This window comes from Cervus canadensis, chromosome 6 (genome assembly GCF_019320065.1).
Source record: "Cervus canadensis isolate Bull #8, Minnesota chromosome 6, ASM1932006v1, whole genome shotgun sequence".
Lineage (NCBI taxonomy): Eukaryota > Metazoa > Chordata > Mammalia > Artiodactyla > Cervidae > Cervus > Cervus canadensis.
The window spans coordinates 60,431,807-60,503,895 of record NC_057391.1 but is presented as its reverse complement, the minus strand read 5'-3'; the positions used below and the strand labels follow the sequence as shown (position 1 = coordinate 60,503,895).

Here is a 72,089-nt window from a genome sequence, read left to right as displayed (position 1 = left end):
GGAAATTTTAAGTGCCTAGCTCTGTGCTAGGAACATTATATAGCCATTCACACAGAACAGATACAGTTTTTGAGCTTATAGTTCACATAAAATCATAGGAAATAAAAAAATCTAGAACCTGTTAAGTGAAAATGGGGTAAATGTATATGATCTTTCTCTCTAATCCTGTAACACCGAGGAACCCAAAGACTTTATTTAGAGGGGTAGAACCAGTACATGTTACTGTTTTAATTAGAGATGGGAAGAGGTGATTCTTTGGCTACAAATGTTATGGTGATACTTTTTCCAGATGGAACTGTGTACAGATCTGAAAAGGGGACCTGAGGATGGACAGATCCTAACAAAACATTTTAATTTTGTTTTATTTATTTTTTTAAAGCTTGTAACAATCAACCAAGAGTGGAAGCCCATTGAAGAGTTGCAAAAGGTCCGAAGGGCAACCAGGTGACCAGTCCTCGCCTTTTTCTTCCAAAGAGTACTCTATGAATCTAGTGGAAACACTTCTGCACAGACTAGATTATGGATACCAGTGTGCGGAAATGCTTCTGCTACATTTTTAGGGCCTGCCTACATTTTTGGACTCTGGATAAAGAATTATAAAGGTAGCACAGCATAACCACATAGTCCCAAAATAAGATTCTGTGTTGTTTTGTGTATTGAAATTTTTGTGTTTATAATGCCTAAATGTTTTCCTATAAAGATTTGTTAAATTCGATTGTCTCTAATAAAATACCATTTGTGTAAGATTTCTTAAAGATCAGGTACATATTTAAATGGAGGGGAAAGATCTTTTATGGGAGATAAACACATTTTGAAGCATGGAGATTCATTATTAAATTTTATTTATTTTTAATTTTTAAAAGATATTCATTTTTTTTTTTTACTTATTTATTTTTTTGTATTTTGGTCATGCCACACGTCATGTGGGATCATTCTCCCACCAGGGATTGGTCCTGGGCCTCCAGTGAAAGCTCTGAATCCTAACCACTAGGCAACTGGGTACCTTCATGGAGCTTCATCTTTTTAAAATAACACCCAGTGCAAATTTCTGTGTAACCTTTTTTTCCAAATTCATGCATTCACCAGAGATCTGTTGAATATCTGCTGTTAGCCGCATACTGTTCTTGTGCAGCCGAGATAAATCAATGAACAAAACCAAATTTTGGAGGGAGAGGAGTAAAAGATGGCAAGTACAATGAGGAAAGTGAAGACGAGATGGAGTATGAGACTTTGGGATTCGTCTTGGAGGAAGTACTGGGATTCTGGCAGTGGTGGGAATGTGGCGTATGTGAGACTGGCCCTCCAGATGCCAAGGCTAACAGTGGTGCTCATGTGGGGAGGGGAGGATGGAGAGCACCCCACAAGTTTGGGGCTTCTCTTCACTCTGGCCAGTGGTCCAGGGAGATCAAAGATGCAATCAAATCCAGCATGCCTTTTGGCACTCCCCCTTGACTGTTCCTGAAAAAGAGACCAAATAGAAAATAGCTTTTCATTTACTTTTTAAAAAAATTGAGATATAATTCACAGAGCATAGTATTTAAAGTTCACAGTTTGGTGGTTTTTTAGTAAATTCACGAAGTTTTACATCTCTAGCACCTAATTCCAGAACATCTTCGTCACCCCAAAAGAACCTACTTCTGATCCCTCTGTCCCCAACCTCAGGCAAACACTAATCTTTATCCCTATGGATTTGCCTATTCTCTGCACGTCAGATAAATAGGATCACACCTTATGTGACCTTGGTGCTTAACTCTTAACAGCATAATGTTTTCAGGATCCAGCTGTGCTGTACCATGAATCAGTACTTCGTTCCTTTTTATGGCTAATATTCCACTGTGTGGATATGCCACATTTTGCTTATCCATCAGCTGACAGATATTTGGGTTGTTCCTACCTTTTGGCTGTTATGAAGAATGCTGCTGTGAACAGCCACGTGCAAGTTTTTGTGTATCCATATATTTTAATTTCTCTTGGGTATATACCCAGGTTCGTTGACTCATAAAAATCCTAAGTCCCCTTTTCTTAATTTCCATCTGAACATAATAAAAATTTAAGAGAAGTGCTAAATTCTAACCACCTTCAGGGCAATAAAAATTATCTAGATCTTACTAGAGATTTGGCAATTCTGAAAGGATTAAAGCAAGACTACTTTTGCAACTTTTGCTACTTCCTTATCACCTCAAATTTTCCCAGATAAAAATCTCTGATTGTTGATCTCAAGGAATTACATGTACCAATTATGAAGTACAATTTTATTTGCTTAAGCTTCTAAAGAGCATTGTGGCCCTGTAGAGGCAAATAAAAATGAACAGCCTTGTGATGGTTGGCCAATTAGGAGAGCAAATTGTAGTGTTTGGGAGGGGGGACTGTGTCTTTCATCTTTAAAACACAAGTCTGATGGAAATGCAGTGGCTTTACAAGATGAACAAGGCGGTGGAAGGTACCATGCAGTGGGTTTGGGAGGGGAAAAGGCCAACAGCAATATTGAAATGTACGTTTCAAAAGATTTATTGATTTTATTTTTGATAGTGTTCTCAGCATTTTCCCCAAATGTTTTATTTTGAAAAATTTTCAAATATGCAGAGAAGTTGAAAAACTAGTACAAAGAACATTCACACTTTTGATCAGTTGACATTTTTCCACATTTGCTCTATCTTTCTGTATACTGTGCTTTTTAAAATGAACTCTGAAACTAAGTTACAAGGTAAAGCTATTTATGCCTAAGAGTAAGGATATTCTAGCCAACTGTTACACTATTATCAGTCCTAAGAAAATTAACATTAATTCAAACATATGACCCATTTCCTCTAATTTTAATGTCCTTTATAACTGTATTTTTTAGTCCAGAGGCTTATCTAAGCTTCACTTGTTGCATTTGATTGTTAGGCTGTTGTACTGAATATCCGACAGCTATGTGGTCATGGAGGTGACTCCCAAGGAGCTTATAGAACTGCTTTCTCTAGAGTTTGATCTGGATGCGATTCTCTTGGATTGTGGGCTTTGAAATTTAAATTTGAGACATCCTAATGACATTTTCAAGTAATCTAAATATTTAATAAGTTGTACAGTTATTGGGCATTCACTGTCTGGTGGGTGTTGTGCTGACCTCAAGGATCTGACAGGAAAAGGACACACACTTATGAACAAATCCAAGCAATGTGATGACAATAAAGCAAGGACAGAAATGAGCACATGGTACAAAGGAAGCCTTCCGGAAGAACAGGGATTCCTGAAAATCTAGTTTCTTTCAAAACCAGTAATTAAAATTCAGAAAGGCAATTGAAGTAGAGACACATATTTACCAAGCCACAGAGGGCTCAGATAGCAATCTTTAGAAACTTGAGTAATTTAGTACATGAAATTTAATATTGGAGGGTAAGGTGGGATAAGATATTATGCTATTATCCTGCAGGCACAAAGGAACTAGATTAGGATTTTTATTATATATATAAGATGGGGATGAACATCATACAGTTTACTTAAGGGAGTGTTGACTGTTACCAACTAGAGGTTTGTGATGTGCGTGGAGGCCAGAGACCAGCTGCTGCCAGTGGTCCTGGGTCCAGGTGGTGAGCCATGACTCGCTAAGGAAATGGCAGAGGGAATGGAGAAAGAAGGATGTACTTGAGAGTGATTGAAGGGGGGAAGGCCTCAAGGCTTATTGGATGTGGCTGGACTCAGATTTCTCACCCCAGTGGCTGGGTGGGTGGTGGTGCCAAGACCGAGGATACAGGAGGGAAATAAAATGGAATGTTCAAGGGAGGGGTGGATAAGGAAGGAGTTAGGTTTTGGAACTGTTCATCGGAGAGCCCAGGAAGCTATCTAGGTAAATTATTTCTCAAGAACTGCAAAGATGTGTGTTGGAGACAGTTCAAAGGATGATAAAAGCCAGGGTGTGGATGAAACTGCCTACAGAGCCAGTTATAGAGTGATATGAAGACGAAACAGACAGGAGTGTCATCATGAAGGGCATGGGCTGGAAAGAGGATGTGGGCCCTGGTGAGGACGGAGAGAGGGCTTCCCAGGTGACTCAGTGGATAAAGAATCTGTCTGCAATGCAGGAGACACAAGAGGGTTCAGTCCCTGGGTTGAGAAAATTCCCTGAAGAAGGGCATGGCGACCCACTCGAGTATTCTTACCTGGAGAGTCCCATGGACAGAGGAGCCTGGTGGGCTACAGTCCATGGGGCCACAGAGACACATGACTGAAGTGACTGAGCACATATGCACAAGGACTGAGGAATATGGGGAAGGAGAATCAGCAGATACATCATGGAGCCCAGAGAAGAAGGAATGCTCTTCCCTCGTTGGTTCCAGTTTGCAATTAAACCAAAAACCCAGAGTCCTTCAGTTAATGTCCTTGAGCCTTAAGCAAACACCCATCATTCTCTCCTACATAAAAAGAAGATATGGAATTAAGCTTTCTGAATAAAAAGGTTAAAGTCCATATCACTAAAAAACGAGTGAAGTCTAATTACGTACTCACTCAACATTATTTTCCTGGGGGAAATTTCCTCACATTTTAGTTGAGACTTTGGAGAATGAAACTACAGGCTCTGAAATCAGACCACTCTGCCACTTTTCTACCCATGTTTTGTAACTCAGATTCCTGGTCTATGAACTTGGGTTAATCTGTACCTGCTTGGGTTAGTTGTGAAGATGATGTGAGATAAAAATACCTAACTTGGTGCTTAACATGCAGTAGTTGCTCAGTGTGTGTGTGTGTGTATTCAGTTGCTCAGTTGCATTCAATTCTTTGCAACCAGCCCTCTAGGCACCTCTGTTCATGAGATTCTCCAGGCAAGAATACTGGAGTGGCTTGCCATTCCCTTCTCCAGGGGATCTTCCCAACCCAGGGATTGAACCTGAGTTTCCTGTATCTCCTGCATTGGCAGGCGGATTCTTTACCTCTAGCATCATGTCATGGTCCTTTTTGCTTTCTAAAGAATGATTATTACTATAAAAGAGAAAGCTCTTAATGTGTTGAAAATTATATTCTTCCATGAGTGAGAATGTTGCCTGTTTGAAATTCACACATGTCGACTTCTGGTAACTGGTCCACCTTTGGCTCACAACGCCCTAGTTATAAACCTTTGCCAGAGCACAGACACACCCAAAGATAAACAGGGCTCACCTTTACTCTCACCTACAGAGACACTGAGCTAGAAACAAGAGCCTCTGCATGTGTGTGCACATCTAGAAAAGACATACTAGCAAAAGTAATTATTTATATATTTATATATATATAATATATGGACATGAATTTGAGCAAATTCTGAGAGAGTGGAGGGCAGAGGAGCCTGGCGTGCTGCAGTCTATGGGGTTGCAAAGTGTCGGACACAATTTAGAGACTGAACAACAGCAATATAATGTTAAAAATGTCACTAGCAACCTACCTTTATTTTAGTAATCACCGTATTCCACAAACACACTACGTATATTCTTACATTCAAAAATGATGGTAGGTGGAGTTCCTTAGTAGTCTTCCACTCCATGCTCTTACTGCAGAGAGCCTGGGTTCAATCCCTGGTCAAGGAACTAAGATCCCACATCCCACAAGCCATGCAGAATGGCAAAAAAAAAAAAAGTTTGTATGAATAAGGAAGGGAGGTGAAGTTGAGTATATGTATATAAGAGAACACTAGGAATCTAATTAGTTTTCCTGGTAATTATTCCTTATAATATCTTTTCTCCACGATTAGAAAGTTACTCTCAGGTATTTATGTAGTTTCTCCCTAAAAACTAAGGCTTTGGTTTTAGTAGCATTTTACTACATCATTTGCCTGTGTGCTTACTACTTAGCTTTAAATTGAAAATTAGAATAAAATTAAGGAAAAAAACACAAAAGCCATTTTGATAACTCTTGCTAACATGCTAAAAACAAATTGCTGTTTTACCTGGTGTGACTTATGATACATATATAATAAAATATTGCTTATTTGGAGAGAGGGCATACTATTTAAAAAATTAAACTCTACTTTTTTGTATTTTCACCCAGTAATACATGTGATTTTTCCTTTATTTAGTTGTGTATAATCATGAAGTTGATACTATTCTATTCCCCAAGTGTTTGTTCAGGTTGCATTGCCTTAGGCAAGTTAACCTGATTATTTTGTAATGCCTGTGTTTATCTCAATTTTCCTTATCAACATTAACAAGAAATGGGTTCATGTCACAAGGCAAATGTGACTGTTTGCTTGTTATTTTGGAGACAAGTTCATTGAGTCAATCACTGGACATTTCTCAAATTTTGTTCCAGATTTTTGAAAGTAGAATCATTATTTATTTATTTTACATTTAGATATCCTTCAGATACTTGGAGGCTTTTTGGATGTGCATACCCTTCAGGGCACAAAGACTTGAACCTCTTGGTTTGCCTAATTTTGTGGGGTTTTCTGGGTCAATTGAATAACGAACCCTTTTCAGAGGTCACCTCCAGGCCACTTACTGGGAAAGTGCACCGTTTACTTTTTAAATTATTTTTTTAAATTCAATCATAGTTTAGATAGAATAAAATGAACAGGACATAATGGTTCAGTTAGAAGTTTTGAAAATTATACGTACCCATGGAAGTATCAGGCAAAACAAGTGAAAGTAAAAGTCTCTCAGTCATGTCTGACTCTCTGTAACCCCAGGGAATTCTCCAGGCCAGAATACTGGAGTGGGTAGCCTTTCCCTTCTCTAGGGGATCTTCCCAACCCAGGGATTGAACCCAGGTCTCCCACACTACAGGCAGATTCTTTACCAGCTGAGCTACAAGGGAAGCCCATCAGACAAAGCAAACTATTGAACATTTCTATCACCCCAGAAAGTTCTCTTGTGGCACAATTTACTTTAAAACCCACCAAACTGTACACTTTAAGAGGGTGAGTTTTATGGTATATGAATTATATTTTTAAAAAATCTGCTCTATATTTATTTGCTCTCTCACCTCAAGAAATAACAGGGGTTGGCATAACTTTTTCCACCATATGTAGTAGTCTGCCCCCAATCCCCATATATTGTTACATTTTGGTTGTTTTCTTTTCCGAAAACAGAAAACTGGAAGTTATTGCAGATTGTAAGAAACACACCAACAAGAACACCTGGGCCAGGCCTTGTAGTTCAAGCTGTCCCTGCAGTGATAACAAACAGGCGTCCCTGGGCTTGGGTGTGGATAGACCCGGAAGCAGAGTTCAGACACTGGGTTGACCTGGTATCTAAATGATGTAAACATTACCACCCACAGAGGAAGGGCCCAGGCAGGCTACAAGAGTTACTGTAGCAACTAGACTATCCCTGCAATAAATCCTCTCCAGGACAAGGCTGTAAGCAGGCAAAGCAGGAGAAGTCACAGTTGACTTCACAACTGGATTAGTGTATGCTCCACCAGCTCATCTATGGTGTATGTCAGAGCTTGCCCAGAGAGCAAGGAACCTTCCATATCACCAAACCCAGTCCTCCCAAACCACACTAGGAAGCTGGCTCATTCTTTCAGTAAAAACAGCTGTTCTCAAACCTGAGCTGTTCTCAAACACCAGGCTCTCCTGTGAGGCATGTTAAAACATGGATCGTTGCTGTTGTTTTAGTCGGTAAGTCATATCTGACTCTCTGCGACCCCGTGGACTGTAGCCCTCCAGGCTCCTCTGTCTAAGGGGATTCTCCTGCCATGAACACTGGAGTGTGTTACCATTTCTTCTCCAGGGTATCTTCCAGACACAGAGATCGAACCTGGGTCTCCTGCATTGGCAGGTGGGTTTTTGACCACTGAGCCAGCTGGGAAGCCCAAAACATGGATTGCTGTGCTCCCAATGCAAAGCTTCTGCTTTAGTGATTCTGAGGTGGCACCTAAGTATTTGGGGTTCTAATGCCTCCCCCAGTCCAGGCTGCCTGCTCAGTCACACTGACCCCAGCACCCTAACCTGAGGAGTGGTGGGTCTAGAAGGTGTCTGTGGCGTTAGATGCAGATGCCTTTTTGACATCTTCATTTCTCTCTAGAGATGACACTACTGACCACCCATGTCAGGACAGATGGCAGTGGTTCTACCAGTAACAATCAAATCTGACATGAATTCAGCTTCATGGTGGGCCCAGTGGGCAGGGAGCAAGCAGACAGGTCAGCATGTGACTCCAGGCTCTGCCAATCTAGAGCTGGGTGACCTGGGTGGTTTTCCTAACTTCTCAGAATGTTACTTTGCAAAAGGATCCTTTGCAAAAGGATCGTCTTAAGGGTAAGCCAGTGCAATGGGTTAATATTTAGAAATGTCTTCACTGAGATATCTTATTTCTGCACTATTTCCTCCTTGCTCTTCTTCCCTCCAGTGTTCAGTCAGAGCACCTTTTGCCTCAGGGTAAGGACTGAGATGCAAAAACAGTCCTACTCTGGGACTTCGCTGGTAGTCAAGTGGTTAAGAATCTGCCTTCTTCACCAATTCCCTGACACATTCCCTGACTCAGGTTTGATCCCTGGTCAGGGAACTAAGCTTCTTCCGGTGGCTCAGTGGTTAAAGAATTTTCCTGTAATACAGGAGACACAGGTTCAATCCCTGGGTCAGGGCGGTTTCCTGGAGGAGGAAGTGGCAATCCTCTCCAGTGTTCTTGCCTGGAGAATCCTGTGGATAGAGAAGCCTGGTGGGCTAAAGTACATGGGGTTCCAGAGTCGTACGTGACTGAGTGACTAAACATGCACGCAAGGAACTAAGACCCCACATGTGCTATGCTATGCTATGCACTGTGCTCCATCGTGTCTGAGTCTTTTGCTACCCCATAGACTGTAGCCTGCCAGGCTTCTCTGTCCATGGGATCTCCCAGGCAATGGGGCAAGTAAGTCCTTCGCCCTCCCCCAGCCACAACTACTGAGCCTGCACACCACAACTAGAGAAGCCTGCACATTGCAATGAAGACCCAGCACAGCCTCATCACCTGGGTCCACACCCATACCTCCTGAATCTGCATCTCTGGAGGGAGGCCCAGGATTCTGGGTTCAGTACACATCCTCTTCAGGGTCCTGCATGGCTTAAGTTTGAGAAGCTCTCGTCTGGAACAAATAAATAGAAACACAGAGGCTTCGAAATCCATAGCTGACACCATAGCCTGCCCCAAAGCCAGTAGGCACATATTTGTGGCAAGTTGGGAGAGAAAGGGTTTTTCTTTGGTGGACAAGCCTTGGTAAATTGAGGCCAGAGGTTATGTTCTAAGCCACAGCATCTGGAAGACTTTGTGATGGTGTAGTAGCCATCTGTATATCCCAAAGGAAAACCAGTTTGACAAGCAGGAGGAAGAGAGGATGAGAAGAGGCTGAGATTAGATCTTCAAGTACCTGCAGGGTTTTCCGTCCCCTTGTCAGTGGTCCCGTGAGGCCCTGGCTTGAAAAAGGATTACTGTGTCAGACAGACTCTCTCAGAAGCTTAAAGTAAGAGACAAAAGTGACAGCCAGGGGAAAGTCAGGGACATCATAGGGTCACTTTAACCCTAAGTTATTGAAGGAGTATGGGTGGAAAGAAGTCAGTCAGGAGAGAGGGGGGGACCTGAGCAGAAAGCGAGGAAGGGGCCAAGGTATGGGCAGTTGCACGTGTCCAGAGTCACTAGGATTATTGCTATGAGCTCAGGGCCCTGGGAAGGGGTGCCGGCAGTTCAGAGACAGAGCCTCAGTCACTCCGCATCTCCTGATTGTAGACTGTTCAGTCAGTGTCTCGTCCAATTTGTCTGAGGGTCACTGCTCCAGGCCTGCCCTTGACCTCACCCTGAGCAGACCCTGGGGAAGGTTCTATCCCTGCAGATCTCTGACTATGGAGGAGCTGGCATGAGGAGGGGAAGAGGCTGGCAGAGGCAGGGGGTTGGGGAGTAGGCTGTATTGCCCTGCAGTGTTGGGCAATATGGGAGTGTCCCTGGGTTTCCTGGAGAGTTGGCTCATTTCCTTGACCAAAAACAAAACTGGGACGCCCTTGGTGAAGTCAGTTTCAGTTTCAGCTGCTTTGCACACGCACAAAAAATTCTTTCTCTTCTTGACTGGAAAACTTACACCTAAAACTTGAGCGTGTTGTTGGGTGAGCCAGAAGGTGTGGGTTTCCTCTTACTCTGAAGGACCTTTGGGGAAATGACCCACACAGTCAGCGGATGGTGGCACCTTGTTCAGCATGCTCAGAACACGGTTCATGATGGACAGGTCGGTAGGTGGCTGGATCCATGTACAGACCGCTTCCTCAAAGGAGCCTTTACTGAGGCCCAGGCAGATCCTCTTGCCCACATTTCCACAGTCCTGTGACCCTTTCCTTTAATAACTTTTTCAGACTCATTTTATGTGCATTTGGAAGTCTAATTTCTTCCCCCACAAATCTGGAGCGCCATGGGGACCTATTTTCCACTTGTCATTGGATCACTAAGCCACTGGTATGTGCCTGGTGTGTCATGGGCACGCGTCATATCTATTTGTTGGATAAATGAATACTTAAATGTATGCCAAAGTTCAATTATGGCACGAGTCTTTGCAAAAGGATTCATCACGGTTGAATCATCCAGAAAACACTTAAGGGGCATCTGCTACCTGCCATGTGCCGTGCTAGGTGATACGGTGAGAGGGCTTATATGAAGGGACAGATAACAGGGGCACAGGTAGAACTTCCCTGGTGGTCCAGTGGTTACGATGCTGCACTTCCAGTGTGGGGGGTGCAAGTTTAATCCCTGATTGGGGAACTAAGATACTACTTGCCACATGGCCAAAAAAAGAAAATCAGCACAGGCTGGGGGTAAGGCCCACCCTCTACTGTGGCTGCTCTGGTGTCTCATCCTGTTGTTCTTCTTGTGAAGGAAGCCGTTTCATACCTGGTCGTGGTTGGGGGTAATCAAGAGCACATCCTAGCTCTCATAGTTAGAGGAACAGACGTGGCCATCCTATGTGGGAGCCTTGCATGGTCAGACAGTCCATGAACCACCTAGATTTAGAATTAGAGGCATAGGAAGTTGGACATGGGAGAGATCTCACAGATGGCCCATTGAGTCTGCTCACCCTGGGCCCCCACATACAGACCAGCCTGTGCTCACAGTTCCGAGAGCCCCAAGCTCTCCGCATCTGAAAAGCTGGGAAAGAATGGCCCAAGTGCTGTGGTGAGGATTCAATGACATGATGCTCACAACACTTCTGTGAAGAACCTGGCCAGTGAGGGCAGGGTCCTGCCCACTCCGAACACATGGGCCATACGGCTAACCTCCCTCCCATTGGCCCCAGGCTCTCTGTACTCCAGACAGCACTCTGGGGCAAGGTCATGCTGCCCAGGGGGCAAGCGAGCTGAGGTCACTGTCTGCTCTCCATTCTTGTCCCTGAGTCACTGCCTGGGTCTGAAAAGGGGAAAGCCAGCCTTGCTGGCTGCAGCCACCCTGCTTGACTCCGCTGGTTCTGGGGATCCCCACTGTCCCTCGGGGTCTTCTAATGCCTGGGGTCCGGCAGTTGCCGAGGACAGCAGGCAGACAGTAGAGTCAGGAGCCCTCTCCACTTTGCTGCCTGTTCTCCATGGAGCCTGCCTCTGGGGAATCTGTGAGGTGTGTGGTGTTTTTTTCCAGTCCCTTCTGCTGGTGTCAGGTCAGCCGCCCACAAGCCACCCGCCCAGGGGGCTCACATCAGCTACCTTCACTTCAACCCGCGGCTCTTGGCTCGCTCATACCGAAAGCTGGCTGGCATCCTGGAGAACTCATGCGCCCTCACACGGAAGCCACGGAATTTCCCCAGTAAGGTGTCTTTGGCAACTCCAAGACCACAGGAAGTTCACAGCTGGTGAGACACAGAATGTGAGGGAGGAGGCGCCAGCCGTGACCACTGTCTGGGGCCCCTCCCAAGGGGACAGGAAAGCTCCGAGTCTCCACAGACAGGACCCTGACACCACCAGGGAGCACCTCGGCTGCAGGTGGGTCTCATGTTACGTACCTGACACCAGCTCCCCCCCCACCCCACCGTCTAGGGCTGGAGTTGTCAGTCCTGGCTGCACCCCAGGCCACCAGGTACATCAGAATCTCTGGGGCGGGACCAAAGTGGGTTACCTGTGCTTTTTTAAGTTTTCCAGGTGTTTGCTGTGTGCACATGGTGTTGAGGGTCGCCACTTAGGAAAATAAAACCCTTAAATCAAATCTTTGTGTTTGGGTGTGTGGGGCCTGGGGGCAGCCAAGGTTCAGATCCTGCCCCTATTACTTACTAGTTGTGCCTTCACAATTCTGAGTTTGAAGCCTCAATCTCCTCATCTGTTAATGTGAGAATAATAATGTAAGTGTCTACTTTGTGGGATTAGATGTGCCAGTCTGCTTACAATAGTGCTGGTCACTGCCTCCTGACTATTTCCTTATAAATCATACTCTGTCTTGTCTCTACCTCCAAATGTGAAACCTGTGTCTACCCAGCTTGGAGTGCCCAATACTTTGTCTATACAGTGCTTTGCACATCACTATACTCAATAAATACGAGTCAAATAAAGGAGTTGGAAGAGGATCCTTGTGCAGTGCTAAGACTTGTTTCCTAATTAAGCATTGGAGTAAATCCACAGTCCATATACTGATTCTGTTTAGCAAATTATTACTTTTTTGTGTCCGCTATGTGCTGGGCCCTAAGTATTTGATGATAAAGACATAATTGCTGTCACTGAGGAGTTGAGTCTGGCGGGGACACAGATTCATGACCTCACACTTTATCGTCTATAAAGTTAGTACAGAAGCACTCCAGGCAAGAGGAGGAGGACGGGGTGCAGGAGAAGGAACAAGAGGAGGGTGAGGAGGAGGGGGAGGTAGAGGAAGAGAAGGGGAGGAGGGAGGTATCCACACAGAGAATGGCAGATGACTTTTGAGATTTTTTTTCAAGTTTTTTATTTATTATTATTAATTTAGTTTTGGCTGTGCCGGGTCTTGGTTGCTGTGTGGGTTTTTCTCTAGCTGCTGCGAGCAGGAGCTACTCTAGTTGTGGTGTGAGGGCTTCTCTCTGCCACCAGCCCCAGGCGCTTGGGCTTCAGTGGTCCTGTCACATGCGCTCAGTAGATGCGGCTCTCGGGCTCTAGAGCGCAGGCTCAGTAGTAGCACAGGGGCTAAGTTGCTCGGCGGCGCGCACGTGCGGGCAAGTGCACGCTCAGTCCTGTTGACTCTATGACCCCATGGGCTGTAGTCCATCAAGCTCTTCTATCCTTGGCAGTTTCCGAGCAAGAATGGGAGAGTGGGTTGCCATTTCCTCTTCCAGGGGATCCTCCTGACCCAGGGATGGAACCCCCAGTCTCCTGCATTGGCTGAGGTGGGTCATAACAACGGGAAGGAGCTTGTCAGATGGAGAAGCAGAGAAGGGTGTTGGAGGCAGAGGGAACGGCACCTACAAACCCAGAGAGGCCTGGAGCGTGTTGCGCCATGTTCGAGGATGGTGTGACGAGGCAGGAAGGAGCATGGGGTCCACTTGGTGGGAGATGAGGTTGGACAGTCAGGGTGAAGCCCAGCTGGGAAAGGCTTGGGGGCTGGGCTGAGGGGCTGGGGCTTTATCCTGTAAGGACAGGGAGAGACCCGTCCTGTTTGCGGGCCGGGCGCACACCTGTGTTTGGTTTCTTCCTTAAGGCATTAAGGCAGCCACTCCTCGCCCAGGGGAGCCCTGCCCCCGCGTCACTGAGCGGCCTTTTCCTCCTGGTCCCCGCCCGGGAGAGCCTGTCAGGTTGGGTCAAGCTTTGTCCCCGCTTCCTGGTGTCAGAGGGGCAGATGAATGAGATGGGTGTGAAGGAAGGTGCAGGCGGGGGTGGCCGTGATTTCCGTTGAGTTTCACTCACTGGAGGCATGACTTTGGGCTTCAAACCAGCTGGAAAAGCTGGGGCAGCCTACCCTAAACAGGTGGGCTGAGGGTAGGGTTAGCCAAGGGCCCCTGGCGGAGGGAGGCCCAGGAGACTGCCTTTTTTGTTGTCAAGCACGATTACCTCGCCTGCTGTGGTACCGTGGGCGCTGAATTCCCTCTCAGACAGCAGCTTCCTCAGCTTTGAAGTGAAGGAGGCGGGCCACGCCATCTCCCAACCCCGATTCCGAGGGAGGAGCGTAGGACTCGGCGCGCAGGCTGCTGGAGGTGGGGGACTGCCCGGCAGGACAAAGCCTCTTCTAGAGGGACGGGCGGCTTTCCAAGGCTCGCCTCCCTGCCGGACCTCGGCTGCTCCGGGACCTGCCCGCAGCCGGGCGCAGGCTGACGCGGGACCTCGGAGGTGCGAGCGGAGGTCCGCCTCCAGACCCGGCAGATGAGAGACCAGGCAACTCGGCCGTGCTGCGCCGGGAACAGCGCTGGGACGCAGGAGGGGCCAGCTGCTCCCTGGGGGTTCCCCCTCCTTTCCCGGGGTCCCTCTCCCCCCCGCCGCCCGGGGGCAGTGAGGAGCCCACAGGAGTTAAGTCCAGGGGCAGACACCGGGCCCCGCAGGCAGGGTGGTGGGTGACAGCAGGACGTCAGCAGGGGCCTCTGGGCGGAGAGCCCGCCCAAAGGATGGAGACACCCCCACCCCCGCAAAGCCAGCCAGACCGCCGGCGCTCGTCATCCCCCAGACACCCCCACCAGGCAGCCCCGCCTCTTCCGCCGCCCACCCCTCCTTACTCACTCAGTCACCTGAAAGCTCTGGTCTTCAAAAGCATCCTTGTTTTAAAAATAATTTCTGTTTCCTTTATTAGCACTCAGCTCCAGCTTTCATAAATATGTGAAATCGATGTAAATAATTTTTTAATTAAAAATGCACATGTTCCCAGGTGGATCAAGAAGACCTAGTGGTCATTCTCAGGAGTTCTGTGTTGGGCCTGGGGAACACAGCCCTGTACTCAGCGTCCTCACAGGGCTGAGGGCCATCACAGGACCACAAGGGGGCTTCAGGGAAGACTCTCGGGAGGAAACCTTGAGCTGAGACCTGGGGCTTAACAGAGATCTGGCCAATGAAGAAGAGAGGGCATCTCAGGAGAGGGGCCGACCTAGGCAGGATCAGCAGGTGGGCAGCACCAGGAGTCGTGGTCAAGCAGGGTACTGAGGAGGAAATGTTCCTTTTTCTGAACTCGTCACACTGATAATCATTTGTACAAGTATCTGTCAATATCTGCCCAGGTAGGTTACAAGCTCCAGGCGAGGAAACGGTATACATTTTATGGTTCCTCAGGATACTGGTGTTCAGTACGATGACTGGCACACAGTAAGTATTCAGTTAGATTGGTGTTAATTGACCAAGTAAATGAGAATTCTCTGGTTAATGTGGGTTTGGTCAGAAAGAGCTGAGAAGCCAAGCTAACTAGAGTGTGAATGTTATCGTAAGGGCAGTAGGGAGCCACTAAAGGTTGTAAATACTTGACAACAACAAAAGTTTTAAATAAGGGAATGACTCGGTCAGCTTTGTGTTCCAGGAATCCCTTTTTGGCTTTGGTCTGGAGAATGGCTGGAGCCAGAGTCCAGGTGGCAGACATATTGTCCTTACCTTGGAGCACTGTTTGACTTAGTATCTCTTTATGTGACTCTCCCTCAGTAGGCCATGAGCCCTGGAGGGCCAGGGCCAAGCCTGTTCACCCAGCACACATGGCACGTGGTAACGGCTCTGTGGGTTTAATGGGTGAAATTCTGATTGGAAGTTGCAAATGCAACTTTAAGGGTAGGTGATGATGTTTAATGCATGCAATATCACAGGCAACTTTCAAAACATGGGGAGCATGAAGGAAAAGGTCATTTAAGTTTGGGAAGCAGTGGTCAGAGCTCTGGGAGGTGGGGTGGAGGAGGAGGAGGAGGGGTGTGGGGAGATGGAGCGGGCTTCCCAGAGCTGTGACAGTTGCTAGACTGATGAGGCCTTCCAGGTTTGGGATCTTTCTGAGATGTGAGGCTGAGGTGGGAAGCAGCAGGTTTGGAGGACTAGGTGAGGTATTTGGGTGTCTATGGGACATCCAGCTTGAGACTGGGGTGTCTCCAGCAATAGAAGATTCTGGAAGCTTTCAGGGTGAGCATATGGCAGAATGTGGGGAAGTGTCTGGAATTCCCTGGAGAGGAGAACTTTTAAGTAGGAGCGGAGGAGTGAGTCAGGGAGTCAGGCGGGATGGAGAAGCTCATCCAGGAGCTCCTACCGCAGAACTGTGAGCCGGTGACTTCCTCTCTGTTCCCTCCAGACTCTTCATTATGAGCCCATCATAACAGCCCTGTCAGGAACCAGCACTGCAGAGCCTCTGGTGAAGCCCAACTCCATGGGGCTCAACTTCTGTGTGTTCTTGGCTCACCTCCCTTTTGTGATCAAATTGCCACATTCTGTGATTGCCTTCTGTCTTCACAAGACCTGCCTTCTGGACATTATATTTTCCTCCACTCAGTCACTTTACTGATTTCATTTCTGCTTGTCACCTTTCTCGTGCTCCTGGCTTTTCCAAATAGTTCTGCCCACGCCCTAGTGAGCCAGGCTCCCTGATGCTATGTCCTGGGGGAACCGAGGGTGTTTTCCAGCTTTTCTCCACTTCCTCCCCTTTTCTCCCCCCTTGTCTGCCTGAGCAAAGGTCCAGCACTGGCAGCAGTGAGGGGAAGACAGGGCTGGCTGCCCTCCCAGCCACTGTGCATCCAACTGTGGGCCAGGCACGATGGTGTACCTGTCAACAAATAACTGGTACTTGGGGCAGAAAGCCCTGATTTCTTAATTTCTGTGGTGTAAATGTTTCCACCACCATCAATTTCAAGCTACCAACAAGATGTTACTGAATGCAGAATTGGGGACAGGTGGGCAGCAGTGCACTGTCACATAATATTTCCAGCAAGCAGACGCAACAGGTGTAGACAGCCTCAAAAGCAAATATAATTACAAACTTCGGTCAAATAATTGGGAAGTTTTGAGTATTTGTTGCTTTTAAAAAATATAACTTTCTCTTGTAAGATTTTATAATTATTATTATAATGGCTATTTAACAACTACTTTGCAAAAACCAAAACAACAGCTTTGCAGAATTCCTTAAAACTTAACAATTAGATCTTGTAAGCAGTACAGACTGGCTTCAGCAAACCACTGGGTGCCACATGGGCCAGGAGAATAAGTGGAGACTCCAAGCCCCAAACTGGAGAGCATTCTCACCTGCAGCCTCTCCCTGCCCAGGCTGTGTGGGTGGCAGGTGACAGGTAGCAAGCCTCTGCAACCCAGGAGGAGCAGAGCTGGGCTCTGGGCACCCCCTCCCACCTGTAGACATGCACTTTTCTCTGCGCCCACCCAAGCCCCAGCCTCCAGACACCTACCTTAGTAGCCTCCAGAATGAGGAAGTCTGAGTGGTGCAATTTCCTCTAACCTAGAATGTGTGAAATACTGCTCAGAAAGCAGGCTTGCCCAATTACCCACAATGAAAAGCCAGGAGAGGACAAAGCCTCTCTTTCTAAGCTTCTCTTTATATCAGTGGGCTGCAAGGCAGGTCGTGCTCGGTCTGAACAGACGTGGGATGGAGAGGACTTCAGGCATGCAGCTCAGTCTGTGGGCCTTTCTGAACATTAAGAATGAAAAGCACCAGTGAGCTAATTTGACCTGTTCTAAGTGTGCCAGTCTTTGCACTAGGTCTTGGGGACTCAGAGGTGGTGACCTACCATGATAGAAACCTTGTCTTGGCTACTCCAGGAAATAGCTGAATCTCTGACTTGATGTTCCTGTGTTCTTGCCAGTGACCATTGTGAAGCCTAGATAAAAGGGGTCACCTTCTCACCACATCCTATATGTGCCTCGGACCCTGGTTTATGTCTTTGCATAAGTATTAATAACTAAAGGTGTCTTTTTACTCATAATCACGTCTCATCACAAGCCAACCCATCACACCTGCCCCCTCAAGCTCACTTTCAGAGCTGCACCTCTATTTGCAGCTTTTCCACATTCTCTCATGGGGTCTTCCTTTGAGTGTGGGGTTTGTGTGCTCTGATATTTAAGCTCAGGAAGGCCAGGACTTCGTCACTCACACACTCATTCATTCCTTTGTTCAGTGGGGAGTGGGCTGGGGAGGAGGCAGGAGGATGGAAAGGTCTGTCCAACTCTAAGTGGGGGCACAGCTCAGGGAAGGCTGCACCCTGAGTGGAGGCAGAAGGAGAAGCAGAGAGAGGCAGGAACAGAGACCAAACCCCTATTTCTCTCTGCTTTCGGACTTTGTGCTAGGGGGTACCTGCATTTTGTAAACAGTGAAACAGTGTCTGAATGCGAGGTGAGGTAGTTATTCATTTTCTTTGGACTGAAGGTTACTCCCAGAGGGTGTTTCCATGGATTTGCCCACCTCAGGACAGCCTCACCTGTGTTTCCTGCTTTGGGGTAAAAACTTTTTTATTCCTTTGTTTGCAACAAAAAACATTAATGTGTTGTTTTCCACCCTCCGACCAAAAAAAAAAAAAAAAAGCAGCTCTAGCTGTATTCCATCTAGCTGTATGGTGGCTTAAAATTTTGATTTCTCATTATTTAACATTGCTTACTTGCAATATTTGGGGAAATTTAGCTGAAATTCAGGCACGGCCAGTGGAAGGCTCAGGAGCAAGGTTATGGCGCCATCTACTGGTAACATCTAAGTATGACAAAGTTGAACTTGCATTGAGCCTCTTGCGTGGGTGAAAACGACTTGATTTTTAAGTGAAGAACAGTTGATTTACAATGTTGTGTTGCACATGAGTTGATTTAAAAACTTAAAATGGAAAGTGTGTGTGCATCAACATATGCAGATAACAAGTTAATATAAAAAACCTCAATAGAAAAATGAGCTCAGAAAAATGCATGAGACATAAAGGGGTACTTCATAAAAGAGGATATCCAGTGCATGATGAATTTCTGAAAGATGGTCGACTTTTCATTCTTGGAGACTCCTGGGGGAGGAAGAGACGTGACGGAGGGCCTCAGACCAAAAAACCAACAAAAAACAACCTTCCAAGTAATTCAGATTTTATCCACCAGGGGGAGGAATTCCACTTTAAAGCGCATCAGGGAGCTGCCAATTGAAACCACAGGTGTCACCATTTACCCTAGAATGGTTAAAATTAACAATAAAAGACTGTCAGTGCCAAGTTGGCAAAAATGTGGGGTTATGGGTATTCAAATACACTACTGCAGGGAGTTGTTCTGCGTTATCTAAAAAAGTTGAACAAATGGCTTAATCTGTGACATAGCAACTTGGTATATACCCAACAAAAATATATGCCCATGTACCCTAAGATGCATACACATTGTTAACAGCATGAATGAAGCAAAGCTGGAATCAAGATTTCAGGGAGAAATATCAATACCTCAGATACACAGATGACACCATCCTTATGGCAGAAAGCGAAGAAGAACTCTTGATGAAAGTGAAAGAGGAGAGAAGTTGGCTTAAAACTCAACATGCAAAAACGAAGATCATGGCATCTGGTCCCATCACTTCATGGCAAATAGATGGGGAAACAATGGAAACAGAGACTTTATTTTGGGGGGATCTCCAAAATCACTGCAGATGGTGATTGCAGCCCTGAAATTAAAAGATGCTTGCTCCTTGGAAGAAAAGCTATGACCAACCTGCTGCTGCTGCTGCTGCTAAGTCGCTTCAGTCGTGTCCGACTCTGTGTGACCCCATAGACGGCAGCCCAGCAGGCTCCTCTGTCCCTGGGATTCTCCAGGCAAGAACACTGGAGTGGGTTGCCCTTTCCTTCTCCAATGCATGAAAATGAAAAGTGAAAGTGAAGTCGCTCAGTCATGTCCGACTCTTAGCGACCCCATGGACTGTAGCCTACCAGGCTCCTCCATCCATGGGATTCTCCAGGCAAGAGTACTGGAGTGGGTTGCCATTGCCTTCTCCTATGACCAACCTAGACAGCATATTAAGAAGCAGAGACATTACTTTGCCAACAAAGGTCTGTCTAGTCAAAGCTATGGTTTTTCCAGTAGTCATGTATAGATGTGAGAGTTGAACTATAAAGAAAGCTGAACACTGAAGAATTGATGCCTTTGAACTGTGGTGTTGGAGAAAACTCTTGAGAGTCCCTTGGACTGCAAGGAGATTCAACCAATCCATCCTAAAGGAGATCAGTCCTGAATATTCTTTGGAAGGACTGATGCTAAAGCTGAAACTCCAATAGTTTGGCCACCTGATGCGAAGAGCTGACTCACTTGAAAAGTCCCTGATGCTGGGAAAGATTGAAGACGGGAGGAGAAGGGGATGACAGAGGATGAGATGGTTGGATGGCATCACCAACTTGATGGACATGAGTTTGAACAAGCTCCAGGAGCTGGTGATGGACAGGGAAGCCTGGTGTGCTGCCAACCATGGAGTTGCAAAGAGTCGGACATGACTGAGCGACTGAACTGAACTGAACAGCATAACTGGTAATAGCCAAGAAGTGGAAACAATTCAAATGTCCATAAACAAACAATAGGCTAGATAAAAAGAAGAAACTGTAGTGTATTAATGCAATGGAATACCTAACAGCAAAACAAACAAAAGCAAACAAAGTGCAGCCACATAGCAACAGCATAGGTGAGTTTTACAAATGTAATATTGAAAGAAATTGGACATAAAACAGTGCCTACTTTGTGATAATGATTGTATAAGTCAAAGAGGCAAGTCATTTTATAGTGTTGGATGTCAGGATGATGGTGTGGAGGATGGAGGCAGAGATCAGGACTGGGCTGGGGCTGATGATGTTTTATTTCTTGACCTGGTGGTTATATGGGTGTGACCACATTGTGATCATTTATCTTTGATTTGAGCACTTTAAAAATAACACCTTTTAACTAAGTGTTAATAATTTAACCCTTCATTTATAAAATTAAAAAATAAAAATAGTTAAAAGTGGAAAGGTAGAGTGGGATTCCTAACCAGTATAATATAGGCAAAAGTGTGGAAGGAAGGTATCAGAAACTCGGGAAAAGAGAGAACAGTTGTTGGCTGCAAAAAGGTTCCAGGTAATTCAGATTCTTCCCACTAGGGGTCTGCTTCTCTGTCTTCTCTCAGATTCTTGCCCTAGGCAAACATTTTGTTTGGGTTTTTTTGTTTGTTTGTTTTTTTACTTTTGAAGTATTTCCAGAGGGGAAATTTTCACGAGTAGAATAATTTGGTCGAAGGGTATGGCTATTTTAATGTCTTGTTTTATCAACAACTGTATGGGTTGACTGTATCAACCCATAGCAACTCAAGAGTGCTCCAAAGTGTGTGTTTCTAAAACAGGGATTTAAGAGTTTGTGGATTTAACATTGGCAAAATGGTATGGAAGTGGACTAATTTACATTTCCTTAGTTATTAGTGAAACTAAACATTTTCCTTTAAAATGCTTAATAATAATTCCCTCTTATACATTCTGGCTGGTTAGTGTTTTCTCTGCCTGTTTTCTCTTTGGATCTGTATTTGATCTTTATATATTTTATTAGCAAATTTGTGTCTGTCACAATTATCACAGTTTCTCCAGTTCTCATGTGTTGGTCCTTTAATGGACCGGAACCTAGTGGTTCCGAGAGTAAGAGAGAGAAAGAGGCTGCTATCCCCTGGTTTACGCGGAAAGCCAATAGAGCCCTGCGCTGCTGCACGTGGGCACCGGGCGCCCTCTCCAGTGGGTGAAGGCACAGTGCGCCTTCTCGAGAGGGTCTTAGAAGCCCGGGCAATAAAGTGAGTTCAGCGGGCCTCCGTGCTCCAAGGAATTAGCCAGAAATAGAGAGAGAGAGAAAGAGAGAAGGAATAGAAAGAAAGAAAGAAAGAAAGACACGGGGACCAAAGCTCTGATGGAGCAAAGGTGTTTTTAATCAACATGGCATGGGCATATATACTGTCTTACAAGGTGGTTATTCTCAGCAAAGACAAAGATTAAAATTCCAGACTTACAAAACATGATAATCCCTATCAAAGAGAGAGTTGCAAATGATCACCTTTTACCATTTGGCTCATAATAAGGAAGAGGGTACTTATCACTGTAATGAGAAATGCCTGGATTCCTCAGCCTCGGAAAAGGCGTACCTCTCCTCTTAATTCCTGAATATTCAAGAATCAATAAGGGCCAGAGGGTTCCTGACACATCCAAAACAGCACACAGGAAGCCTTTTGTTAAATGCTTCCTGACACTCATGGTTACTTTTTTCCATCTTAATTTTTATTATTTTCTTTTGTAATACACTGGACTGCTCCTGTGGTTATACCTTTCCATTTTTTTCGTCTACTTTTAAAAAATTAATAGTAATAATATATATGTCACCAGAGGAATGGTGATTTCCTTGATTCTTGTTCTCTCAAGGGAAAGGATTCAGTTCAGGGACATGGAGGAGTTTTAAGTAACAAAACGTTTGTTTGTTTATTTATTTGTTTGACTTAAACACCAAATTTATTTTCTCAGAATTTTGGAGGCCAGTTGTTCAAGATTAAGGTGCTAGCAAGATGGTTTTTTTAATTACTTATTTTATTATGGTTAGAACACTTAACATTAAACATAAAAACTTAACACAATAAAATTTTAAGTGTAAAATAACAATATCATGATCCATAGGCACAATATTGTTCAACAGATCTCTACTGATTATCTGTCTTGCATAACTGAAATTTTTCAACTGCTGATTATCAACACTGCATTTATCCCTTTCCTCAGCTTCTGAAAGCCACAGTTCTGTGGTTTGTTTCTATGGGTTTGGCTGTTTTCCATACCCCATATAAGCAGCATCATGTATTTGTCTTTCTGTGGCTGGCTTGTTCACCTTAGCATGATTGCCTTCAGGCTCATCCATGTTGTCGTATGGCAGAATTTCCTGCTTTTTAAAGGCTGAATGACAGTCTGTTGTATGTATATACCACACTTGCTTTATTCTTTCATCTATTTATGGACATTTATGTTGTTTCCACATTTTGAGTAGCAAGAGTTTTAAGGAAAAGGGAAAGTACCCGCTCAAGGAAGGATGCGATCCGGCTGTCTGGAATCCAGCAGCAGCCCGGTGTGGGGCGTGGGGCGTGGGGCAGGGCTGGGTGTGTTAGGAGTGGGGGTGCCTCCCTGTGTCCCGTGTCATCTGACTGACAAGTTGATAGTTAGCTTTAGGTTACATAGCTTTTCCCCTAGTGTGCTGCTGCTTTCCCCGGGGAACCCATGGTGGTGGGGGTGGGGGTCAAAAGCTGCAGTGCTAATTTATTACACATACAGCACAATGAAGCCCAGGTTACTTTGAGTCACCTTTTAGGTCTTGGTGCTTGTGTGCCAATGTGTGCTGGTGGTTTCTTTCTTGCCTGGTCATGATATGCCTGCATACCTAGCAGGGGGCCTTGGCCACAAGAAAGAAGGTCTTCTCATCACCAGAGTCCAGGTGGAGGAGAGAAAGATGACTCGGTTCAGGATAGGGCATGGACCCACTCATGTCTGACTGCCTAACATATGTATATTTCTTCCTAAATAAAGGTAAATGTGTATGTCCCCTAGGTAGTGTTTCCCAAATCAGTTTCCTTTTATCTCTTTTAATGTTAATGCATTTTCTGAAGGGGCTCCATGGTCAAAGAATATTGGGGAACAATGAATTAGACAAAAACTAAACAACTTCCTTTACTACAGTACTTATCAGATCATAAACATGGTAGTTTATTCATTGAACAAAATATTTATTGAGCGCCAACTATGAGGCGCTAGTGAACAAAGAGCCAAATGTGTATTTCTAGGTGAAGGACACAGTAGCCAAATTTTCTCTAATGCGTTTGAGCAAAAAGTTTTTATATCACCCATTAATCTTTTATATGATTCCACAGAATATCCTGACCTGGAATTTTTGCAGCATGATGTGAAAGACATGAATCAGCTTTCATTTTTTCCTAACAGACTCATCCATATTCCTTCACAGAATTTGTTAAATGTGATTCTTCTTTGTGTAGTTTTGTTGTCTTCTACTCATTGAATATACATTTTCCATAATTTGGGGATCTGTGGCAGAGTTGTTTGTTTCATTGGTTCCTATTTCTGAACAGTGTGTTGATAATGAAGGAACTGTTATTCAGTCACCAAGTCGTGTCTGACTCTTTGTGACCTCAGGGACTGCAGCACATCAGGCTTCCCTGTCCCTCACGATCTCCTGGAGTTTGCCCAAGTTCATGTCCATTGAATCGGTGATGCCATCTAACCATGTCATCCTCTGTTGCCCTCTTCTTCTTCTGCCTTCGGTCTTACCCAGCATCAGGTCTTCTCCAACGAAAATAAGGAACTAGCTGTATCCTAAAAGGGACAAGAACTTTCACTTTTCCCACCTTTAATTCTTGCTAAGATGAAGTGGTGCCCTTGAGCTGCAGTTTCCCTAGGCATCTGCCAACAAGAGCTGGGCATCTCTTAGAAGAGGCATGAGAGCAGAGGGTATAATGTCTCTGGAGCCTCCTCAGTCCATTCAGCCACCGGGAGGGCTGGCCCTGGCTGGAGCAGGAGTATTTGGAGTCAGAGCAGGAAATTGATAGTTACTGAGTGCTTACTATGTGCAAGCCACATTGCAAGTAAGGAATATTTAAGGAGAAAGTAAGGCAGCCAGAGGAAGCAGCAGAGAAGTGAAAGGAGAACCAGGAGGGAATACATACAGACTGAAGGAGGCGAGTTCCCAGGATGGGTTGGTCAACAGAGTAAAAACTTATAATCTGTTCTCGGTAAAACAAAAAAAATCAGCCTATAATTCAGGAGACTGGGTTCAATCCCTGGGTTGGGAAGATCCCCTGGAGAAGGGAATGGCTACCCGTTCCAGTATTCTGGCCTGGAGAATTCCATGAACAGGGAAGCCTTGTGGGCTACAGTCCATGGGGCCCCAAAGAGTTGAACACAACTGAGCAACTAATACTTTTCACTCTTACCATATAATCGAGCAAATCACAATCCTTAGAATCTAACCAAAGGAGCTGAAAACTATGTTCACACAAAAAACCTGCCCTTGGATGTTTATAGCGTTGTCATTCATAATTGTCAAAACTTGGAAGCAATTGAGATGTCCTTGAGTAGGTGAATGGATAAATAAATTGTGGTACATCCAGACAATGGCACATTATTCAGAACTAAAAAGAAAGGAGCTATCAAGTCGTGAGAAGACATGGAGGAAAGTTAAACGCATATCGCCAAGTGACAGAAGCCAACTTGAAAAGGTTACGTACTATGTGATTCCAACCGTATGGCATTCTGGAAACATCAAAACAATGGAGACAGTAAAAAAAAATCAGTGTTGGCCTAGAGTTGGGTCAGAGGAAGGATGAATAGGCGGAGCACAGATTAATGGTGAATGCGTGCCACTATAAATTTGTCAAAACTCACAGAATGTACATCAAGAATGAACTCTAAAGTATGGACTTTGGGTGATAATGATGTGTCAATATAGGTGTCTTTTGTTGTTTTTGGATTTTTGTTTTGTTTTGTTCTGTTTTTTTGCTGCACTGCATCTTCCTTTTTGGCCTGCAGGCTCTTTGGTGTAGTGAGTAGCCTTCTCTAGTTGTGGCACATACAGGCCTGGTTGCCCTGCAGCATGTGGGATCTTAGTTACTGGACCAGGGATGGAACCTGCATCCCCTGCATTGGAAGGCAGATTCTTAACCACTGGACCACTGGGGAAATTAGGAATATAGGTTAGTCAGTGACTCAATGGACATGAGTTTGAGCAAACTCCAGGAGACAGTAAAGGACAGAGAAGCCTGGCATGCTGCAGTCCACGGGGTCGAAGAGAGTCAGACAGGACTTAGTGAGTGACCACAACAATAAACAAAAAGAACAAAGCAGCACTCCCGATCTGGTCATGTGGGTTAAGTCAGCACTCACTGATGGAACACCCTGAGGGAAATTCAGGATGGAAAAACAGGGTACACCAGTCCCTGATAGTTAAGATGCATATCTAAGGAAGAATTTCAATGATTCCAGATTCTTGCACCTTCTTAGACATAGAAAAGCAGGAGAATCATTAACTGGAGATGTCTGTTCTTTGTGACTAGCAGTCATCTTTTACCAAAATGTATGCTGGATACATGTATTTCCCAGCCAAAAAATTCACATATATATACTGGCTATTCCCCTAACTCTTTGAAGTAGTCCCTTCAAAGCTAGTAAGAGGCTATTTTCTGGGGTGAGGGGATGTTGACAGTGGGAGAGACTCTGCATGTGTAGGGGCAGAAAGTAAATGGGAAATCTCTTACCTTCCTCTCAGTTTTGCCATAAACCTAAAACTTCTCTAAAAAAATAAAATCTTAAACCCCAGTCTTGCAGATCCAGTGAGAACTCAGCTAGACAAAAGAGTTCCAATTACTGGCATGAAAGATGATTAAGATGATATTCCTAGATGATATGAAACTGAGTCCCCCTAAAACCAAGTACCCTGGCCAAGTTTATGATTAACCTCTCCAACCAAAACTTTTCTCTTTTTTTGTCCCACACTTGTCCCCTCAGGACTGAGGAGTATCAAAGGGGAGACTGAAAGCTAGCAGGACCCTGTGGAGCCCTCCCAGGTACAGTCTCCTCCATGCCGCCCACCCCCTTCCTGTTACTAGAAAAAGGCTTCAGCCTCCTAGACCTTTAGTTTCAAAGGGCAGATTCAAGGACTTCCTAGTTAGGGAAGAGAGGGAATGCAGAAACAAAGGAAAAGCAGTCAAAAAACAATGTGTATGCGTATTCAGTCGAGCCAGATTCTTTGCGACTCCATGGACCATAGCCCACCAGGCTCCTCTGTCCATGGAATTTTCCAGGCAAGAATACTGGAGTGGGTTGCCATTTCCCTACTCCAGGGAATCTTTCCAACTCAGGGATCAACCCAGTCTCCTGCATTGGCAGGTGGATTCTTTACCACTTGCCACCTCAGAAGCCCCTCAAGAAACAATGGTGCAGCAATTTAACAGAGTCCTGGTTCCTCCTCAAGGGCTACCTGCACCAATCTGACACATAGGGTTGAGTTGTTCTGTAGGAACTAAGGCCCCCACCTTGGGCCTATGTTCACAGAGCTGAATTTGAACTGACTGCAGGCAGGATCCCAGCCCTCTCGTTTCCACTGCACCACGCTGTCTCTCCTTAGTGTCTCACCCACAAAGTGTACGAGAGAAGAGGCACCAAGAGCAGAGCCCCTTGGGGTCTTTTATTTGCAAAACCTGCTAGAGAGCCTCAGGCAGTCCTGGGAGACATGGGGTCAGAGTTACGGTAACCTGTCCATCCAGCTGGACAATCACCGATGAAGCAAGCACAGTCCTGCTGGGTCCCTCTTATTCCACGTCCATCCCACCCACGCAGGTGGGTTCTTGCAATGGCCCAGGACAGTCAGCCCAAGCCCTTCTGACCCTCCGAGAGCACCACACAATATTGCACTTGATAACCCATGTGGCCAGTTACAGCTCTAATCACATCATAAAGGGTAAGAGAATGGATACTGGAGCCTGATCGCTTGGATTTGAGTCCCAGCTCAAGGTTACTAGCTAACCTTAGGCAAGTTTCTTAACCTCTCCCTGTCTTAGCTTCCTCACCCGTAAAAATGGGATGAGAATAACTCATAGGCTTGTTTCGTGGGATTCTCAAAAACCTGAAAAGCTTTTAGAACAGTTAAGTACCCCAAATGAAAATGAGCATGTCTCTACATGAAATGGATTAAGAAAAAATAAATACTTGAAACTTTTAGAACAATGCCTGGTATATACAGTCCTAAGTACTCAATCAGTGTTTTAAAAATAATAATAACAATTATTATTATTATCATTATTTTTGGGTATACCATGTAGCGTCTTAGTTCTCAGACCAGGGACCAAACCTGCACCCCTGGTGGTGGAAGCACAGAGTCCCAAACACTGAACAGCCAGGGAAGTCCCTATTATCATTATTCAGATAGCCAGACTGAGACATAGAAAAACAGAGTAACTTGTCAAATGAAGCATGTATATATAGAAAAGCTGGAACCAGAACTGGTTCTTTTGCCTTTTAATCCAGTGTACTTTGTATACTTGGTCACATGCTTTAACACTAAGATTACAGATTTAAAATTCATTGATTGTTTGAAAGTAGCCTGAGCTGTTCCCCATGCTGAAAATAATCACTTTATTAATTCATCTTTTTAAAAGTCTTTTATAAAAACAAACTGCCATCAAGAAGACTAGAATTAACAGGAACCAGCTCAGTTCTACCACTGCATTGGACTCCAAGTGAGATTATCAGGCTCTATAAGTGATAAAAACTGCTGGTTGTTCGCACCAGTTTAGTTGCAATTAATTGCATAACTGTCTTGGGTGTTTCAGAAAAGTGTCTAATTTCTGTTGCAGTCTTAAAAAGATAAAACCATAAATACTTGCACAGCTGTAGTAGAATTACACATATCCTAAGTATAAAAAACCAACTTGTCATTGGGAGATGGCCCATCTGGAATATTTTTATAGAAGAGTGGGTTTCAGTGACATTACAGAGAAGAGGTTAAAACATTGGCGGTGGGGATTTTTAGGGCTCCTTAAAAAAGTTTCTGTGTATAAATTGATATTTAATGATGGTATAGTTTCCAACTGTGGGAACATTTATGCAGCCCTGCGGTGTCTCTTAACGTTGGAGATTCAAAGAGCAGACCTAGGTCTCACCCAGGGGGCTTGTGGGTAATCAGACAGTGGTGGTTTTCCAGGGTGATGGTGACAGAATGAGGGAGGTGAGCACAGAGTTGTGTGTGTGTTAAGTCGCTCAGTCATGTCTGACTTCGTGTGACCTAATGGACTGCAGCCTGCCAGCCTCCTCTGTCCGTGGAATTCTCCAGGCAAGAATACTGAAGTGGGTTGCCATTTCCTTTGCCAGGGGATCTTCCTGACCCAGAGATCAAACCCAGGTCTCTTGTATTGCAGGCAGATTCTTTATTGTCTGAGCCACCAAGGAAGCCCAGAGAAGGGGCTCCTTATAGGGAAGGCAAGGAAATCTTCTTGAAAGAGATAATGCCTGCGGAGTCTTTAAGGATGAGTTGATTTTTGTGAGGTAAACAAACAGCTTGAGGAAAAGGTCTTCCAGATAAAGAAGGAGATGAAGGAGCAGAGGATAAGAAAGTCTGTCTTGTTCTGGGTGTGCAAGATGCAATGCTCAGTTTTTTTTTAAGTCTGCATTTGTGAAGAAATTAACATGCAGTAATAAGGATAGCTGATGTTTTGAGTTTTGTGTGTTCTTAAAACATTGATGATGTTGGTCATTTAATTCTTGCAAAAGTCACATTAAGTAGAGACACTTATTGTCCCCATTCTGCAGGTGGAGAAACTGAGGCACAGAGAAGTTCAGTGATTTTCCCCCATTCTTCTGGAGAACCGGGATGGTAACGTAAACCGTCTGTCAGAGACTTTGCCTCTGTGCGAGCTCATAATGAGAGCATGTTTGGTTTGGAGCTACCTAGTAACTAACCCAGATAACAACCAGATTTTACCCACTCCCAACCAAGATGAGATCAACTTTAGCCCATAATTCCATGACTTGTGGGAAGTTCATTCTCTTCTTGAAAATTTCTATGAATTACGAGAGGCTTGTGTTTTGTTTCCTGTGGGTTCACATTCTCTATGCAGCATTTCTGAGCTGTTTCTTTGTCTCTATCCTGTCTTGGTGATGGCCGATTGGTGGGTACAGCCCCTTCTTAATTTAACCCCTCCCTCCCCTACCCAAACCATGCATGAATTAAGATTTGGGGGGCTGCTGTGACCAATAGATGCCATGGTATGTTGACTGTAACATAGAATTCCCTCCCCTTCCCGCCTCACAAGCAAGGCCAACTGTGGACTGGGAAATGCAGTGTCCTGACATTAAAGGAGTGGCTGGCTGCAGAGAGAAGGCCTGGAGGCGTCCAAGGCCTGTGGCCTGTGGCCTCAGCCCTTCCCAATCTGTGAGGGCTGAGGAATAAGGAGAGGAAGGGCGAGGGAAGGGGATATGCTGGGACGCGATTCAGTGCCATCCTGGTACCTCAGAACACAGGAACTCAATTAACAAACAGTAAACTTTTGGCTGCTTTCTTGCTGACCATGCAGGTAATTGTATAAGGTTGAACGTTCCCTAAACTATTATACTTCTCTGACTTTTAAACACCTATTATCTAAAACCTGGTTGTGATTTTTAACTGCATTAGTTTATATTGCATCCCTTTTGTATTACATGTTTACATGTTTTTGTATTACATGTGTATAACTGTATTTAGGAGTCATCTGTGATTTCTGTTCCTGAATTACTGCTTTACCTTTACCTATGGGACTTTGGGCAAGTCACTTCATTTCTTCTGATCTCAGTTTCTTCAGTTGCAAAATGAAGATTATAATTATCTTCAGAGGACCATCATGAGGATTAAATAATACATAAAAAAGTGCATGGTACAGTGTCTGAAGGGCAGTAATGGATCGGTACATGTTAGCAATCATTATTTCTCCCATCAACCAAGAGCTGACTGTAGTTTGGCTGATGTAGGGGAGATAGGATGGCAGTAAGCAGTCACCAATTAGAAGGATCTTGTGTTTTTACCCAAAGGATGGATTTCATCCTAACAGTTTTTCAAGCCATCTCTAGTGGGAGTGGGATTTATGTGTAGGGGTGACAGCATAACCCAACATGCTCTCCAAAAACATAATATAGTTTAATTTCCTGTTTAATTTAAAAAATACATAGGTGTTTCATGCTCTATTCCATAACATGTTCAGTGGTACAAAGGTGGCCTTCAAAGAGCAATTTTTAGTTGAATGATTATAAAATCAGCATCTGGAAGGAGTCTCAACCTATTCTAGAGAAAGAGAAAATTTCCAACCAATAGAACCAACTTTTTGAAATGTCCTGATTTCAGTACCATGTCATCTTAAATTCAAGACTGCTTCTAAGATCAAATATATATATCAATGATTAAAACACTCTACATTCTGTAATACTTTGTCTTAGGGATTAAAAAAAATATTCTGGGCTTTGGAAAATGTTCTTACACAAAAAAGCAAAGATAGGATGGAATATGCTCGTGTTCTGAAAATACTGAAACTTTGGTCAAGCTGTAACTGATTAAAAAACCTGTTGGAACTAGGATTTGCCTTGGAGCCTTCACAGTTGAATATGATAGATTAGTGAATGGAAGTCCAGGAAACTCTTACCTTCACCCCAGTTCTGAAGTTTGAGGCCAAACATTCAATGTAATCACTGTTACATTGGGTAACAGGGTAAATATATCCCTGTTTCCTTTATGCTGTTGGCAAGTTTCTTCTGGAAAGGATATAGGGGAATGGTGATAGGAGAACGTGCGGACGGACTGACTTTCCTCAGTCCTAGGAAAGTCAAGGGAACAGTCTTGCTCTAAGGCTAGCCTTGCTTCATGAGGTCTGTAAAAGTTTCCTATTTAAAAATATCCCAGCAATTCCAGCAGCACAGTTTTTGAGGAACTAGCCTACTGTGTTCCCCCTTTGCTTGGCAAAGTAATAAAGCCACTCTCTTTCAAAAAAAAAAACAACAACAACAACAAAAATCCTATACTCTTAACAAGAAATACCTCAATATATTTTGGAGAAAAACCTACCCATACACATCTTCTCCATACTGTCAGCATTTTGTTAAAATGAACAAAAGTGTTTTTTTAAAAAAAAAAACAAAAACAAAAATACCACAATAACCCACAAACCAATATGCAGAAACTGGGAAGTGAAACCCAGACAATAGGAATTTAAAAGTCAAACCAGAATAAGTCTTTGAAAAGTCCAGGACAGGATACACGGAAGCTGTTTGGTAACTTACAAACTATCATCTTCATGTTTGGTAATACCCACAGGCCAAATTTACAGTTTATGTTCTGTAGAAATCACATGAGAGCCTTAAACCAAAATGCTGCTTGAAAATGATGAGCTCATTGGTGATACTTCACTGAACCTTACAATTTTAGGAGGTTTAAACATCTTATCTCCATGACTCATGAACAGATATTTAGTCATAGGCTTCATACTTTCTATATATGCTTCATTTATTTCACAGCTTATAGCAATTATAGTAGATCATAGTTGGAACTGAAATATAACCAAAAAATATTATTCTAATATATTAAGTAAGGCTGAAAGTTTAACATAAACAAATCTATAAGATTGGTACCCCAAATTAGGATTATTTTAATATATGACATGAACCCCAAAAATAAAACATCAAAAAAATAGAAATAGACCAAAGAGTATGTCACAAAGAGTATGTAACATATAAGTGCTTACTAATATAACATATATAAAACTGTATTATTATTTTCAAAAATAGTTGTCTTTTACTAGCTGGGTACCTGAAAAACTTTAAAGAACATACTGTTTTAAAAGCCTTATAAGCAATTTTCAATTTACTTAGCAGATAAAATGTTATCTTTTTGTTTGTGAGCTCCCAGTTGGCACCAACTAAGGTAAGGTATTCAACATGTATATATTTTTATTTCATTCATTTTTTTGGTAATAATTTATGTGCAAAATTTAAAAACTCAGGTGAATAAGCTTTATGTTGAAAAGTATTCTTAAATGATGCTAGTGACCATGGTGCTGTAGAAAATGGCTTTGCTGCTGAACATTATGTAGAACATATGGTAATTGAAATCTTGCTACTCCTTCTCTATATTTTGGCCCCAGACTCCAAGGGGGATAAAGAAAAGAAAAATGATAAAGGGAGGAGAAGATCTTTTGGTGACTTGGTTAGCTGTCAGATCAACCAATCACAGGAACTTCCAAGCGGGCTCTGTTGAGAGATTGCTGCAGCCATTTATGCTGTTGTGGTCCTAAAATGATACAACAGGGTGCACCAGAGGCCAGCAAACTTTTTCTATGAAGGGACAAGCAGTAAATATATTTGTCACAACTACTCAATTCTGCCACCGTAGCATGAGTGCAGCTGTGGTTGAAGGAGTGTGGCTGTGTTCAATAACTTTATTTACAGACGCTGAAGTGTACCTTATGTAATTTTCACATCATGAAATATTATGATGATTTTTTTAACGTTAAAAAATGAGAAAACCACCCTTAGCAACTTGGGCCATACAAACAGATTGTGGCAGATGGGCCAGTGAGGTGTGGTGTCTGAGCCCTGGTCTGCAACGGTTGGAGGTCCTTGGGGCATTGAGCTCACTTTCCAATGGGCCTCACCAAACTGACTCCCACAGCAGCTTCTTTCTTTCCTTTGTGCCGTTGTTGCTGGGCTGCAGGGACATCAAAAGGGGCTGATATGGGAATTCCCTGAAGGTCCAGTGGTTAGGGCACCCCACTCCCCCTGCAGGGGGTCCAGGTTCATCCCTGGTTGGGGAACTAAGATCCTGCATGTAGCATGGCCAAAAAAAGTTTTTTAAGAAGTGACAGATATAAAAAGATAAAGGTTATTTCAATCTCTCTTTTATCCTCTCTGGAAGATTTTCTTCAGGTTTATTTCTTAAACATCTAAGAGGCCATTAAATTAGAGATTCTAAAACTAGATAGCTTAAAATCTATTTTCCAATGTTTTTCTTTCTATGAAGATTACCTTTTGAGGCCTACTATGATTATTTGATTTTAAATACCTAGAAATTTAAGGCACTGTACACTTTCACTTTTTTAATAAACCACATGGCAAAACAATACTTTAATAAATGTATAGGAAATTACAATTTGAAGATAGCAAATTCAGTACATATACATATACTATAGTTGGATTTTAAATTACATGGACAGACTCCAGCTTCAAAATCTTTCTAAAAATCAACCATTATGCAAAATACCTGGTTTCTGAAAGTGTATATGGGAAAGTATATACAATTTCTTAAAGTGTGATATGGCTTACTTATTAACATGTATTTATTTAGAGAAGCATAAGCTTTCCAAATAAACATTATCTTTCAGGTGCAAAGTTGACATACTGGCACATTTCAATTTTGTTGCAGTTATTTCAGAATATACTTAATTGCAATATTTAAATTGACACTGTCATAGGTTTAACTGGGAAAGTCTTCTTAAGTGTTTTCCAATCTTACCAAAAATTAGAAAATGTTTGTTGGTCATCACAATATGACTAGAAGAATGGGTTAAATCTTTTGAAAGTGAGCATTCAATGACCGGCTGGCTGGAATGTGTAACAGAGGGGCACACACACAATTTAACACTGAGGACTTCCCATGATAGTTCTCTACAATTTGTGTGCTCCTACTGGCATCACAAGCAATATCCCTGGCTAGCGATCTGTAACATAAATGTGAAGCCCTGTCTGGTGGGATTCACAGGACAGATCTGTAGCCAGGGTTTGCAAATGATATTGTGGTCAGAGAGACATTAGGCATAATCAACAATTTGGGGATCAAGCTGGCCTCCCCTCAATAGAGCATACAGCAAAGTGTCACTATACATTTGTGACTAATAATACCCAACTGGCTCCTAAGTGAAGCTTGATTCAAAGACAAACTGAACCCGATGAACTAGTCTTGTGAACACATTCTGTAACTTTAAATTTACTATAATATACGTAAGGCAGAGGCAACAGCAAAAGTGTCTAAAACCTTATTCCAAAGGGGCTCAAATTCTATATAAGAACACCTTATTTCATTGAACCAACTGAAGAAAATACATTTAGAAAATACATTAATTGTGCTTGTTTCAGAAGTGAAGGCTTCTCCGTGGTAAGAGTGGTTGTTTGAATCTTAGCAGTGATCCTGGCTTGTGATTGTGCAGTGCATCTACTTCTACCACACTTACCATAAAACTCGGCGCGCAGAGAAATTTGGATCAGGAACAATCAGCAGCTTAAACAAAGGTACTACCCTACCCAGAAACACATTTATAAGTGGTGCTTTGTCTCTGAAGAATGGTTTTTCCTCACATTAAAATGAAAGGGAAGCTCATATATCTGATCCTGTGTCTATTCTGGGAAAATTCTACTGAAGACAAACACTCCGTGAGGACACCTGGGCTCAAGAGACAGAACCAGAACACTGAGACTCCTAAGAGCAGGAAGCTAGTTTTAGGAAATGGAAACAAAGCACCCAAAATGGAAAACAGTGAAATAAGAAATCCAGTGATGTCGCAAACAATACTGACGGGAGCTGAAGTTGTGAAAATCCAGGCTCACATCACACAAGGAATAGCTAATGCAAAATGTATGGAGGAATTCAGTCACTTCTGGTTCTGCATTTCAAAGCCCTCTGAAATATGCCTTATGCAACTATATTCCCCATGCTATATTTCTAAAGCAGCATGGTTGTTAATGAAACAATAGGCCATAAAAGTCAAAATGCTGCATCTGGCCAGAGCTGTGAAACACAGGTTGTACACATAAGTAACTCTGATTATTTGCAAATGATAACTAAAATACACCTCACTGAAGAATTGTCCAGTGTTTATGTTGTGATCTGTTTTCCTTATGCAAAATTAATAATGCTAGGTGTTCATACATACAGCCACTGCCTTTGCTGGACAATGGAGAGCCCTTTTTGAGAGCTGGCTGAGGAGTATAACTATGGGCTGTAACTAGGCGGGGGAAGGACAGACCAACTGTGCGATTCTTGGTCGTATATGCTAAGTTTATATCCTTCTCTGTGGATCTTATGAAGTTACAAGTTAAATCTATCGATCCTCAAATCTTACACTCCCAGTGATGTACCAGTACAAAGTCTATAGTCCTTGCTACAAAAAGCAAAGCATAGGAAAACTTCATGTTTCTCATTTTAAGAACACTATAAGATTTACAAAAGTTTTTGGTCTTTGTGTTTTACAAAAGGATCCTTTCAATCCTCAAATGTATTTCAGACTGTTTCATCAAGTAATTTTCCAAGGAATGGGTCATTATGAAAAGTCAGGTATAGCTATTTAGGATAAAGGAAAATTTATAAGAAACAAGCTGGGTAGCTATGAGGAACAATTTGCAAATATGGGTAAATCCATTAGCATAATTAGCATTAATGCATATTCTTTTCCCTTCTCTTGCTAGGTGCTCAAAGTCTACAAGTGCCCAAATGTCCACTGAAATGCCTCTCATTTATTCTTACTTGCCCTCTATATTTTAATTTTATATTTATTTTGATTTCAACAGCTTATGTGCTACTGAAATTTTTGAAAAATCCAAATCGTTATTTTAAATATATTCACAGTAAGATTCTCATAAAGTTAATATTCAATTCAACAAACACAAGGTTTTATTAAGAACCATTAATCCTCATCAACCCTTTTACTGGATACCGTCAACAATAAATTTTGGGGTAAATCCAGGTTTTATCTTAGGTTTATTACATAGAGAGGTATTTGGCAGAAAGATAAAGTGTGTGTCCTATTCATTTATATCAGGAGTCATCTGCATGCCCATCTAGGATTTCAGTTCACAACTTGCCTGGTACACTGCTGCTCTGCTCTGATTCTGTGGAGTCAAAGAACCGTATCTGTTCTTGGTATAAGAAACTGTTCTTGAAAATGGATTTCTAACATGCATAAAGATAATCTCAAAACCAACAGTTGCAAAATGAAACATGAATATTCACAGCTGCCTCTTTAACACAATCGTTACCAATTAGTTGCCTCTGCTTTGAAAACTTTTATGCTTAGCCTTCCCACAACAGATTTAACGTCCATCCCCATTCCCCTGCTTCAAAACACAAGAACACACAAGGTCAAAGACCCTTGAAAATTTTGTCTTCTCAGAGTAATATCTTCCCCCAATCCCTCTGGGCATTTCTGTTATGATACTATTATTGGAAAAACTTCAAAATTATATCCTAGGATTTCTGGAGTCCATGGAGAATCCCTAACCCATACCATTGATCCAAAATTCTTCCTGGAGGAAGGTGGTTGGTCTACACATGAGAGGTGGAGGGCAGGCTGAAACTTAAGTTTCCCAGAGTTCTACCCTGAAAGGGCTCCCACGGATTAACTGGTATGGAAGCAGGAAGGAAGGTGCCAAGCAAACTTCCTGTACAAAAGGCGAGGCAGTTCTTAAAAGGACAGAGGGTCACTGTTTACCTTCTGCAGTCTCTTGCTGTTCTTAAAATAATTCCACGAATAAGTGATTTCAGGAAGACTTAAATCTGAAACCCCACACCCCATTCTCACTCCTAAGTTTTGTTTCAAAGTATCATATTATAATTTGAGTTTATGATTCACTTCTGCTATTCAGAATAACACAGAAAATATCTCCTAAACAATTTAGAATCAGTGGCCACAATATGTTAATATTTGATTCTGATAAGATTACAAATAACCAAAAATGCTAACTTTGACATACAAAACCCGGTACTATCTGGAAATAGTTGATTACAAATTATAACAATAAGATTTGAACTTATTTGTGAAATAAAACATTCCTGAAACTCTAGGAATACATGCTTATTCCACTCTCTGGATAATTAGTAGTACTTTGAGAAATAATTTTGGTAAAAAGAGAGCTGGGTGTCAAATTCAAGAAGCTGGGTTCAAGATTACATAATAAAAAAAACAGTTTTCCAGCACTGGCTTGATATAAAAATGGTCTTTAAAAAGGATTTTTAAATGCAAATACTGAATTCTTGATGCTTTCTTTTAAGACATGTACTGTCATAATTAGTGAAGTACGGTCTTGGATTGTCTTCTATGAGGTATCTGTAGAGTCATGTCTCATCCTGTAAACAGTGTTTTAGAAACATCTTCATATGAGAACCATGGTGAAGTCTTATTTTACCATTAAACAGAAACTAGCACTGTCAGGCTGGAGTGTCTGTTTTGAGAGACCGGTGCTTGATAGTGACACAGCTGTCAGGGATTCCATTTCTCACTCAGGTGTGCATTTATTGCTCTCACATCTGTGACTGCAGGATAAATAAGGCAGCAGTCTCCCGTACATACACAGTTAGGAACTGGAACTCTGACAGTTTGCACAAGTTCTGTCCACTTCTTGCCTGTAACTCTGAAGCTGAATAGTACATTTATACATGCCAAATGTGTTCAATAATAAATGCTTTGCTTTGGACTGTACTTCCTCCCATTTAGATGAACTTCCAGGAACTGCAATATCAAGAAAATATCATTACTATTCACTGCACAGAGTTACATATTAGTGAACAAGATAAGGGGCAAAAAAACAATCATACTATTATGTGTACATGTTTTTATTAGTTTGAATTCTACCCTCTTGAAGCTATTCTTTTAGAGAAGTGTTTCAGTTCACAAAGCCAGAACGACTTCTTATTCCAATTATTCTAGTCCACTCTTGCGTAGAGAAAGAACACTAGACATCAATTGCAAGTCTTTCATCTTTTGTAGTCTTTTTAAAAAAGCCATAAGCATGTATTATTTTGATAAAAAATAAAAAGCATCAATCTGTGAAATGTTTAAATAAAAACATAGAGTCTAGCTTTTTCTATATAGAAAAAACATGGTAAATATACTTTATGCCTTTCATCTGAAGGCAAAAAATCAATCTGTAATATCTCATCAGAGAGAATATGATTGCTCTGCTATCATTATATTGACTTGCAACTCACCTTTTGAAGAGCTTCACCCTTCCCTTAAAATAAATCTTTCCAGCAGAAAAGTCTTCCTATTTACTCCTAAGGACAGTTGTTAAATTCCAAAGATAGAAGTCCACCAACCCCAGCATTTACCGTCAGCAACATACTTAGCTGTATGTGTACTATGGCAGTAGGTTTTCCTGAAGTGAGAGACCAGATATTTAAATCTTCCACTGAATGTACATCTTCTATTTTCATCAAAGCTTCTTTGATATAGTCTACGTTCAAATGGCTTGGTACACCTATTCAGAATGGATAATTTATAAATAAAGGCTATTTTAAGAAAAAAGTTATATATCACTAATATGACATTTTTTAAGAAAAGAAACCAAATGGGTTTACCTAATTCAGTTTAAATTAATATTTAAATTATATTAAAACTTTAAGATAAACTATGCATATATATATAGCAGGATATACACAAGAGGTTAATAAATACTTAAAAAAATGCACACCAAAAAGAAACGTCAACCAAATCAGAATACTTTAATAAATAAGCTAGGATAGATGAAAAAGAAAAAGGAACATACAATGATGATAAACCTACTTTTGAGAACTCATGGTTACATGCTTATACTTAGTATCAGTAAGGCAGGAATGTTGGAAATTGAAATAGCAAGTTAAATGGGAATTACAGACTTAATACATGAATTACTACACATAACTACATTAAGAATCATGAGTTGCATTCTTGTCCTAGCTCCACAGTTTATTAGCAGCATGACCTTAGTGAAGTTATGTTACCCCACTGTGCCACAGTTTTGTTATTGGTAAATGGGGATAATAATGTCTGCCTTGCCTACTTTTCTTGGCTATTATAAAGATCAAATGGGTAATAAATGGGAGAGTGCATTGATTCTTGTATGTTTTTTCATGTAAGGTGGTATTATAGACTAATAAGTATTAGTAAAAAGAAAGACATGACTCCTACCCTAGAGAATCCCTCCTGCCAACAGCCCCAATCTGATTTAGGGAAATAATAAACCCACAATGGGGATAACAGAGAGCTTACCTTCTAGAATTATCACTACTGTGTCCCATATGATTCGAAGGGTTGTAAAAGCCACAAGTAATGAAAACACGTATGTACAGATGGGATCAGCAATCTTGTATTCTGGCTGAAAAGAGACAAATCAAAATTGTGTGATTAAATGCAAACAGACATAAAACAAGTCTGAAAAGCAAAGCAAGGCATACTCTGTCCCTTCTTTAGCAGGACTGGAGCATTTCTTTAAAACTTGGATATTGCCAATCGAGAAATGTCTACTGTTCTTTGTGAAACCCATTTCCATAAGTTTAGCCATTTGTTCCACTGTTTTCCTCTGTGCCTCCTCTAAATCTTCTACCCACAAGCCACAGACTATCAGAATTGAAAGGAGTTTCAGCAGCCATCCATCTGGTCTAAGCCCCTCGTATTAAGGTGGAGGGAACTCAAGTTTAGAGCTGGGGGACTTGCTTAAGGTCAAAGCATTACAGCCAGAGCCAACACTAGAACTCAGATCTCTGTATTTTCATTCCGGTATATATTCCAGTACCTAGTAGTTGAGTGACAAAGCTTAAAATTGAGTTTTTTAGTGAAAGCACCACCAAAACCAATAGATAAGTTATCCCTTGAGGTGATACTATTGTGACTGGTGCTAATAAAAGAGCGATACTGATAGTTCATGTATGTTTGCATAACGCAAAATGAATAGGACTGGCATTGGTGTCTAGTATACCAATAAAAGATAGTCATCACCTTTAGTTTTGTTTTTCATTTTGGCCGAGCCGCATAGCATGTGAAATCTTAGTTCCCCAAAAAGGAATTAAACCCATGCCCCTGCATTAGAAGCACAGAGTCTTAACCACTGGACTCCCAGGGAAGTCCAGTCATTTTTAATGTTGAAATTAAATAGCATTTTAAAATAGAAGAATTAGCGATTATGTTACCTTGAATCGTATGATGTATGCAGCTATTAGCACACCAACACTCTGTACCAGATCCCCCAAGGCATGTACAAATGCAGCTCTCACTGCCAGGCTATCCTGCCCTTGGTTTTGTCCACATCTGGGACCTGTGGTAGGAGAATTTGAGGGCAGGGAGTGGGAATGGGCATGATGGTGACCAGATTGGTTCAACAGAAACCCCATTCTGTTAAGAATAAAAGAAAAGATTATTATTCTTTCTAGTATTATTGATTAAAATATTTGTTACTAGTCAGGCACTAATGAGGCAACATGAAACTCATTCATTTAATTAATATTTGAGTGCCTATTATGTATCAAGTACTGTTCTAGGTGTTGGGGTCAAAATAGTGGTAAGGCAGACATATCCCCATGGAACTTATGTTCCAGGAGAGAGGGCCGAGAATTAACAAATAAATACGTAATGTACTGGTTGACAGTGTGAATGCTTTGAAGAGAAAGTAAAGCATGGCCAGGAGATGGAGAGTGATGGGCAGTGATGGGGAAAGGCCTCACTAGGATTCTGAGTAGAGACTTGAATGAAGTCAGGAAGCAAGTGGTGGTGGAAGAGTGTTCTAGACAGAAGGACCAACAGCGCAAAGGCCCTAAGATGAAAATACGCTCCATGTGCTTTAAAAAGCAAGACAGCCATTGTATCTAGAATAAAGTAACCAAGGTGCCAGGAGGTGAGCTGGAGAGGTACACAGGATCTAACAAAATGGCTGCGGTAAAATGTTTTGATTTATTCTAAGTATGAATGGAGGCCATTAGCACAGGGACTGGCAAACCAGAGTCTGTAGACCATGGTTGGCTCACTTCCTGTTTTCATACATTTTTTTTCCTTTTTCTTTTGCAAATAAAGTTTTATTGGAACACAGCCATGCTCATTTGTTTACATACTAAATGTGGGTGCTTCTGTTCTATAGCAGTAGAGCTGAGTATATGTAAAAGAGGCTCTCAATGCCTAACATATTTATTATCTGGTCCTTTTACAGAAAAAGTTTACTGAACCCTGGTCCAAATGATTAAGTAAGTATTAAAGATTTTGTAGTTTTTAGGAAAAAGTTGGTAGTTAGAAAAACTTATTAAAATAAAAATACTATAAAAGTTATTTTAAAAACTTTGTCCTACTTAAATTCCTGATTATTAGTCAAACTTCAGTATACCTGAGCAAACCCATGAGAAACTTATATAATTCCACAACAGTATTTTATTAACATTTAGAAGAAAAATTAATGTACTATAAAACTTCAAAATATATTAAAATATCACTGCACATTATTGAATGCATACACAATAGTCTCTAAGTTCACAGTACTTGAAAATATTAATGTGAACACAATATAGATTGTGATACTATAATGGTAGATAGTGTCATTATAAATTTGTCCAAACTCATAGAATGAGTTTAACACTAAGAGTGAACCCTCACGTGAACTATGGATTCTGTGCAGTAATGATGTGTCAGTGTAGAGCTCATGGCTTGTATTAATAACAAGTGTACCACTCTGGTGGGGGATGTTGATAATGGGGGAGGCTATGCATGTGTTGAGATGGCATACATATGAGAAGTGCTTGCAGTGAACCTAAAACTGCTTTAAAAAATAAAGCTTATTAAATTTTTTAAAAAATACAGCTTACATCACGTTAACTGCAACTCCAATAGCTGCGGTAATGAGCATTATATCTCCATTTATTTCATATTTCATGTGGATAGTTCTTTGGACAGCTTCATAGAGGAGAAACCCCATAAGTATATACACCAACAGCACACTAATCATAGCTGACAGAACCTCTGAAAGGAAAAATATAAAAAATAAATATATTTGCAGAATGGCTATTATACTTCATACATACTAAATACTGTGCAGTCTCTAATTTATATCTTCTTTCCTCTAAGGAGATAAAGGCATTATATTATTTTTGTCATGTTATTTTTCTTATTTAAAAAATTGTTTAGTGGTTTGCTTTGGATCCTCTATTAATTCATTCCCACCACTCCCCACCTCCTTCTCATCTCTTTAGGGTCAAATTATATTTTTGGGTCAAAGTATATTTACAAACAAAATGAAAAAAACTGAGAAAGAATTTGTAACATACTTGGCCACAGACTAATTTCTCCATAGATGATATACTTACAAATCAATAAAAAAGCAAACAACCCATAAGAAAAATGGGTAAAGGACACAAATAGTAATATACAGAAAAGAAACAGGCATCAAAATCAACCATAATACAAGAAATTCAAATAATTCCTTTTTGCCCCTTACAATACTTTGGCCACCTCATGCGAAGAGTTGACTCATTGGAAAAGACCCTGATGCTGGGAGGGATTGGGGGCAGGAGCAGAAGGGGACAACAGAGGATGAGATGGCTGGATGGCATCACCGACTCAATGGACATGGGTTTGAGCAAACTCTGGGAGTTGGTGATAGACAGGGAGGCCTGGCGTGCTGCGATTCATGGGGTCGCAAAGAGTTGGACATGACTGAGCGACTGAACTGAATTGAATTGAAGTTGGCAAATGTTAAAAAGTTTAACAGCCATAGTTAGCAAAGACATACTGATAGAAGCATAAAATAAAACTATCTTTTTGGAGAGGAGTTAGTAAAACTAACAAAATTTTAAAATGCATATATTCCTTAATTCTAAAAATCTATCTAATAGAAACACATCCATATGTATGCAAAGACATCTATAAAATTTTCTACTGTAGCTTAGCCTGTAGTATAAAAAAAGATCTGGAGACATCTTAAATGCCCACCAATAAGGAACTTAATGGATAAATTATGGTATATACATAATGGGAAGCCATAGTCATATATATATATATATTTTTTTTTTAATTGAACTATAATTGATTTACAATATCATGTTAGTTTCAGTTGTACGGTACTATATATATATATATATATATCTTCTTCAGGTTTTCTTCTCTTATGCTCAGTCACTTTAGCTGTGTCCAACACTTCAGTTGTGTCTAACTCTTTGTGACCATAACCTGCCAGATTCCTCTGTCTATGGGATTCTCCTGGCAAGAATACTGGAGTGGGCTGCTATGCCCTCCTCCAGGGTATCTTCCCAACCCAGAGATCGAACCTGTCTCCTGCATTGCAGACAGACCCTTTACCACTCAGCCACTGGGGAAGCCCCAATATAACAAAATATTGAGTACAGTTCCCTGTGCTATACAGTAGGTCCTTGTTGGTTTATTTATATTTTAAAAAACAGGGGAAAAAAGGGACTTCTCTGGTGATCCAGTGGTTCAGAATCCACCTTGCAATCCAGTGGGACACGGGTTCGATCCCTGGATGGGGAACTAAGATCTCACATGCCTTGGAGCAACTAACCCCACACACAACTACTGAGCCCAAGCACAACTACTTAGCCCACACGCCACAACTACTGAGCCCACGCGCCACAACTAGAGTTTGTGTGCCAAAGATTCTTCATGTAGCAACAAAGACTTGACTCATCCAAATAAATAAATATTTAGCCAAATAAATAAATAAAAAGGAAAAAAAATCATGCAAATTGATAATCACAAGAAAAGACTGACAAGAAAATGTATACCTGGGAAGTGAGACTGAGTGCTTGGGGAATTTATTTTTCACTTTATTCTTTTTTGTAACGCTTGAAAAATTTTAAATTTTTACTTAAACACATTTGTCTTTAGACTAAAGAAAAACAAACCCATTTTTAAAGGCGTGTAAGTATGCATGAATGCACTTTGACTTAGGAATTCGTCTTCCAGGAATGACATACACACTCACGTCAACTGAGCTGCATGTGTACAAAATGAGGTATGTTAAGAATCTATTTATCAAATATTACATATAATAGCAAACAAGTGAAAACAATAAAAAAAGTGATTAGTAGGAGCCTTGTAGCATGGAATATTATGCAGCTGAAAAAAGAATCGAGCTCTTAATGTTTTAATGAGGAATCATCTATGTGAAAAAAGAAAAGTACACAACAGTATATATGATATGTTAGCATTTGTTGCCAAAAGAAAGAGAATATATAAATAATGATCTGTATATGCAAACTCTGGAAGAATATACAAAATACTGATAAAAACAGATTGTGAAGGAAATGGGTGGCTAGGAGACAGGGATAATGTTCCACTATACATGCTTTCCACCATGTGAGTAAGAAGTAGAAATCATTTTATATCTTTTTAAAATTACTAAAATAGGGCAATGTAAAGTACATTTAAAAATAATTATTATATAAAACTAGTGTTGACACTCAGAACAATAATAGAAAGAAAATACATGAAATTTTTCTTAAGAAATCAAATATTAAACCTTTAAGTGTTATAAGTTAAAACAACCTGGAAAATTGTTATCTGGGTCAACTCATTGCTCAAAGGTCCCAGGCAGTTCAAGTATATTGGACTTTGATACATTTTTATTCTACCTCATAAATTGCAACACAGAAAACTATCTGGCAGTAAAATAAGCTGCTTCCCCAAAGACATCTCATTAATGTAGCCAACACTCTAAAATTCTGTGAATCAACAGATGTTAGAAAAAGACAAAAAACACAACAACTCCTATTTAAAACTATGAATCACCTATTCCTGACATACTAATTAACATACTTTAAAGGAGACACAGCAATAAGAAAGAGAGAAAAACCAACTGAAATACACAAAGCTATGGAGAGACTACCATATCAAGTCTAGGCTCTAAGCCCCGTAAGGACATGACTACTTTACATTCCATGTCACATTTACTGTCGCACTCAGCAGAAAGGCTGGCATATAGTATGTACTCACGTATTTATGGATGGATCTGTAGAATGAAGTTAGTTAGGCTGAGTAAGGAAAGATAAAAGGGTATATATACAATTAAGAAGGTTAAGCTAAATATGAACAATAGGTTACTTACTAAATCCCGAAAAACAAGACTAGGTTAAAAGAAAAGAATTAAGCCAAATATAAGACTGAAAACACATAGAGTTTCTTGTTAAGTTATAACCGCTGACAGCAAAATATACATATATAAATAATATAAAGAAAGAATAAATAACAAATTTTGAACTGTAAAATTTCAGGTACTAGTGGTTGGCTCCTCATTTTACGAAGAAATAGAACTTTAATTCTCTTTAATTCTTTTTAATTCTCTTAATTAATTAATTCTTAATTCTATTTAATTAATTCTTTTAATTCTCTTTAATTCTCTTTAATCCTTCTCAAACTCTTCTGGAAAAAAAAAAAAGAACTTTAATCATGTGTCCAGGTTGATGCTAGCTAACAGTTAGGACACCATAGTTTTAAGGGTACCTAAATAAAATTTTTAATATGAAATTATAAAGAAGTACATTTTGTAAAGATTAACAGTTATATGAAATTATAAAGCAGTACATTTTGTAAAGATTAACAGTTATACAAGTTAATGACACAGAGATGTGATTGCTTATGAAGATCTAAAACCAGTAATTAAAAATTCTTTCAAAACACTTTGTAATTAGGTTGGCCATACTTTCCTGTTTTCCCAGATAGCCCCAATTTATGCCTATTATCCTGTCATAATTACTATCAGTGTCCCATTTCACTCTCAAAAGTGTCTTTGTCTTTTGGATGATAAGATACATTGTGACCCTAGGAGGTCTTCCAGATAAAATACTGGATGCCCGGTTAAATCTGCATTTCAGATAGACAACCAATTTTTGCATATAAGTATGTCCCATGCAATATTTCAGACATATTGTCATCTGGAGACAGCGAGAGAGCTTGCAAGTTAAATGTGCCAACACCCACATCTCAGTGATCGTTTTCCTAAACACTGAGAATTATCTTTTTGTGAACTTTCAGACAAGGCAAAACCATACTCAAAATAAAGTAAAATGAAAGTCAAACTAAAGCATGACCTTCTTGACAAGGAGGATTCCCCCCTGAGAAGGCCCGAGGCCCTTGCAGCCGAAAACTGTTTTCCACCACACAGTTTTCACCCACATGAGTAGCACAAAGGACCCTAATGCCTGCCCATAGTTAAGAGTAATGGGATTCAGTTGATTCCTAGAAATTCTCAAAATGACATATTAGGATACTGTTACCAAAGATGTGGCTTATTCAGTAATTAATAGGAATGTGACTCATATTTAGTTTCCCTGGTGAAAAGCAAAGAATTCATCTGTTATTTTTTTATTCTAATGATCTGTCAAAATGTTTTCTAAACAGAGCACTGATAAATGCAAAAAAGAAACTAAATTTTGAGTATATTTTTAGGACTGAGATTTATAATTGAGAAGTATAAGGCACAGGAACATATATAACTAAAATTTCCAAAAGTAGACATATGATCATTCTGATAAAATGAACAAAAAGTTCTTTCACTGTGAATAAATTAAACTTTGGTGAAATATCATGAATAGACCTAATTAGTGTTTAAAATTTTTTCGTAGTATTTTAAATATGATGGAATGTAGATAAATGCAGGCAAGATATTGTTTTCTCCCACATTTGAGAGAGAAGGACGTTTTCAATCAACAACCAAATTATGATTTGCTCCAATCTTCTCATTCTTGACCTGTTGCCCTGGGTTGGTATCTGGTCACATAACATACATTAAAATTTTTCAAGATGAAAGGAGCATACAACATGTGGATTTTTCATTTTCTAAAAGAGACTCAGGAACTTTCACAACTGAAACCCTAGTTTCTGTGAAAGTTACTATCCTATTCATCTTAGATAAACTTGACAAAATGGAAATTTAGCATAGGTAAACTCTTGAAAGAGATTTTTATGGAAATTCTAGAAAACCTATTTTATAGTAGTTCTAACATAATTTGCTTCTTTATTCTACACACAAATAATTTTATCACTCTACTTGGCTGAATGATAGCATTGGAGGATGGAGTAAGATGAATGAATATGTGTTTTGTAACACTCACTTGGGTCATTTCATTCAGCTGACATACAAATGCTTATTATGATCAATGATCTAACAAAGACCAAAATATACCCTAAATTTCACATAGAGAGGACAAACAGTTTTGATTTGAAAAGCTAATAAATAGTAAGAATAAAAATTAAATGGAACAAAACACAGATGATTATCAAGTTTTGATAGTACTATAATAGATTAAAAATGTTTATTGTACATTTTAACACATCTGTAAATTGCCAAATGGTTTTCCAGGTGGTACGGTGGTAAAGAACCCATCTGCCAATGCAGGAGATGCAAGAGATGCAGGGTTGATCCCTGGGTCAGGAAGATCCCCTGGAGTAGGAAATGGCAATCCACTCTAGTATTCTTGCTTGGAAAATTCCATGAACAGAGGAGCCTTGTGGGTTGCAGTCCATGGAGTCTCAAAAGAGTTGGATACAACTGGGTGACTGAGAGCACATGCAAGTAAGTTGCCAAAACTAGACGTTTTCAAGATTCATATGAAAAATACTGAGTCCTTCTCTGACATCCTCTGTTATTCTCCATCATACTACCTTATTCTTTCTCTTTACAGCATTTAATATAATTTATGATTATGTTGTGCTTGTGTATATATTTACTGTCTTGTTCCCCCCCCCCCATAATATTACCCATTCAACAGGAACTTTCGAGCACCTATTCAGTGAATGAGTAACAATCTACTTCAACTATGTAAACCACACTCAACCCAAGCATATTTGCTTTTTTATGAGTGCTGCCCAGATGTACTGGCCTGTCATAACCATTATCTTTGCTATGATGCCAATAATGTCTGTTTCCCTTGAGGTATACACACTGTCTTGCTATTGACTCAAACTTAAATAGCAAACATCTAAAGTTCAGCTTTCAGAGGCCTGTAAAAAAGAGTAGGGAAGGAGAATGGAGATATAGTCTCTTCCATTTCCTTTTATGCTATTTTTCTTTTCTACATTCTTCTAAAAGCAGATAGGAAGGAAAAAGAAGGAAAAGCAGTGGGCTGTACTGGATTTGCCTAGGACTTCCAAACTAGTATTTTTATTTCATCTCGTCCACAGATGAGGATGAACTCAGGACAAAGAAGACATCTCATAGGATTTCAGGGGCCCACAGTTGCCACCAGGATACTAAAAGCTAAACTGCAAAGAATGTATCTTTGGATTCTCTCACTTCCTACTCTAAATCACCTGGTTTTCTGCCTTTGACCACTCCCTCCTCCCCACACCCACAGTGCCCAGTGCTCTTGAGTCGACTTGTGGCTATCCAGTGTTGACTGATGTCTTATACCTGTCCCATTTCTAGCACGTACCTATACTTTTCCTATATATGTTCATGTAATATGAATTAACGTTTAAGATGTGAACATGACAAACAGGCATAACTTTTGTCAGGGGTGGGAGGAAGTTGTTGAAATGAATCACCAGGGAAAAGAGAAGGGTTTTTTTTTTTTTTTTGGCTGCATGTATGGGGAAGAAATTTGTTTAGCTGAATACTTTCTGTTCCTTTAGTAAGTATCAGGGGAAAAATAACAAATTATGTAGAATTAGCATTATAATCAGACAGTTACCTCAGGACAACCACCATCTAGTCAGATCTGCAAGGTCTGTGCTCAGTAGAATGACACATTGCTACAAAAGATCCCTGCATGTCACTTCACAGTTAACCTAGGCTGAGGTCTGCATTACCAAAGTTAATCTTGCATTTTATTTCAAATACAGACAACTCTGCTTATTACAGTCCTATCACATGGCCACTATCTTTATCTAATCCTTGCAGACTCTTCAGCCCAAGAACTGGAAGAAAAGCCAAATAAAGTCAATTACCCTCATAATCCACAGAGGATAAAAGCAGAAAGTTTTCTGCCCCTCTTTGGAATAGCATGTCCCCTGAGACATAATGCTATTCCTCCTAAGGATTTGTGGGATTTCTTCTACAGTGTGGCTTCATGAAGGTCTAAGTTTTATTAACATCCAGAATAAGATGACATAACCACAGTCAAATAAATCCAGGCATTTAAAAATAACTCACATACCTTCTCACAAAAGAGCTGCCATTGCAACTCACTGAAATGTAAGAAAGAAAGAAAAAAAAGAAAAAGGAGAAGAAAAACCTGAATGATTTTATACAACCTGTGAGTTCACAAAAAGGACAGAAAGCGCTAACAGAATGGAACTGACTCCTGCAACAGCCAGCTGGGCTTACCCCTCAGATCTGAAACTACCTCTCTCTCCTTGACTGAACCATTTTTGCTAAAATAAACTTTGTTATACTGCCCCAAATGTTACTAAAGACCTGAGTTATAAAGCACATCTTTAAAAATTGTTAATCATGAGGGTGAATCATGTTACTTTTCTCCTACTACCTCGCTGAGATAGCTTTGCTGAAAAAAACAAGAATTTTCATTGGGGTCGGGGGAGGCAGGCAGTTTTGAAGCATAGAGCATTTTGAAAGATAAGGAAAGTCTGGAAAAGATGACAAACTGGCAGATAGAAGAGGGAAGGAAAAGAAGGCTGACACTAACTTTTAGTGAGAATTTACTCTGTGCCAGGTATCACGTTAGGAACTTATACGACCTTAATTATGTCTTTTTTTTTTTTTTAACAATTCTGCAATAAAAGTACTATCATCCCTATTTTACAGTAGAAACCCATAGTTAAGTCAAGTCACTCTCCCAAAGGTCATACAGCTAGTGAAAGAGCAGATCTCAGATGTGGGATCAACCCCTGACTAAGATAAGGAGAAGAAATTCCCTTCTGACTAGTTTCTTAATTAGCCTGAAGGACCTACAAGCCAGGCTACACAACTCAGCTATGTTACTGTAAATAAATTTTTAGAGTTTGTGAGTATAAACCGATTCAGAATTATAGATAAATGCTTTCAAGTCCCAAATAGTTTTGTCCCAAAATTTAAAAAATTCTCCTACTCTCAGTTTGGAAGTTGGTTTAACTTTGAAAACAAATGATTTAAGGATCACTAGATTATCTGTTTCAGTTTTCATATCCATATTTACTCAGCTTTGACTATGTAACAATTGGATGAATGATACCTTATACAGCACTTATTAGTGCCAGACCCATAGAGTTTCGTATTTTATGTTCTTGTCCCTACTTAATTCATGGTCTAGAAGGAGACACTGTCTCATAAAAATATCTATAAATATGTGATAAATGCTATTAGACATGTATAAAGTGTTACAGAAATGGTAGGGACTTAACTGAAGCAGAAGATATTAAGAAGAGGTGGCAAGAATACACAGAAGAACTGTACAAAAAAGATCTTCATGACCCAGATAATCACGATGGTGTGATCACTCACCTAGAGCCAGACATCCTGGAATGTGAAGTCAAGTGGGCCTGAGGAAGCATCACTACAAACAAAGCTTGTGGAGGTGATGGAATTCCAGTTGAACTATTTCAAATCCTGAACGATGATGCTGTGAAAGTGCTGCACTCAATATGCCAGCAAATTTGGAAAACTCAGCAGTGGCCACAGCACTGGAAAAGGTCAGTTTTCATTCCAACCTCAAAGAAAGGCAATGTCAAAGAATGCTCAAACTACCGCATAATTGCACTCATCTCACACGCTAGTAAAGTAATGCTCAAAGTTCTCCAAGCCAAGCTTCAGCAATACGTGAACCGTGAAATTCCAGATGTTCAAGCTGGTTTTAGAAAAGGCAGAGGAACCAGAGATCAAATTGCCAACATTCTCTGAATCATCAAAAAAGCAAGAGAGTTCCAGAAAAACATCTATTTCTGCTTTATTGACTATGCTAAAGCCTTTGACTGTGTGGATCACAATAAACTGTGGAAAATTCTGAAAGAGATGGGAATACCAGACCACCTGACCTACCTCTTCAGAAATCTGTATGCAGATCAGGAAGCAACAGTTAGAACTGGACATGGTTCCAAATAGGAAAAGGAGTACGTCAAGGCTGTATATTGTCACTCTACTTATTTAACTTATATGCAGAGTACATCATGAGAAACGCTGGGCTGGATGAAGCACAAGCTGGAATCAAGATTGCCAGGAGAAATATCAATAAACTCAGATATGCAGATGATACCACCCTTATGGCAGAAAGAGAAGAACTAAAGAGCCTCTTGATGAAAGTGAAAGACGAGAGTGAAAAAGTTGGCTTAAAGCCCAACATTCAGAAAACTAAGATCATGGCATCTAGTCCCATCACTACATGGCAAATAGATGGGGAAACAGTGGAAATAGTGGCTGACTTTATTTTTCTGGGCTCCAAAATCACTGCAGATGGTGATTGCAGCCATGAAATTAAAAGACGCTTGCTCGTTGGAAGGAAAGTTATGACCGACCTAGACAGCATATTAAAAAGCAGAGACATTAGTTTGCCAACAAAGGTCCATCTAGTCAAGGCTATGGTTTTTCCAGTGGTCATGTATGGATGTGAGAGTTGGACTTAAAGAAAGCTGAGTGCCGAAGAATTGATGCTTTTGAACTGTGGTGTTGGAGAAGACTCTTGAGAGTCCCTTGGACAGCAAGGAGATCCAGTCAGTCCATCCTAAAGGAGATCAGTCCTGGGTGTTCACTGGAAGGACTGATGTTGAAGCTGAAACTCCAATATTTTAGCCACCTGATGCGAAGAGCTGACTCATTTGAAAAGACCCTGATGCTGGGAAAGATTGAGGGCGGGAGAAGGGGACGACAGAGGATGACATGGTTGGATGGCATCACTGACTCAAGGGACATGGGTTTGGGTGGACTCTGGGAGTTGGTGATGGACAGGGAGGCCTGGCGTGCTGCGGTTCAGTCACAAAGAGTCGGACACGACTGAGCGACTGAACTGAACTGAATTGAAAGTGTTATGAGAAGACAAAAAGAAAATAAATTTAGGGTATGATACTACTAGTATCTAATTCTTATCCACAGACACACACCTCTAGTATGCTGCCTTTGCATAGGAAAGGGTGGCGGGGAGTGGCATATTTTTTTTCTTATACTTTCAAAAGGAAATGCTGGAAGGACAGACAGAATGTAATTAGAATGGTTGCTAATTAGGAGTAGGGCAGAAGGATGGGTTGGAGGGGACAGGATGAAAGCAAGGCTTCTCCGAGTAAATCTTTTCTTTCAAAAATTAATTTTTGACTTCTGTGACAGTTTTACATATATACAAAGTAAATCAACAAAGAAAAATCCAACTCCTATCACCCATGCCATCAAAGCAAGACAAAATTCAACAGCACAGTAACCAAACAGAAGTTTCTTAGGGGGAATTCCTTCCGAAAAGTTCTTTAGGACCTGAATCCCCAAATCTTGGTAGTTGGGAGGTCATTACAGGCATGCTGTCTAAAGGCATCCAACGTAAACATACCTTCCCCTAGAGAACTTGGATTACTTGTGAAGCTGTGGAATGTTATAGCACATGACGACAGCCACTGCTTCGGTTTATAGCTTTGTTCAACTCTACATACCTTTATTGCCTTTTTAATCCTCCTCAGATCATCATAAGTTTCTCTTTCATTACTTAAAAGAGCAGGATAATGAAATACGTTCTTATCTATCTATATCCTTGTAAGATTTTGGAATACAAAGAAGAAAAAGATCTCAAAAGGCCCTTCTAGCATGAGGGAGTGATTCTCTCCTTGGCTCTGGAAAATACTCACCTATCTGTATCATAATAATCCTCTCCCTTCTATTTTTTAGATGACTTAAAAAATTTAGATAAAATTCAAATGACAAAATTTACCACTTTAACAATTTTGAAGTGGACAATTCAGTGGGTTTTAGTATATGCACAGGTTGTGCAATAATTAAAGTACCATTAATTCCAGAACATGCTCATCAGCCCGAAAAAGAAACCCTATAATGCTGAAGCAGTCACTCCTTTTTAAGTCTCTTTTTCTGAGGTTTTTAATAATATACTTCAGACTTTCCAGATCATTCTTTTATAGTTTTAAACTTTTTCTTCCTGTTTTTATTTATTTTTGTTCTGTATTCTGGGAGACTTTTTTTCTTTTTTACTACTGTTTAAAATTTTTATTGTAGCTGATTTACAATGTTTGTAAACTTCTTCTGCAGAGCAAAGTGACTCAATTATACATATATATATTTTCATATTTTTTTCTATTATAGTTTCTCATAGGATATTGAGTATCATTCCCTGTGCTATAGAGTGGAATCTTGTTTATTCATCCTGTTATATAATAGTTTGCCTTTGCTAATCCCAAGCTCCCATTCTGTCCCTCCCCTACCCAGCCCCTACCCCCCCATCCCCTTTGGCAACCACAAGTCTGTTCTCTCTACCTGTGAGTCTGTTTGTTTCATGGATGGGTTGATTTATATCATATTTTAGATCTCATATATAAATATTATCATATGGCATTTCTCTTTCTGGAAGACTTTCTTGATTATATTTTCTAGACCTATTGAAAAAAATTTTTTTTTAATTTTTTGTAATATTTCAATTTCAAAGAGCTTTTTCTACATGCTTTTTTCAAAATATTTTATTGTTTTACTATACTGAGTATATTAATAAGATAATTTAAGTCATTTTCCTCTGTTTCTTAAGTCACCTCTTTTTCAGGTAGGACAAATTTTTGTTAGTTGTTTTTTTTTTTTTAAACTTTCTTTCATGCTGCTGATTTTTCTCATTTCCTAAAAGATCCTTGGTTGTCTGTTCACATTTAGGGTAGAAGGACAGGACTATGCAAAAAATAAATGCTGGAAGGATAACACATAACTATTTAAAATAGTTATGAATAAGGGGTATACAGCAGGACAGACTGAGACGAGTGTATTACTTTAGCGTGAGTATGTGGGGAACCAAACTCTAAGGCTGCAGAACCCTGAATTCTAGGATGAGAAAGATTTATTTTGGAGCATCAACATTCACACTAAAAGCCTCAGCTTTCTCCAAACATTTGGCTCAGTTTCTTTCTAGAACTATTTTGTGTTCACATGGAGAGAAATGCAGACTGCCTGAGGGAGGTGGGGATGGGAAGAAGGTAGGGACATAGTGGACTGACTAGTAGGAGCAGTTTCTCATTTATAGCCATTCAGTTAATCTTGTTTTAAGCCCTAATTCTCACTTCTGCCATTTCTGTCCCTGAGTCTTCTTTGGAGTTCCATTCCTGCCCAAATGTACTCCAGGCTGCTGCTCCTTGGCTTGTTTCTTTCTTCAACCCACTCCCATCTACTTTCTGACTTCCAGAAATTTCCTGTTTATTGGTTACCCAGCCATTTGCTTTTCTTTGTTGTTTTGGTACTCTGTATTTCCTACTGAAACGTATTTCCTGTCTCAAATGCTGATTTCTAGTCCACCATCTTGAACTAGTCACTTTTAAGGAAAGGGAAAAATTTGACTTTCTGTAGAAATATACAGAAATACAATAGAACCAGTCAGTTCTTTTTTCTTTCATCTTTCCATAGCGCTTATAATCTATGACCAAATAAATATTAAATACTTATTTGACATTTAATAGAATTTCCATGATTATGTGTTCTTAATTTATCACTTGTAGAACCTTCTATGTTACTGTGCATTTCTAGGGGAGAATTCCACTGTTTTCATTAGAATTCCAAGGGATCTACAATCTAAAATGAATGTACTCTCTTTAGAAAATTAAAATCCCCATTCCATGATGCTATGTTTGAGTTCTGATCTTAAATTGCAGGAGTTTACATCACAAAAAGATTAAAGTTTGAGAATCATTTTGAAGCTGTTTACAAACCCCAAGGCAATCAGTAAACAAATGGATGTATAATGTGTGAGTTAGCAGTGGGAGTTTTTTAGGAACACATCCAAATGCATTGTGTTGTGCACTGGCTTAACAAATAACAGAAAGACCTTGTTCAGGGCTTTACCTCTCTTGTACAGCAGCTGAGGATGCTGAGATACGGGGATGCCAGATAATTTCCCTAAGTTATGACCTGGATAGCTACTTGGGATACAGCCATTCACGTACAACATCAAGTTTTACACCAGAAGACTCAGCTATTAAATTATATGAAACCTACATGTTAAGATTAGGCTAAAAAGTAACAAAGAAGGGGAGATACTGATTACCATATTAGCCCAAAGTGTCAATGTCTCTACAAAAGATGTTAATTCTGGTTCTTTAAGACCAGCTTTGCTGAAGCTACTTAAATGTCAATTTTTAGGTTCTAAGCAAATGCAAAAATTGGTCATATGGCACTTCATATACTAATTCAAGTGACTGTTCTACATGTATTTTAAAAATATGTAAAAATTTTAAAAACAAGCAAGAAGAAGAGCTGTGTGGATAACAATGTATGATTTTAACCTCTTTTAATTGAATATTAATATTTATTCAAAATAGGAAAATAAACTTTGTGTGCATTGTTAAAGAAAAAAAATCTATGACACTTGTTAAAATGTAGTAAAGAAGACTTTATTAAAGGTTGGAGGAAGCCATTGAGATTGGTATAGGAAGTCTTGCTGAAAACAAGCCAGGCTGATGAGACATCACCTGGGGATAACCTATCGAATATTGAGAATGGGGTTTCTGTTAAATTGGCTTGCCAAGGTTCTTGCTAAAACTAGATTTTACAAGGAAGAACACAGATGGGCTTGGGAGATGGCTCAGGAGGTTTGGTCAAGCAGAGAATCTTTGTTGTATTTACAGTTAATGGCCACAGTGAAGGTCAGCCATGCAGCATGTTATACAGATTACAGTAGTACCCCAAACCTGGACTACAGTAGCTTTGGTTGGAAAGCCTGAAGTGAAAGAAAGGAGTTAACACTCACTGATGAATTAAATACATATAGTTCTGCTTGGTTCAATAAACTGAAGGTAAACTTTTTTTCTGTTAGCATCTTCAGGACACAGGGAACAACATTTGAAGATTAATGATCATCATATAAGTTTTTTCTTTTGGCTATGCCATGGCATGAGGGATCTTAGTTCCCTGACCAGGGATCAAACCTGTGCCCCCTGAAGTGGAAGCACAGAGTCCTAACCACTGGACTGTCAGCAAAGTACCTGATTACCATGTAATTTTAGATGTGTAAGCTATTTAGCTGAATGAACTGAATGTACTCTGGAAGATATATATCTGAAGAAATATATCTGAACAGCTTTATTTCCTAGGCCAATGCATAACACATAATGCATTTGGAGGTGTTCCTATTTGTCTATTTTCATTGGCTTTGTTCTAACAGGCTATCACCAGAAAGACTTTAGTTAATCAAAGGTTATATAATTCATTGTGATTTTACTATAAAATTTTATAAATAAAGAAACGCCCAATTACTTACCTAAGCGATGAAATCCAAAGGTGAACCTTTTGGTTGGTGATTTTGAAGACAGCCACAAAGCAAGCAGGGTCAATATGATGGCACTTAGGTCAGTTAACATATGAAGTGCATCTGTCATGATTGCTAGGCTATTTGCAATGTATCCACCTTAGAGTAAGGGTGACAGAAAAGAAGGAATAAGTTAATTAAAATAACAAACATAAGCAATCAAACCCCAAATATGCAACATTTCACAAAACATGAACTTACAACTAAAGTTAACTAAATAGTTATCCTATGGCAATTAAGTCAAAGTATCCTGAAGTTTTATGTAAAACATTAACTATGCATATTTTTTTTTCTGGTGAGACTGTCCATTTCTAGAAGCAGGTTCTCTGAGGAATCAATGACCTTAAAAAAATTAAGAGGCACTAAAGGGGGGCTACCACAAGAGAAGTTTTATGTTTTAGCACTTCAGCTTTTACTCAGCCTACTAATTCTGCGGCTGCCACTTATTGCTTCAGATGTGTCCAGCTCTGTGCGACCCTATGACTGCAGCCTGCCAGGCTTCTCCATCCATGGGATTGTCCAGGCAAGAGTCCTAGGGTGGGTTGCCATGCCCTGCTTCAGGGGATCTTCATGACCCAGGGATCAAACCTGGCTCATATTATTTACCACTGAGTACTGTTAGTGAAATTAATAACCACCATATCTAAATATTATAATAAAGCTGAACAAAAGGTAGGTATTCACTAATTTGGGAGGGTTTGAACATAAACTAAAGAAATTCATAAGGTATTCAATAGTTCAAAACAAAAGATAAAAAATAACTGATTCTCTCAGATATAAATAGCAGTGTCTCCTAATGGATAAAAGATGGCATTTAGAAAACAATTTTTTTGTACTGGTTTTCCAGTAAATGATAATAATGTATATATTTCATATATTTGGGTGTGTATATCTATGTCTGTATATATAAATTTATATTTATTTTATATATATGTGATATATATATACACACACGTAATATATGTACACTATTTATTATTATTATTTAGTTCCATTATGGTCAACCAATTTTCCTATCACCATTCAGAGAAGAAATTTTTATTATACAGAGTATTCAAGCTTGTATGTATATCACAATCACCTGGAAGGTTTGTTAAACTACAGACTTCTTGACCCCACTCCCAGAATTTCTAATTCAGTAGGTCTGGATGAGGCCTGAGAATTTACATTTCTAACATGTTCCCAGGTCGTCATGATGCTTCTGGTTTTGGAACCACACTATGAGAATTACTGTTACAGTGTACTGCAGAACTTCATGATCAGGATGTTGTGACACTTAAATGTGCTGAGCTATTGATTCCCCTGTTCCTGGGATGAGTGTGCAGAGCCAAGGACAGCAGAAGTAGGGCTGATGATCTTGTAGGTACATCCATTTACCCCAGTGTTGTCTATACAAAAACCATTTTTTATGTATTCCCTGACATGAAAAAGCTGGAAATCACTGAGAGAAAATACAGCTTGGTGGTTAATAGCATCAGCTCAGTTCAGTTGCTGAGTGGTGTCCAACTCTTTGCAACCCATGGACTGCAACACACCAGGCTTCCAGGACTTTGAAATCTCAGAGACTTTGAGCAAGTTACTTAATCATTTTTAAGCTTCAATTTATTCATCTATAAAATGAAGATAATACCTTAAAACCACACTGTCCAATAAAACTGAGATTTTGGAAATGTTCTATCAGCGCTGGCCAGTGGAGTAGCCACTAGTCACATGTGGCTTTTGAGAATTTGAAATATGGCTAGAGCAACTAAGGGATTGAATTTATTTTAGTTAGCCTAAAGAGCCACATGTGGCGATCACTAGCAAAGAAAGCAGAGTAAGGACCTCTGAAAATCATCTCCTCCATACAAGGCATGGAACATGGGCAAAAATTGTCCAAACCAGCTTTCGGAAAACTATGGAAATTAATTAAACAAAGGCTGATACAGGTAGCATTTATTCAAGGAAAAAGGCTCAACCTTGGTAAGAAGCTCAGTAGCTCTGTGGCATTTTAGCTTGCTTTGTACCCAATCTCTCCCTCTTCAATTCCATGGTAGCCTTGGAAACTGACAAGCAGTAACCACAGTGAAAACCTCAGCCGGACAGCCACTGTAAGGAATAGGATGGAGTTGAAAGTGAAAGTGTTAGTCGCTCAGTTGTGTTTGATTCTTTGTGACCCCATGGACTGTAGCCAGCCAGGCTCCTCTGTCCATGGGATTCTCCAGAAAAGAATACTGGAGTGGGTTGCCATTTTCTTCTCCTGGGGATTGAACCTGGGTCTCCCGCATTGCAGGCAGATTCTTTACCATTTGAGCCACCAGGGACATCCTCGATGGACTTAAAGGTCATTAAAAGCCCCACCGTTAGGAAATTGTCATTATTTGACCTGTCTGGTAATTCCCTCAGAGACTATACTTGCAAGGTTCTTTTTATTTGACTTGACTTGGAACTTGGCCCTGGTGCAAACCACAGTGAATGTTGGTTGAAAACAATCAGAGACAGTTGTTGAACACACCAGTTGCCTGAAGCAATAAATAAGTCTTCTCAAATTTTACAATGACATACCTTGGTGTGGTATTATTTTCATCCAATTTGGGCTTTTATTGACTCTGTCTGTAATTATATATATACCTGTTGGTTCTGGGAAAATTTCTTAAACTATGTTACTAATTTCTTTCTTATGCTTTCTCTGTTCCCCAAACCCCTATTATTTGGAACTTGAACTCACATACTAGTTTTCTTGCCTTTCTTCTCACATGATCTTCTTATCTCTCTGCTCTATTCTGTAAGAGACTATCTTAATTCACCTTCTAATTTGTTTGGAGTTAAAAAATATTTTAATGTTTTTATTATTCAAAATCTTTTTTTCTACTCTGAATTTCTTTTTACGAATACCCTATTCTTGTTTCATAGATTCATGATCTCATTTTATCTCTATGGATACTTATTCTGTTATTACACTATTATATCTGACTTTTCATAAACTTTCCTTAAACAAGTTTTCATAAGCTTTCCTTATTTTAGCCTTCCTCTTTACCCACTTAGAAGGGTACCTGATACAACCAATTCCAGTCCTGCTTAGTATTCTCTAGTGCAGTTCTCATTTGTAGTATTCAGGATCAGCAGTGTCAGCATTTCCTGGGAACTTGTTAGAAAATTCTATCCCAGAACTACTTAATTAGGAACTCTGGTCCAGCAATTTGTGTAACAAGTTATCTAGGTGTTTCTGATGCACTAGTATGAACTGGATTGGGTCTTGGTTTTCCCCACTGCTTGTTTAGGAATTGGCTTTCTTGGGCCTATTTTATGTGATTCCTTTCTAGTCTGTGTTGCTATTGTCTCCTTTCCAGTTTTCCCCATCTATGTGGAGATAATATGTATATATTCCATATATGTATGTGGATATATGTGTATGTGTGTGTACATATATATGTACACACACATACACATATATCTTTTTCATTCCCATGCAGCTGTTAGAGCAGTCAATAACTGTTACTAAATCCAAAGGATATTTTAGTTCTCATCTTATTGGGCCTCTCAGAAGCTTTAACTTATTTATTTCCAATTTGAAATACTCTTTTCTTCAGTTCTGGGATACTTGTTTGCCTTCTGTCTAACTTCTAAAGTTGTAGTTCCTCAAGACTTGAGCTCTCTAGATAATTTTTTCTATTCCTATGGCATCTACCTTGACCTCCCTTCTGAATGACAGACTTACATATAAGAGGTCACTAGACATTTTTGCATGGCTATTGCACATACCTGTAATACTTAACATGTGTAAAACAACCCTTGAGCCCATGCTTAAATCCTGTTCTGTATTTTCTCCCTTCCCTGCTTCATAAAGGATACACATTTCCATACACTCAGCAGGTTAGGTACGAAATTTCAGAATCATTCCTGATATTGCTCTCCCATCAACTCTCACATTCAACTCATTAGCTGTTTTGCCACAGTTACCTCTAGAATGTTTCTCAACCAGTGTATTTTTCTCCATCCACTCTATTTCAAGTCATAATCACTTCCTGTTGGGACTTCTGTGAAAATATACTTCCTTCTGCTCTTGAACCAGCCAATCCACTCTCCATATAAGAGTCAGAGTTATCTTTCAAGAAAGTAAATCCCATCATGTCAGTCTCTACTCAGAAGCCATCACTGGATCCCTGCTGTACTTAGAATTAAAGAATAGACTCATTTAAAATGGTCTATCAGGACCTACTTGATCTAGGCCCCTTACCTCTTTCCCTCTTACTTACTGTATTCTGGCCAAACTGGTCTTTTTAGGTCCTTTTAAAGAACTGCTGGTTTTATGACTTTTGAACTTGCTGTTCTCTTTGCTTGAAAAAAAAGTCCTCCTCCAGTCCCTTTTCTTAAATAACTCCTAATATTCTTTTTTTGGTTTAACTGTATCTGGCTCATACATAAACCATGTCCTATTGATTACTATGTCCTATAGTATTTTGTTCTTTTTCTTCACAGTACTTAAAACCATTTGCATTTTAAATTTACTTGCATGTGTAACATCTGTGTCCTCCATTACAAGAGGACATAATGTCCTCCAAACATTAGATTAAATGTTTTAGATAGTAGGGATCATAATAGTTTTGTTCTCCATTGTATGTCTGGAACACCACAGCACACTGCCTGGTACAAGGTAAGTATACCAAGAAATACTTGCTGAATGGAAAGAACTGACCTTGACTAATGTCCCAGAGCAAACCCAAGATTCAAATCAAGTCTCCTCTTTCAGATTTTTAAATTATTTCATTTTAAAAATTACTCCATACTTTCTACATAAGATGCTTTATTTTTAAGTGCTTTTGCCACATTGTAATAAATGCTCTACTATATACAATTTAATTCTAAGTAACATTCTGAATAATATTGTTAATGTCTATTCTAAGTACTAGCATCTCTACAGTGTTTGACAAGATTTTCATACTTGAATATTAAGTTGGTATTTGAAAAGAAATGCTTATTGTAGCTTTTGCAAAACATCATTTACCAAGTAAGAGACTTAAAAAATGGTAAGTCAGGGCAATTATATCCTAGTAATTTTTATAGGTGTAAACTCTAATTTTAAGGGGAGAAATTGTGATTAAATGTGATTTAACTTCAAATATTAAATATTAACTGAATGACTCCATATTCATGTGAATTTGGGCATCATTGACTCAGTCTGCTGAGGTCATACCTTATCTGATCTCAGCTTCCACTCCTTTCTTTACAGTGTAAACATTTATAATTCTCGAACAGTAATTATTAATTAACAAAAATGTATTAGATGTATACTCTTTGCTAGTCCTTGTGCTGTGTGCTGGTAACTGAGCTTATATTTCAGTGGACACTGATATTACACAAGTGAATATACGAGCAAGATAGTCTGAGGGCTTTTAAAGTGGGGGAAGGAACAGGGGAGAAGAGACCTATAGTCAGTCAGAAAGGTCTCCAAGAGGTATCTTTTGAGATGAGACATGAATGACAAGAAGTCATCCAAGAATGTTTTGGGAAAAGGCAGTTCATATAAAGCTGTTTTTCAAATTGCGGGCTGTGACCCTTATATAGACCATGAAATCAATTATGGGCTGGACCATAATTGAAAAAACAGTGGAACACATCACATGATGTGCAACTTTTTAGTGATACATACATTTATACATATGTGTATGTGTCTGAACATACTTACAGATGTATGCATGCATGCCTACACAGGTCACTATGTTAAGCATGTATCTTACTACAGTGAGATCAAAAAAGTTTGAAAGCCACTGACTTAGAGGGGCCAGTCAGTTTGAAGGCATTATGGGCAGGAAAAGAGCTTTGTGAGTTAAAGGGAGAAAGAAGGTTAGAAAGGCTGAAGTGAGCACTGGGGAGGAGTGGTATGAAACAAGTTAGGAAATGTACATAATTTTTCTGCACATAACCTCCAGCCAGCATCTTAAATCCAGACAGCTTCCTCTGTTTTCATCATGGTTCATCATTAAGCGAACACAGGAGGGAATTCCCTGGCAGTCCAGTGGTTAGGACTACCTCAGAATTTCAGCCCCTGGTCCAGGAACTAAGATCCCACAAGCCACAGGGTGTGGCAAAATATAAAAAAGGAGAACACAGGAGAATAATGTCCTTTCTTTAATGTCACTTTATCAATTATCACTTAGATAAGTTAGCAGTTACACTAAAGTGACTCTGAAATTAATCTCTAAATGGAGAATGTATTTTATAGTAAAACTGCATTACTTGAATAATTAAAAAGTGAAAAAGCCAAATTCATAAAATCTGGGGAAGACCTCTGGCTTTCAGATCCTCCTTAAAATGAAAAACTTTGAGTTTAGTTAGTAGTATTTGTTGGAGAAGGAAATGGCAACCCACTCCAGTGTTCTTGCCTGGAGAATCCCAGGGATGGGGTCTCACAGAGTCGGACACGACTGCAGTGACTTAGCAGTAGTAGTATTTAGCTATGCAAATTTCCTGGATGTAAATACAAAAGGAAATAGTAAACAACCACTAAATTCAATTGTAGAGGGAAACAAAATCAAGACAATGGGATGTAAATCTTCACTTACTTAAGTGTCCTCATAATTTATTTAACCTCTGTGCCCTCAGATCTCTTAAAAAAGGTGGAGCAGGTATTCAGTAAGGTCCCTTCATATAGTAAAATGTTATTTTTCTAAGTAATTTTAGAATCATTTACTATTTTAAACGTTGCAAAAATTAACCTAGTGTTTTATCAGATTTTTTTTTTCTGAAACAGGAAGTTACATGGTATATAATGAAGATAATGTCCTTAACTTTACAGTAGATGACACAATGTTCAGAGAACTAGAAAATGTCAAAGTTATCTTTGGAAGTTTATGTTGTACCTAGGCTGATCTGCAGTTTGTAAGGCCTCGTCACATCACCAGATCAGTATCTTGATAAATAACAAGCTTCCTAAAAAGCAAGTTTAAACCCAAAAGCAGTAGGCAAGGTAAGTGGAAAGTGAGTTGGCAACACAACTCACCTACAAGCTCTCCAATCATGAAAAGCAAGTAAAGAACGGCAGCAATGGTCAATCTGGTTTTCACCTTTCTCTGTTTCAACAACTCTCTCTGCTTGCTGCAGTTGTCACAGGGGTCCACCTTCAAACTCAGCTGACTGTTGGTCAAAGGTAAGTCATGGTCCAGCAAGGAGTCATCGTCGGCCTGGAGAGCCGAGTGCGCCCCGTTAGCAGGCCTTTCCGGGGTTTCGGAACCATCGTCGGCCACCACAACTCGAAGTTTGTTAAACCGAGAAAGCCCCTCGTCGCCCACCTCGTCCGAGAAGTCAAAGGCGCTGGTGTCATTTAAGAACAGCGGCGCATCATCCTTCCTCAGCATTGATTTGAGGCGCTTCCACGCGCCGGATCCGGCCATGGCACCGGCTGAGCGGCCGCGGCGCCGAGCGGCTGGGTGCAGGCGGATGGCCGGCGACTCTTACTTCACTCGAGAGCCAGTTCCCAGGGGCCCTGCGGCGCGTCCCTCCTCATCCTGTGGCAAACGGAACATTATAAATTATAGGGGGCCCGACAGAGCCCACAAGTTCCGAAGCCCCGGGCGGCGGGGGGCGCCGGGGCTCCGAAAGGGGGCAGCGCTCTACCTGGGGTGCCGCTGCCGGGCCGCCGCTCATCTCCCCTCCCCCGGCCGGCTCCGCGGGGCCGGTTCGCACATCTCGGCCCGGGGCCGCGAAGGAGCGAGGCGGTCCTCGAGCCTGCAGCGCCCGCCGCTCCAGGCCGGCTTCCCGAGTCTGACAGGTTCGGGGCCGGGCGCCCGCGGCCGCCGCCTCTCCCCGCCCTGCGCTAAGCCGCGCGCGTGCGCTGGAGCGGCGGCGGGCGAGCCGCGCCAGGGAGGGGTGGGCGCGAGGACACGCAGGCCGGGCGCGCCCTGCAGAGGAGCACGCGAGGGGCGGGGCAGGCCAGGGGCGCGCGCCGCGTCCCCCGCCCCTCACCCGGCTCTCCACCTCGCTAGGCTGGGAGGCCGGGTCGGATGGAGCTGGAGTCCTCGGGTTAAGTGGGTAGATTTCTACGGTCCCGCCCACCCGAGGTTGGGCGTTGCTGCCGGGAGTTCGCTCCGCTGAAGGACGGCCTAGACAATCTTTGAGATCTGAGTTTCGGATGCTTGGAGACATGAGAATGTAACCCTTTCTTGCTAAGTTGAGCAGCTTTTCTGCCATTAGAGTTGTTGCCTCTCTGGCAAGTTGGCAAAATTTGCTGCACAGTCAGATCAGCTTGGAGAGGGCAAGGCTTGTGGTCGTAAGCAGTTCAGTGTCCTGCTTTATATTTACTGTTGTTTTTCAGCAAATATGTGTTATCTGTGTGCTCCCTATCAGGTTCCTTTTGCCACCAAGGTATTTACAGTATGGACTAAACCCAAGCACAGGAACTATAGTAGGTAAGTCCCCTACATACCAACCTTCAAGTTGTGACCGGTCAAAGGCGTGAACTTTCAAAGATGCGAACATGCTTTCCATGCTTTCCCCGCATCTAATCACATAGGTTAGTTCACGTGTCTGCATATATTATCATATATGTGCATCCTCTGCAAGTGTTTGCGCTCTTGTGTACTTTACTGTACAATACTAGATAGAGTATAGTACCACAGTATCTTTATTTTAAGCGCAGGATGTCCGGAAGCAAATTTAACAGCAGCAGTGATGTAGCTGGTTTATAGTACTACCCAGACATCACTGGATCTTTTTTTTTCCCCAAGAATGTAGATAGACTTGAATCCAGCAAGGAATCAGAACCTGTGCCATTAATGTCAGGTGTGAGTGAAATTACAGTTTGCCCTCCCGTCTCCTGTTGCTGACAATCCTTCAGCGCTGTCAGCTCCCACCTCCTCTCCCTCCAGTCAGTAACTCTTCTTGCCTGTTCACTCAGTGCCGACCCTGGTATGCCAGCTGTGTACTGTACTACTGTACTTTTCAAGGTACTATAAGATTAAAAATGTTTATTTTTGTGTTTGTTTTTATGCATTATTTGTGTAAAAAGTATTATGAAGTATTATAAACCTATTACAGTACAGTACTATAGAGCCCATTGTCTTAGTTGGGTACCTAGGCTAACTTGGTTGGAACAAATTGGACTTGCAAACGTGCTCCCAGAATGGAATTCATTTGTAAGTAGGAAACTTACTGTAGAAGTATCTGTATTGGCTGTTGATTTTATTTAATAACAAGGTTTAAAAAGAATTAAGTTTTTAGTAGTAGCTTCTAATTTAGATCTAATTTTAATGACAAAATGAAATGACAGTAAGCCCCACCTCCTGCTTCTCTGGGGATTCTCTGGATGAGTCTTAGGGGATTTGGAGGCCTTAAAACTACATGCAAAATTTTGTGGGTATATGTGTTTTCTTGAGTAAGTCTGTTGGCCTTCATCATATTCTCAAATGGGGTTCAAACTCAAATAAGATGAAAACAACAGCACTGTTAGGAGAACTCACAGATCAAGACCCTAGCTTCTGCTTGGAGTTGAATTGTAGTGCAAACTCCTATTAATCCAGTGTTTATAAATATATTTTAACAACAATCTATATGAATTACCACATTTTAAGTTACAGAAAATACAATAATACAATAAAAAGTCATATGAAACATCATTTTCCTCTGAAGATCCAGATGACACTTTAGAATCTTGAATGTCTCAGGTGCAACTCACCTTTGAATGCCCACGATATTCCTACAGAACTGCAGTCAAGAGAGTCAGATTAGGAAAACTGGATTATCGATCCCCTAGTTCCCTAGACCCAGAGTATTTAATAACCAGGGGACTCCGGTCATTATCAACAGAAGGAAGAAATTTTCCTGAAGGTTGCTTCCTTAATTCTAATATTAATCCATCCAGATTGGGAATAGTTTATTTGCTGTTAGTACTTTTAGTTTGTTATATTGCCTGAAATCCTACTAATGAGAAATAACAAATGAATAAAGTATTTCAGGAATGTGATCACTCTTTAATAAAAATTTTGCAAATGAGATTCCATTAAGGAATGGAGATTGATGTTTTTAAAAACAAGATGAGGCAAGAACATGTGTTTTGTTTGTTTGTTTTTGATATTTACAGTAAACTTTGTTGGGAAGAGCTAAAATATGGTAAGTTTTGGGGTAAGTTGTTACACAGCAATAGATAGGGCTAATATAGTCGATGTCAACTTTCGTCTGTTCCAGAAAAGACACCTCTCTTATTCTTTTATCACATGGACTCTTGTTCCTAGGCCTACCTTGAGTTAGTGGCATGATTTCTATCGTTGAACTTTAAAGGGGGCTAAATAAATAGATTTCTGTGAATAGTCTTCGAAGGTAACCACCATTTTCAACCTTTTGTCTACATATTCAGAGTTTATAACAATAGATAAGTCAGCTTTTGAAACACAACCCATTTATAAGCAGAGTGCTTCCTGCAAGTATGCTAGCTTTTGATCAGTATGCCATTCTTTTATAAGAGACAATACTACTTAATACTTTGCCTGGGCAAATGGAAAAAGTTGTCAACCATTTAGCCTATCTCTTAACCAGGTAACCTATAACATACAGATGGTTTAGGTAATAGCAGAGACCTGTCAATTCGATTTCAGGACACATATCTCAGGGCAGTTAACTGGAATAGATGCGAAATATCCTATGTCAAAACCTGTTTTCTGGCCCAGATATCTCTTGGAACAAATGACAGTGCTAAGAGTAATACTACAGGTAACATTTACTTAAGGCTTGTTTATGTCCCAGGTACTAGGCAGGGGATCTGATTTACCTGAGTTCATTTAATCCTTATAGCATCACTCGGATATAATCACTAGTGATACAAAGCATGGGTGTGGGAGTCAGACTGCTTGTGTTTACATCCTGATTTCCCCACTTAGAGTCATATAATCTCTGGCAAACTGTTTAACCTCTTCGTGCTTCAATTTTCTTACTTATGAAGTGGGAGTGATGATCATACCTGCTTCACAGGGCCATAATAAGGATTAATGCATATAGAGCATGTAAAACTTAGCATACCTAGTTCCTAGCACATAGTAAGCGCTCTATCAATGCCAGTGATTGCAATCTTTTAAGTAGATGGAGACGTAGAATCTCAGGGAGATTAGGTAACTTGGCCAGAGTCGTGCTGCCAACAGAGCAGGAACTCAGTTCCAGATCAGTTTGGTTTCAGAGCTCAAGCACTTAACTATCACTCTACACTGTCCCTCTTGGTTTCTTTCTGCATAAAAATGGAATAATCTGCAGAAAAATATCTAGACTTCTTGGGATATGTTAGGAGAGATCTCTGTTTCATACATCAAAGATTTGCCAGCAACTTGAGACCTCTGCATTGTCCTGTGAAATCCAGTTTGGGAATGGAATGGGGAAAAGGTGTTTTTTTTTTTTTAATTGAAATGTGGAAAAGGTGCTTCATCTACTTAGTTGACAGGTTCAGATGCTGCATATTCCCCATCCTGAGAACTCTTTTGTCTGTTGGAGTATGTGGCTGTAGGAAGTTCCTATAAGATGTCTTTGGAATGTGTTCCCGTACCTTTTTCAGGAGGGGATGAAAGCTGTTGGATGGGTATGAACAAGAGTTAGTGATGTGATATACAACTCTGGTGAAGGTAATGCTTTCATCTTTCCGTGGATTACTCAGTAACACAGTGGCTGGAGATTCAGTTTAACCTCTCCTCCAGGGGAGAAGAAATACCAGAAATAGATTACCTAAGAACAGGCAGTTGCCTTCTTGGCCAGGGAAGAGATAAAGGAGATCTCTGGCTCTAGAGACCATCTACCATTTCACCAACCTGTGAGCCAAACGTACTTTCAAACAAGTTCGTTGTTTTCATATCTTTGTTTCTGTCTTTAAAAAATTTTTTAAATTAAATATTCCTATGGATTTCTCTGATCATGTCTGGCTGAAATGAAAGGGAATAGGAGGTCCCAGCTGGGACAGTAATTTAAGAACTAAGCATTGGATTTCCCTCTAGTCCAGTGGTTCAGTTCCCTGGCCAGGGAACTAAGATCCTGCATGCTGCTCTGCCAAAAAAAAAAAAAAAAAAAAAATTCTTGAACTGAATAAAAATAAAAATACAACATATTAACTTAAAAAAAAGTATATATAAAAAAAGAACTAAGCACATCAGTCCTGAAGTTTGGAGGTTGTGACTGGGCTGGGGGACTTGAAGATGAGGGTGGAATTTGGAAAACCTGGTTTCAGCTTCTAATTTTGCCATCTATTCACTGTGATCTCTAACAGTGTACTATTGCTGAACTCATTTTCTTGTGTGTTAATAGTGGAAAATAAAATTTGTCCTACCGAAAAAAAACAAAAAAAACAAACAAAAAATTTGTCCTACCTGTTTCATAGCAACACTGTAAGAATCCAATGAGATTTTGAATGTGAAACATCCACTGAACCTACTTTGCTAGTGAGAACTATTAAAGACCATGCCACCTAAATCAAATTGCAAACCAGGGGTACAGGCGAATGCTGGTCATCAGATATCCTTCTTAGGATTGCTACACTCCATTTTTGGTTTTTTAAACATGTTTTGACTCACTTAGACCTCTTGATCATCACCACATATGTTTCACTGTTTTTTTGTTTTTTTTTAGTTCTATCAGCTTATTGCTACCAACCCATCTCCCTCCACCCTTGTGCACACATGCTGTCATGTAACCCCATGGCCTGTAGCCCGCCAGGCTCCTCTGTCCCTGGACTTTTCCAGGCAAGAATACTGGAGTGGGTTGCCATTTCCTTCTCCATGTTTCACTGTTACAATTACTATATTTCTCTCCCAGGCTCTGTGTGCCCATAGTAGCTGACATTGTGCTCGGAGCAGAAACACTGTAAGTACATGTAATTAATAGATGAAAATATTTTTGTTATAGAGAGTTCATCCATGACTTTAAATTCCTTTCTAACAAACATTTTTATGTCTTTAAGCTAGCATGTAAAGTCATTTGTAAGAAATTTTTACTGGGAAGGTCAATATGTCTCATAATGACTAGAGATTATTGATATGCTAGTAGTTTGTATTTATACTAGACTCATTTCAAAGAACATTACAACATTTATGAATTAAATTGGGACAAAGAAGCAATGGCAGACAAAGGGACTCTTTTGTGGCCTCTGACAACTGGTGGCTTTAAACAAAGAAAGCCATTGTGTAAGAACTCCCTCCTGGGGTTATTGTGAGGATTGATTAGATTAAAATCTAATCAAAGTGCTTTGACTTTTTCCCAGAATTCTTTTACAAATAAAGATGGCGTTAATTTTTTTTTTTTAAGTATCTTTATATTGGTCCTCGCTGAATCAAATGAAACAAGTTCACCTACTATTTCACTCTCTGTAATCCCTGAAGCAAAAAAACCAGACTAAGCCAACCTAAATTACTTTTAATGGTTTTAAGCTAGTCACCAGTGCACACATGACTGAGCAGAATTTAGTACCCTAATCACAAAGATCTTTGTGTATGATTTACATGACACAGTAATGCCTCATAATCACTATGCTACATGGTCATTAGATATAAATTACTGTAATTATTACAACTGTTTTATACTGACCAACAAAGTTATATATTCCTCTTTGTTATTTATATTTTAACAACTCACATTCTGCTTACTCATAAAGAATGTTTCAGGCAGTCTTTCCTTTGGTAGTTCTTCCCTATCTTCAAACATTGTAAATGTTGAAGGTTTTCCCTGATACCAAGTACTGTTTCATCCTCATTGTTTACACAGAAACACATACAGACACCAGATGAAAAATGGGAGCCCTAGATCCAAGTTTCCAACAGTTGAGGTTCCTTGGGAACCCCTCCTCCTTGGCCTCTTGGTCTCTTCTGTTCCCAGTGACCCAACCAGCCCAGGCTGTTCCTTCCCTGATCCAGAAGGAGCCACTCTGCACGTTCTGGGAGGCAGCAGTTTCTCTGGAGCAGGCTCACATGAGGTCTAGGAACAGTGGAACAAGAAGTCTGTTGGGTAGGCCACCCCAAAAATATGCCTTGATGGCATATTATTTATTTTGAATCAAAGTTATGGCCAATTGAAGAAGAGACACTGTGAACCTTCTGTCTTCCTGAAAGCAGGAAATAAATCTCTTCTTGTGAAAAGTACACTCCCTACATCTGCAGATACAAGGACACCTTATCACCAAAGATAGGGAATTAGAACTGAGAAGCCTATGTAAATAAATCTTCACTACTTCTTTAGCTTACTACCCCAAGCCAAACCTCTGTTTTGATTCTTCACGAATTGGGCACCCAGAACCTAAGTTTCTTTGTCCTGTCGATTCCTCACAAAAAAGTTTGTCTAAAAAGTATAAAACATGGACTTCCCTGGTTTTTGTTGTTGTTCAGTTGCTAAGTTGTGTCCAACTCTGTGACCCCATGAACTGCAGCACGCCAGGCTTCCCAGTCCTCCACTATCTCCTGGAGTTTGTTCAAACTCGGATGGTAAAGAATCTGCCTGCAGTGCAGGAGATGTGGGTTCAATCCCTGGCGCAGGAGGATCCCCTGAAGAAGGAAATGGCAACACACTCCAGTATTCTTACCTGGAGAATTCCATGGACAGAGGAGCCTGGCAGGCTATAGCCCATGGGGTTGCAAAGAGTCAGACATGACTAAACTACTAACACACACACACACACACACACACACACACACACACACACACACACACACACACACACACACACACACACACACACACACGTCCACTGAGTCGGTGATGCCATCCAACCATCTCATCCTCTGTCACCCACTTCTCCTCTTGCCCTCAGTATTTCCAAGCATCAGGGTCTTTTCCAATGAGTCTGTTCTTTGCATCAGGTGCCCAAAGTATTGAAACTTCAGCTGCAGCACCAGTCCTTCCAGTGGTGGTCCAATGATTAAGAATCCGCCTGCCAGTGCAGGGGACATGGTTTTGACCCCTGGTCCAGGAAGATTCCACATGCTGTGGGGCAAATAAGCCTGTGTGCCGCAGCTACTGAGCCCACGCACTCGCGCTTGTGAGCCATACATGGTGTGAGCCTGTGTGCTGCAACTCCTGAAGCACGTGCTCCTAGAGCCTGTGCCCTCCAACAAGAGAAGCTACTGCAATGAGAAGGCTGCACAAAGCAAGGAAAAGTAGCTCCTGCCACTGCAATTAGAGGGGCTTCCCAGGTGGCTCAGCAGTAAAGAATCTGCCTGCCAAGCAGGAGACACAGGTTCGATCCTTGGGTGAGGAAGATCCTCCTACAGAAGAAAGTGGCAATCCACTCCAGTATTCTTGCCTGGGGAAATACCACGGACAGAGGAACCTGGTGGGTTTCAGCCCATGGGGTTGCAAAGAGGTGGACACGGCTTAGCGGCCGCAACTAGAAAAAGCCTGGGTACAGCAACAAAGACCCAGTGTAGTCAAAGAGAAAAATGTATAAAGTCTGCCTTCTTTGGCAACTTCTTAGGTCTCATTCTATGGGTCTTCCATGGGCATGAATTAAAATTTGTTTCTTTTTTTCCAATAATTTTAAGTCCAGCCACATGAATTCAAGAGGGACAGAGGGAAATTTCCTCCTCCCCAACCAGCCCAGTGTATTAAATGTGGAATCCATCTGGCAGGTGACCAGCTGTCCTGGTTGGCTTGGGACAGAGGGGATTCCCAGGGCCTGGGACTTTCACATTACTACGATGAGTTTCCCTTG

General features: G+C 40.7%; 2 protein-coding genes across 2 annotated transcripts in view; one reads left to right on the top strand and one right to left on the bottom strand.

Moving 5' to 3' along the window:
* C6H15orf48 (chromosome 6 C15orf48 homolog) overlaps positions 1 to 746 on the top strand; it is a 3,428-nt gene extending 2,682 nt beyond the window's left edge. The window contains exon 5 of the mRNA XM_043472939.1: positions 380 to 746. Within this exon, the coding sequence (XP_043328874.1) occupies positions 380 to 448 (69 nt within the window). The 3' untranslated portion in view covers positions 449 to 746. The remainder of the gene's footprint in view (positions 1 to 379) is intronic.
* Positions 747 to 31,437: 30,691 nt separating this feature from the next.
* Positions 31,438 to 64,218, bottom strand: SLC30A4 (solute carrier family 30 member 4). Its single transcript, XM_043472088.1, has 7 exons — positions 63,429 to 64,218; positions 56,402 to 56,548; positions 41,888 to 42,041; positions 40,232 to 40,433; positions 39,315 to 39,420; positions 38,410 to 38,544; positions 31,438 to 37,796 (listed from the first exon to the last, which is right to left on the bottom strand). The coding sequence occupies exons 1-7, from the start codon at positions 63,817 to 63,819 to the stop codon at positions 37,642 to 37,644; spliced, it is 1,290 nt and encodes a 429-aa protein (XP_043328023.1). The 5' UTR covers positions 63,820 to 64,218; the 3' UTR covers positions 31,438 to 37,641.
* Between the last annotated feature and the right edge of the window lie 7,871 nt (positions 64,219 to 72,089).

Coding starts and splice junctions, on each gene's coding strand:
- SLC30A4 (XM_043472088.1), bottom strand. CDS start 63,819: ATGGCCGGATCCGGCGCGTGGAAGCGCCTCAAATCAATGCTGAGGAAG. Junction 39,421..40,231: donor CATACATCATACGATTCAAG/GTAACATAATCG, acceptor GTCTCTTTTCAG/CCAGAATACAAGATTGCTGA. Junction 37,797..38,409: donor CATAGTACACATACAGCTAA/GTATGTTGCTGA, acceptor TTGATATTGCAG/TTCCTGGAAGTTCATCTAAA.